A 60,738-nucleotide genomic window follows, 5' to 3' on the forward strand; every position below is an offset into this window, starting at 1 on the left:
TAAATTGGCGGTGATAATTCAACAATAGTTTGGCTAATCGTCTATATTACCCTCTGTTTCTAGCGACCCACTGTGTCGACTTGCTGACAGCGCCTTGACTTAGTGGCAGGTCACAACGGATGACCTCACCTGACCTAATAATTCCCAGAGAAATAAGTTTCGTGGCCCAACTATAAAGTTCATTAATTTCCATAATATGAGTTAAGTTCAGTTGTACTTTGGAAAGTTTTGCCTTTGCAGTGGTTTTCCATTTTTTTTTTTTATCAAATTTACTGTCCTTTGGTATGCTGTGAATTGTTCTATTGGAATAAATTATACAATCGGTTCAAACACATAAAAAATTAAATCCTCTGTCATTAAAGACCTCACTATTGACTGTATTTTGTCTTTCATTTTCATAGTCATTCTTCCATGTTTTCCTGGAATGAATCAAAACCCATTCAGACAATACCGACAACCTCCCTGCATATATCAAGTGGTGTCTTAAAATTTTACTTCCTCCAGAAGTAAAATTCCTTCATGACATGTTCTGTGGAATAGATTACACGATCTTAATGAATTACAAAATACCTATGTAATGATTTTGATTTTTCATATGACGCAAACATCCTCATACTAAAGTATTATGGATATAATTAATATAAATAAAAAACATGTTACGTGGGAGCCGAGAGTAAACCAGGGAAAGGAACCTGTAGCTACGTCTACTTGCACTGCCAATATGATTTTGTAATTTTGCTGCTGTTTTGAGGTTAGCGTCTGGCTTGCGAGTACAATGGAGAGCAACTGAATGATGAATGATACATAGAGAATTCTAGGTAAGGTCGTGTGGCAGTGGAGTGATAGGTAAGGTAGAGCAACTGGACGGGAGCAACAGGTCTCTCGTTGGATAAGCCCAAGGGTCGTGCCGTCTTGCTTAGGGGCCATACCACAATGCCCAAGGGTTATACTGTCGTGCCCCAGTCATACTGTTGTATCCTAAGGGTACGTCAGGAAAATGATAAAATGTCCTCTATAGTGTATAGGTTTGCGTCGATGTCCATGAGGCAATCGCGGGCTGGCCGGGGTCGAACGCATGGGTTCGAATTCTGGTAGTGGCAGTGCACAGTCAACCCAGCTGTTCATCCTTCCCCAGGGGTTGATCGTTAAAATGGGTACCTAATTTAGGCTAGGGTATATATACACAGCGTGAATGAGTTGGTTTTGATTATCCAAAATAAAAAATCACAACTTTAAGATTCAGGAATACAAACAAACGAAATAACATCAGTTCAGACACATTCTAGCTTCGAGATCTTTATTCTAGTTATGGATGGATTCGTAATTTTTTAGAAATAATTTTGTGCGGATTAATAACATATTTATCTTTTGATATAAGAGACAGGAGGGTCTTGAAGATGGAAATATGGGGTCATGTAATATACTAGAAAAATAATGTAGGAAAGTATTGCATGGTCAGTGTTCATCTGGCTCAGAGCATGTTTGGAAGACAATTTTGAGCTTTTAGAGATTTCTGTTACCTGTTCTTTATCCTATTCAGCGAGCTGGTTTGCTCTCAAATATCTCCGGTTCGTAACCAAAACTTCAGTAACTTTTCTCATCACTACCAGGATCACTGTTCTCAATTTCACAACTGATCAAGCCACTTTTCGGTTCCCGATGTCGAATTCTTATGATGACAATCCTGAATTTAGTCCTCCCCTCTGACCTTCGCTCTCTCCAGCATTAGGCTCGGCTTTCCCAGTGCTTACGTTGCTTTAGGTAAGCAAACCGTATTGTCCAAATAGTATTCTACCTTGTGTTGTAAAGGCTGAGTGTATCTGTTAGCTGCGGTTAACTGCTTTCCTATTAAAAGAAAAAAAAAAAAACTTTGGTAAAGCCCATTCATCCTTAAGTAACATTCTCAGTTCTAGTTATATACAAAGTCTGAAAAACATCTAACCAATGCTTGGTTAAATCAATTCACAATCAAATTTCCTTTGTAATCATAATGGCTATCTCAGGGTAATTACTTCTGCCTCGGGTCTCTTCTGGTAACCCTCTCATTTGTAACTTTAAAGCATTTGAAATGGTATGACAAATCCTTTGCCTTAACCAATCTTTGTCGTATACGTTACCTAATAGATCCAGCGTTCAGCAGAGCAATGTAACCTCTACCCCATAGAACAAAACTCTGGACTTCTACTTACGAGTCCATTATACCAAAGGAGCTCTAATTTGTCAGTTTCATCATAATACGGTTAAAGGTTGGGACTTGCACATCATAAAAAAAATCATTAGAGGTGGAGTTCAAGTCAAACATACTGTTCCAATCCTGGTTGCGGTAGTCTGCCCTCATCCGAGCTAAGAGTTTCTCCTTTCCACGAGAGGGAGGCCACACTAATCGACCTAATCCATTTATAGGTGACAAAACTCTTCCCTAACATACGTAATTCATAAGCTAACTAAAATTACACGTCGTAAGATCAGTATGGGACAGCCGCTCACGAGAACAGTGGTGGAAATACACGATTGTACATAAAGGGGTCATAGTAAAATCGTTCGTAAGAATTGATGGGAGTTTCTTGCTTAACACTTGACAGCCTCCAGGTAGAAGTAAAGGTATGGACGAGAGGTTACAACAGTAACAAACTCCGGAGGAAGGCTTGGACTATCTTAGGCCATATCAACACCATGTTCTAGAACTCTACACGTGACAGAGCCCTACCTTTAGCAATGGCATATAGTTATACCTTACGAAGACCTGACCTGACGTTGTATTCACCATTGCTGATCCTAGTACAATAATTTTCACGTCCTCTCAAGACTCGTTGTATTAATAAACTCAGGAGAACGTTGTTACCACACCAACAGTTGCATGGTTTTAAAAAGTTTACACAAATCGGCTTCGTTCTCCAATACCTTTTCCTAAGCTTGATAACTGCAACTACTGTCAGACATTCTTTAATGTACTTTCCTCAACACCTTAACAAATATTCTTATCTCCAGGCCCCATACCAAGCCAACCATGCCTCCGCACCTCATCCACAACCTGACAGCACAATACTAAGGAACAGAGGAGTGCAAAGAACCTAATTCAGCACTTTTCAACGTATTAAAAATTTGCTAAATTTTCTGTAAAATCACATCGATCTTTGACTTATAACCGAACTTTTGGTGTCGGTGTAAGGTAGGTTTGGTTAATGAACTAGGTCCTGAGGGTTACAGCTTTTATGAACAAGTTTCCAAGACGTGCCGCTACATAATCACCTTCCAATTCTTATATCATAGATACCTAGTAATAAATAAATGGTCAAAAAGTCGCTAACAAATAGCCTTGGTAACGTTATTTTTTCTTTAATCTTTACAAATTTGTGAATACTTTCCAAACCCTAGATCCTCTCCTCTTACCTAGCAATACTGGTTCCATCAATCTTAACGCCTTTAAGTAAGAACCAAGTTACTCTCATTACAGTAGAATTCCAAGCTAGCGACCAGATATCTAAGCTTTTCACAGTTGGGATGCTTTACCCAAATCTAAGTTAGTGCTCATTTTAGTGAAACCAATCACATGCCTTACATTCAAATTAAAACTTCTTCACCTTTAAAATGGTGTAGCATGCCCAAATAACACTTTTGTTTAGCTTGATTACAAAACCTCCCTTAAGGGGCAAAAAAATTAAAAACTGCTTTTGTCAGCAAGGGGTGTTTGAAGAAAACAAGATTCAATACAAAAAATATAATTCGTTGATAAAAATAGACTGCTTCATAAAAACATTAAATATCACAGTTGGTTGTTGGTCGGCAGTGAGAAGCACTGCCACCTCATCTTTGGTTCTTGTTATGGCGACAGCAGACCTGGGGAGACAACGCCTTCATTAGTGTCAATGTGACATGCACAAACTACATCACTAAACGAAGTACTTTAAGGTTAAGATTATGTAATATAACAAGAGACAGAAGTAGCATTGAAGTACAAAGCTGAGTGCACTCACACTAAGCGTGACCTAGCACCACTACACAATGTGCTAACCACTCATTAAAATGAATTGTGTACCCAAAACCTAATACATTACTGCCTACACCACAAAACCGAACATATGAACCTACCTGAAGGTAAGACCTAGACAGTTCCTACAGGACCTCACTGCCTAGTTTTCCTCTCCACCTCAGTGTCTCACAGGATGTCAGAATAACACCATTCTTAGGATTAATTTATTTGTAAAATGAAAATACATTGCTGCACACATATTACAAACAACTGACTATACTTTGGTTAAATTCAGTAATGAGATTAATTTTATTTTACACTACACATAATCCTAAATATATAAAATGCAAGCACAAAATACTTTTCCAAATAAAAAAAAAATCATTTCTCCTAGTACAGGAGGCAAGTGGCTAGTCCATGCGACGATTGGAATGTTTCTCTTGCACTGGCTCTTGGGTGTGTCGAGGAGCCTCCCTATGACCCTAGCTCAGCTTGCCTGCCTCAGTCCTAGCATATCCTGCCTGTCTGGGGCCCTGACTCAAGCCCTGCCTGTCTCCCTGCCTGCATGGCTAACCTGCTATGTACCTATTGTGTGGTGGAAAATAATAAATTAGTGATCGTTAACTGTCCGGTTAGTAGTCATCAATATTTAATAATGCACTCATGTCAAAAAGAAGTATTGAAATGGCACTATTTCATGATTATTTAAGTCAACACTTGACTCAAAAAAAAAAAAAAAAAAAAAAAAAAAAAAAGAATTAACCTTCCAATCATTTAATAAATACAAAGGATATACGTACCGAATCCACTAATCTAATAACGTCTATTGGGCCCCTGGTTCATGTTCATGGCACTACCACTCCCTCCGCCCCCGTAGGTGTTTGGGCCGCCGCTGCTACCTGCGTTGTTGTAGCCACCTGCCATGAAAAAAATCATGGCAAGAATTAACCATTCGAGATAAATGAACACTACCATAAAATATTCAATCCTTAAGGTATGAGAGAGAGAGAGAGAGAGAGAGAGAGAGAGAGAGAGAGAGAGAGAGAGAGAGAGAGAGAGAGAGAGAGAGATGGAAGCTAATACTAAGAAGATCCTGTCGTGAGGATGAACACAATCCTCACAAAGTTAATGCTAAAAATGCAATCCTTTTGGGGAAGGAGAATACAACTAAAGCTGACAAATATGAGATCCTTTGGTGTAAGGGTCAATAACATTACATTTCAAAAATAGCAAAGATACTTCTAAACTTCCTTACTCATGACAATACATATATACTAAATATTCCCTCAAAGGCCCAGTCCTCTGTTCTTAATGCTACCTCGCTAATGCGGGAAATGGCAAATAGTATGAAAGAAAATATACTATAAAATAGATATCTATTTATCATACTTTGTCACTGTCTCCCGCATTAGCAAGGTAGCGCAAGGAAGCAGACGAAAGAATGGCCCAACCCTTCCACATACACATGTATGTACATACACGTCCACAGACGCACATATACATACCTATAAATCTCAACGTATACATATATATACACACACAGACATACACATAATTCATACTTGACTGCCCTTATTCATTCCCATCGCCAACCCGCCACACGAAAAGACAACACCCTCCCCCCACATGTGCGTGAGGTAGCTCTAGGAAAGGACAACGAAGGCCACATTCGGTCTCTAGCTGTCATGTATAATGCACTGAAACCACAGCTCCCTTTCCACATCCAGGCCTCACAAAACTTTCCATGGTTTACACTTAACACTTCACATGCCCTGGTTCAATCCATTGACATCACATCGACCCCGGTATACCATATCGTTCCAATTCACTCTATTCCTTGCACGCCTTTCACCCTCCTGTATGTTCAGGCTCCGATCACTCAAAATCATTTTAAATCCATCTTTCCACCTCCAATTTGGTCTTCCACTTCTCGTTCCCTCCACCACTGACACATATATCCTATTTGTCAATCTTTCCTTACTCATTCTCTCCATGTGACCAAACCATTTCAAAACACCCTCTTCTGCACTCTAACCATCAACCACTCCTTTTATTACCACACATCTCTCTTACCCTATTATTACTTACTCGATCAAACCATTTCACACCACACTGTCCTCAAACATCTCATTTCCAGCACATCCACCCTCCTCTGCACAACTCTATCAATAGCACACACCTCACAACCACATAACATTGTTGGAACCACTATTCCTTCAATTTTTTTTTTTTATACTTTGTCGCTGTCTCCCGCGTTTGCGAGGTAGCGCAAGGAAACAGACGAAAGAAATGGCCCAACCCACCCCCATACACATGTATATACATACGTCCACACACGCAAATATACATACCTACACAGCTTTCCATGGTTTACCCCAGACGCTTCACATGCCTTGATTCAATCCAATGACAGCACGTCAACCCCGGTATACCACATAGCTCCAATTCACTCTATTCCTTGCCCTCCTTTCACCCTCCTGCATGTTCAGGCCCCGATCACACAAAATCTTTTTCACTCCATCTTTCCACCTCCAATTTGGTCTCCCTCTTCTCCTCGTTCCCTCCACCTCCGACACATATATCCTCTTGGTCAATCTTTCCTCACTCATTCTCTCCATGTGCCCAAACCACTTCAAAACACCCTCTTCTGCTCTCTCAACCACGCTCTTTTTATTTCCACACATCTCTCTTACCCTTACGTTACTCACTCGATCAAACCACCTCACACCACACATTGTCCTCAAACATCTCATTTCCAGCACATCCATCCTCCTGCGCACAACTCTATCCATAGCCCACGCCTCGCAACCATACAACATTGTTGGAACCACTATTCCTTCAAACATACCCATTTTTGCTTTCCGAGATAATGTTCTCGACTTCCACACATTCTTCAAGGCCCCCAGAATTTTCGCCCCCTCCCCCACCCTACGATCCACTTCCGCTTCCATGGTTCCATCCGCTGCCAGATCCACTCCCAGATATCTAAAACACTTCACTTCCTTCAGTTTTTCTCCATTCAAACTCACCTCCCAATTGACTTGACCCTCAACCCTACTGTACCTAATAACCTTGCTCTTATTCACATTTACTCAACTTTCTTCTTCCACACACTTTACCAAACTCAGTCACCAGCTTCTGCAGTTTCTCACATGAATCAGCCACCAGCGCTGTATCATCAGCGAACAACAACTGACTCACTTCCCAAGCTCTCTCACCCCCAACAGACTTCATACTTGCCCCTCTTTCCAAAACTCTTGCATTTACCTCCCTAACAACCCCATCCATAAACAAATTAAACAACCATGGAGACATCACACACCCCTGCCGCAAACCTACATTCACTGAGAACCAATCACTTTCCTCTCTTCCTACACGTACACATGCCTTACATCCTCGATAAAAACTTTTCACCGCTTCTAACAACTTTCCTCCCACACCATATATTCTTAATACCTTCCACAGAGCATCTCTATCAACTCTATCATATGCCTTCTCCAGATCCATAAATGCTACATACAAATCCATATATATATATATATATATATATATACACCTGGGGATAGGGGATGAAGAATACTTCCCACGTATTCCCTGCGTGTCGTAGAAGGCGACTAAAAGGGGAGGGAGCGGGAGGCTGGAAATCCTCCCCTCTCATTTTTTTTTTAATTTTCCAAAAGGAGGAACAGAAGGGGGCCAGGTGAGGATATTCCACAAAGGCCTAGTCCTCTGTTCTTAACGCTACCTCGCTAATGCGGGAAATGGCGGATAGTTTAAAATATATATATATATATACGTATATGTTGAAATGTATAGGTATATGTATGTGTATACATATGCATGTGGATGGGTTGGGACATTCTTTTGTCCGTTTCCTTGAGCTACTTCGCTAGCGCGGGAGACAGCAACAATATATATATACTACCCTTCAACTTTTCAACCATTATTTTTTCAAGTCATAAAGAGGCATTATCCTTGTAACAAAACTAGAAATATACATCTATATTTAGCACATATTAGCAGTAAAGTTGCAGTCCAGCATTCTTCTCAAGTGTTACCATTTTCCACCCCTCACTCCTAAGTATATTTACATGCATGGAATTGTTATTTTTCATAATATATTTAACACTTAAATATACTCTAAATTAACATTGAAAAGTAGGGATAAGGAAAATCTGGCAAAGTCAACATCTCTAAAATTATTTTCCTCTACAAAGGACCTTTTATACAACAATGCAGTTATGAACCCTCTCTACACCCAGGCAGGTAGTACTTGACAAAATCCCTCCCTGGTCTGTGGCTTCCAACCATCTACTACAGATAATAATACTTTGTGGTATTGCCAAAAGACAGGTCTAGAACATGGCAGTGAATGTAGGAAAATGCACTTAAAAAATGTATTTGCTAATACTTTGTGGTATTGCCAAAAGACAGGTCTAGAACATAGCAGTGAATGTAGGAAAATGCACTTAAAAAATGTATTTGCTATGTTATGCACGAGATGACAACATTGTGCTTGTTGACTGAAAAACAAAAGGCAGAAAGAGACAGCAACTTAGGCCACATGATTAACAATTGACAGCAAATGAAGTGCTGGCTGACTGCATAGTTGTCAACAAGAAAAGATGAAGAAACATATTGTGAATGGGGTTTACCGGTTTGTGCGCAATTTACCATGCATAGAAAAAAAAGGCTATTCAAATGTACGCATGCTCAAATGGTAAGCAGTTGAAACGTGATATTGACAAATATTTGTGGTGGGTCCAAGAATATACACAAGAGCCAATATTTTTTCTGGCATTACCTCGCTGAAGCAGAGATAGCATTGCTGTTTCCTGTGGGGCAAGGTGGCATCGGGAATGGATGATGATGGCAAGGAAGTATGAATATGTACATGTATATATGTTCATGTGTGTATTTATGTTATGTATATATATATATATATCAACCCACCCACATACACATGTACATACATACATGCCCACACATGCACATAAACATACCTATACATTTCAGCATATACATACATATATACAGATGTACATACTCATACTTGCTGCCTTCATCCATTCCCATCGCCACCCCGCCACACGAATTGGCAACCTCTACCCCCGTACACGTGCGAGGTAGCGCTAATAAAAACAACAAAGACCACATTTGTTCACCCTTGGTCTCTAGCTTTCATGTGTAATGCCACAGCTCCCTTTCCACATCCAGGCCTCAAAGCTTTCCATGGTTTACCCCAGATGCTTCACATTCCTTGGTTCAATCCATTGACAACATGCCCACACTGGTATACCACATCGCTCCAATTCACTATTCTTTGCACACCTTTCACCCTCTTGTATATTCAGTCCCTAATCACTCAAAATCTTTTTCACTCCATCCCTCCACCTCTAATTTGGTCTCCCACTTCTTGTTCCCTCCACCTCTGACATATCCTCTGTCAGTCTTTCCTCACTCATTCTCTCCACGAGACCAAACCATTTCAATATGCCCTTTTCTGCTCTCTCAACCACACTTTTTATTACCACCCATCCTCCGCACAACCCCGTCTATAGCCCAAGCTCGCAACCATATAAAATTGTTGTAACCACTATTCCTTCAAACATACCCATTTTTACTTTCCAAGATAACATACTCACCTTCCACACATTTTTCAATGCTCCAGAACCTTCATCCCCTTCCCCACCCTGTGACTCACTTCCACGGTTCCATTCGCTGCCAAATCCACTCCAAGATATCAAACATTTCCTCCAGTTTTTCTCCATTCCAACTTACTTCCTAATTTACTTGTCCCTCAACCCTACTATACCTAATAATCTTGCTCTTATTCACATTCTCTCTCAGCTTTCTATTTTCACAAACTACAAAACTCAGTGACCAGCTTCTGCAGTTTCTCACCCAAATCAGCAACCAGCACTGTCATCAGTGAACAACTGACTCACTTCCCAAGCCCTCTCATCCAAACTCTAGCATTCACCTCCCTTGCAACACCATCCATAAACAAATTAAACAATCATGGAGACATCACTCAACCCTGTCACAAGGCGTCTGTTTCCTGGCACTACCTTGCTGACGCGAATAACAGCAATCAAGCACAAAATAAACATATCTATACTATACTTGATCACAATTTCCCGCATCAGCAAGGTAGTGCCAGGAAATAGATTAACGGCCTACACATGCACACATACATGTGCATATTCATACTTGCTTGCTTTCATCCATTCCTGACCCTACACCGCCCCACAGGAAAGAGCATTGCTATTCCCTGCTTCAGCGAGGAAGCACCAGGAAAACGGACAAATAAGGCCACATTCGTTCACACTCAGTCTCTAGCTGCCATGTGATGGGAAGCTGTGGTTTTTGGTGACTTAAACATGACAGAGAGACCAAGTGTGAATGAATGTGGCCTTTTTTGTCTTTCCTGACACTACATCACTACCTGGCCTGGTGGAACAAAATGTGAAACTATTTGTCTGCAACAATTTTGGTGGGGAAAAAAAGATTCTATTGAGTCAAGTACATGTATAAGAAAAAAAATGAAACAATGTTGGGGCACAGATGATCAATCTAAAAAAGGGAGGACCTGGAGGAAGTGGTGCTTGGGAGGGAACATGGCTTAGGATAAAATCAATATGAAGGGAGGTATACTAGGAAAGATTCATACTAAAATATAGGTTGATTAACCTTTCTGGAACTGAAGAATTATGCAAGATATTCTATATATGGAATTTACTCAGATTATGAACAACACATCAAGCCATACCTGAATAATCCCATGCTCTCTAAGGCAATATATAAATGCTTTTACATCAACTAAAACCAAAATGCCCAAAGAAAAAATTAAATGTTCTTGTTACCCAAATAAAACTAACAAGCATTCTTCTAAAAAGCAAACTTCCACAACTGTGAAGTTGGACTTAACCAGGGTGTCAAGGATCAATTGTGCAATCTGAGGGGCAACATCCGATGAAAACATTTTGAAATGGTTTGTGATTATGATCAATCAAAAACTATAACCAAAATAACCCTTGCTAACAAAGTGTGCAGTGTAAAGTTCTATGGCTAAGGTGGAATTCTCTTCAAATATTCAAAGAAAAACACTTACAAAAGTAGCATTAATTTTATAATTCAAAAGAAGTGCAAGGCCAGTTCTTTAAATGGTTGGATAAAAAATACACCAAAATGAAATAATACTTCCCAGGTATTCCCTGCTTGTAGTAGAAGTGACTAAGGGAGGGAGCAAGGGGCTGGAAATTCTCCCCTCCCATTTTTTTTCATTTTCCAAATTAAGGAACAGAGAATAGGGCCAAGAGAAGATGTTCCCTCCAAGGATCAGTCCTCTGTTCTTAACAAAACCTCACAAAATAACTAACAAGCAGTATACAATCTAAAGATTCCAACAAAATTACTGTGCTTATTTCAAGGTTAATATGACAACATATGACATAACAGTTCCATAGTGTCAGCAATGCTATTCATTACATAATGATGTTTTCATCCCACTTAAATGCCTAGCAGCATCAACAGAGGATTCAACATACCAACAATGCACTGGCTTTCAAATACCTAAAAAGGCTTTTGGTAGCAATTCAAACCATTCCATTATGCCCTTTAATTATATATACTTTATCAAACATAGTCCTCAAATATTTAATTTCCACCAAATCCATCTTCCTCTACACAACCTTCTATATAGCCTATGCCACGTATCCATACAATAATGTTAGCGCTTCTATTCCTTTAAACACATCCAATTTTGTCCTATTCAATGCTCTCTCCACACATTCTTCAGTGCTCCCAAAACCTCCTACTATTCCTTAGAACACATCCAATTTTGCCCCGCTTTTAAAATTCGTCAGTGTTCCAAGAACCGTTGCCTCCTCCCCACCCTGTGACTGCAGCTCCCAATCAAACAACCCATGATTATCATGTCCCAAAACCATGCTAAACAGTAATAAACTTCATAAAAAAAAAAAAAAAAAAAAAAAAAAAAAAAAAAACTTTTCCTTTCCACTCCATTCAAATTGAAACTAAAACTTACCTGTCTCAACCGTGCTAAATGTAAGAAACTTGCATTTATTTACATCAATTTCTTTCATGCACTCTTCCAAACTTGGTCCCCATATTCTCCAGTTTCTCAATCAAATCTGCCAACAGTCATTTCATCATAAAACAGACTTACTTACCAGGCCCTCTCATCACCCCCCCGTACTGAACTTGCCCATCACCAAAACTTTTGCATTTATCTCCCTTAACAACCCATCCATAAATTGAACAATCATGGCAACATGACACACCTGCTGCAGACCAACCTTTACTTGAAACCATTTACTCTCCTCTCTTCCTATTTGTACACTAGTGTTACATCCTTGATGAAAACTGATGTTCAAAGCAAACCCTGATCTACACATCCTCTACCACTATTACCTCCTTTCAAAACATCTTACTTCTCCCTAATGCTTAGCGATTATCACTCATCCCAACTCTCATGTGCCCTATTTCAATCTCCTGTGAAGATTAGAGGTACAGACAGAATTGATAGCACCTTTCTCTCAACCTCCTGCTACTTTCTCTAATACATTCCCCAATCATTTGCACTCCTTCCCTGTTAAGGACCTTCCAAATGAATATTTTCTTTCGCAGGCAACTTTCCTTCTTCATCCTAATACTAATTACCCACCTCCCACCTTCTGACTCCATGAATCTCTTCCACATGCCAACACTACTTCCCTAAATACCTCCTATTACTCACCCACTCCCCTTGCTTCATTTACTTTCCTCCTTTTGCCATTCTGCACTCAGTCTCTCTTAGCATTTCTTCACACCCACTTTCCAATCCCATTTTCACACTTCAAACTTAATGTTTCTCCTTTCTTCAAAAAACAAATCCTTACCCTTGCCTCCACAAAATAGTAATCATACATCCCCCTTGCTGCAGCTGCTCCTCTGGCTTTCATTAAACACTATCCATCTGTTCATATCTTTGCACTTATTTTTATCTCCGATAAAGCTGTTTTCTTTCTTTCATGAACTTCTGATATTCTCCAAAATTTTGTTTTCCAGATACTCTTGCAGGGGCAAAGAAAAAGAAAAAAAAATCCAATTATAGTAACTTACCAGCATTGTATGGGGTTGTGCGGTTTCCTTGGCCATATCCCTGATTTCTCATAGGTCCACCACCATAACTCTGCCCATAATTGTTGCCAAAGTCATTAGGACCCTGACCCCAGTTGTTTGGTGCATTCCCATAGTTACTGGCCTGGGGGTTCCAACCTTGGTTTGTCTGATTGTTCCAACCCTGGTTGTTAGGTGGTCCTCCCTGCCATGGGCCCTGATTACCATAGCCTCCCTGGTTGCCATAGCCTGGGCCTCCCTGATTAGGTGTGCTGTAGTTCCCCTGATTACCCCAACCACTTCGGTTATCTGAAAAACAAGACAATTATCTTTTTACGAGCAAAAAATACAAAATTACCAAGGGCAAGTCTAAAACCTAGAGCCCTTAATTCCCCTGCTAGTGTACACTAGTGATGGGATATTCTCTACCGTGAATGGCAAAAACTTTACACAGCTGATGCCCTTAATATTTCATGACTTAACCTAAAACATACCTTGCCATTCCCCACCTTGATTGTTTCCCCAGTTGTCGCTCCTGTTGCCTGCCCATGGACCATTTCCACCTCCACGGCCCATACCACCCATTCCACCCATGCGACTACGCTGCTGCTGCATCTGAATCTCGTTCTTGCTGAGGGCCTTTTTCACATCCACGCGCTTCCCTTTTACCTGGATATTCTTGTGCACTGTAAAAAAAAAAAAATAATTTACAAAATTGCAATGAAAAATATTTTACATAACCCTTAATGTTACAAACCTAAAAACTTGTCAAATGTACAAGTCATGAAAGAGCAATTAAGGTACATACCTGTACTAAAATAATTTCAACTTATGATTAATGTGGTTGGTGACAGGGAAATGGTAAAGTATACTTCAATCCAGGCCATCAATGAGAAAAAATAAAGAATCATCTACAGCACTTTCAATTCAGTTCAGAAACTAATTCAATGTTTGAAGATTACGGGAAGAGGGAAGAAGAAATCCAAAACTTCAAGGAAAGGGGGCATCATAAGCAAACCCTTGAATGACTGGTCTCCACCACACTAAGGAAGCAGCAGCCAATTGCAAACCACAGGTCCAGGCCTCTGAGGCTAACATGCAAAAATGGGAAATGGCCAAAAAATAAAGTAAGAGTGCTTCCTACTTTTCAATTCTGCACACTAGATTCCCTAATCCATTCTAGTTTTGTGGCACCAAGTCCAGAACCAAAAATAAAAAAAATCTTATTGATCCTATAATTATGTCTTACCTAATCCCTCTTCAGTCAATTGTATATCACCGACCAATTGAACAACTTCACAGTAAGGAAGCTTTTTCAGTTAAATATACCTTCCATAATCTGAGGCCTCTGGTAATATTTCAAGTAAATGCATGCTTGTAATAACCTATTTGAAAGCTACGGGGAGTTTTACTGGCATCCAGCTCCTGTATCTTCCTTCTTCTATTTCTCTCCTCATTAAAGAGTGAACTAGATGTAAACATGATGCAACAAAATGTTAGTGGACTGAACCACACATACAAAGCAAATGGGGTAACTGTTCTGTGCATTAAACATGTCAATGAATGAGAACTAGTCATGCCATTTTTCCAACATTAGAATCATCAAAACAATAATCTAAAAAAAAAAAAAAAAAAAAAAAAAAAAAAAAAAAACTAAAACTGCAAATACACTGATTTCGTTGCATTAACTAAGACTGCTGGAGAATGGACGCAAGTAAATGGGAAAAGTTTTGTTCCTAACACTATTGTGCTATTATTTCCAATAAACTTTAAAGTAAAAGTGTAATTACATTGCCATTAACTGCTTGAGCAGAAAAGGCCAACCAAGTATGAAAGAAAAAGATCTTTTGCATACACTTATGTGAGCATGGCTAAGAAACATCAGAGGCTACCAGATAGTGTGGCCCACATGATGTTCCCAGTTAGTGCAAAGTACTCAAGTTACAGAGATAGCAAGAGGGGCACAGCCATGATAATTCTTTTAAAAAGTAGTCTTTACTACACTGTTACACCTAAGTCATCCCCACCAATAACACTACCATTATTACAATTCCAATTCATTTTGTCGCAGAATAAAAGCATCAAAAAAATTCATTTTCAGGCTGTGGAATGAGTTCTATGAGAGCAGCATATGGTTTGCTTAGGTGGAATGAAGAAAGTAATCAGGGGGTGTAAAAGATATATGGCATGGCTGGTAATGCCTAAGGAATGAATAATGGAGTGGTAGTGGGTGGAACAGTTTTTGAGGGGATCTGGGCATGTGGAAAGAATGCAATATAGGTAGTTTACACAAAAAGTGTATGATAGTACAATTAAAGAACAAGAGAAGAAGGTGCTTGCAAAGTATGGAAAATATGAGCAGAAGAGTACTGGAAAGACATGGGATAAGAATGGAATGGTATATGTGAGGGAGACATGTAAGGACTGGAGTAAATGAGGACTTGCCATGGGCAAGTACTTGATGGAAGTTCCTGGAGGGGACTGACATCAGATGTTTTGATAAAAAGTAAAGATAATTTCCATGCATGTACTCACAACAAGCCTTATCTACAGCATCATAATCTTCAAACTCCACAAATGCAAAGCCTCTTTTCTTCTGGGATTCCTTTTCTGTAGGGATACTGACGGACACCACATCTCCAAACTCGCTAAACTTTTCCCGCAAATCCTGAAGGAATCAATAAACAAACACTTGGTTAAGCTAATAAATTGTTCCTAAAATACTATAATTTTTTTTTTTAATACTTTGTCGCTGTCTCCCGCGTTTGCGAGGTAGCGCAAGGAAACAGACGAAAGAAATGGCCCAACCCCCCCCATACACATGTATATACATACGTCCACACACGCAAATATACATACCTACACAGCTTTCCATGGTTTACCCCAGACGCTTCACATGCCTTGATTCAATCCACTGACAGCACGTCAACCCCGGTATACCACATCGCTCCAATTCACTCTATTCCTTGCCCTCCTTTCACCCTCCTGCATGTTCAGGCCCTGATCACACAAAATCTTTTTCACTCCATCTTTCCACCTCCAATTTGGTCTCCCTCTTCTCCTTGCTCCCTCCACCTCCGACACATATATTCTCTTGGTCAATCTTTCCTCACTCATCCTCTCCATGTGTCCAAACCACTTCAAAACACCCTCTTCTGCTCTCTCAACTACGCTCTTTTTATTTCCACACATCTCTCTTACCCTTACGTTACTCACTCGATCAAACCACCTCACACCACACATTGTCCTCTAACATCTCATTTCCAGCACATCCATCCTCCTGCGCACAACTCTATCCATAGCCCACGCCTCGCAACCATACAACATTGTTGGAACCACTATAATATTAATTACAATTATAAAGACAAGCAACCTCATATCTCCAAAACTTACATCTTCATCAACATCATCCTTTATGCCACCAACAAACAATTTCTTTACTGTTACACCAGATTCTGGTTTCCCTATTTCATCACGGGGCACTGCGCGCTTTGTGTCGACAGAACGGCCATCAATCTGCAAATAAATTATGTCAATCCAAATGAAAAATAAGCCTAAATATCAGCCTAAATTTCTGCAAAAATTCACCTTCCTGAAAATACTTAAATGCATTCATAATGTGTGATACTGTAAGAATACTGGAGGGAGAGACACTGGGGAAGAACATGTGCAATGGTGTAAGCGAGGAAGGCATGCAAGGACACGGAATATATAGAGTGACTTGCCATGGCCATCCCTTGATGGGAGTTTCCTGGCAACAGATATATAGACCAATATTGATAAGACAGATTCACAAATGCACAAAAAAAATCAAATATGAATACTTGTACATTCCATATTCATTAAAATCATTTTATATTTCTTATACTTCATGGTCATTTCCTGCATCAGCAAGGTACCACCAGGAAACAGACAAAGGAAGACCCACCCACCCATACATACTCGTGTACATTTTCATACTTGCTTGCCTTCATCCATTCCTGGCACCACCCCGTCCCAAAGGAATCAGCAATGAAACTGTCAGTGAGGTAACACTAGGAAAACATACAAAAAAGGCCACAATCGTTCACACTCAGTCTAGCTGTCATGTGCAATGCACAGAAACCACAGCTCCCTATCCACATAAAATCATGAATATACATATATAAACTAAGTTTATATGGAGATATGCACAAGCATGTGTGACACATTATGATGCAGGGTGTGGAAAGGGAACAATTATTCATGTTACTGACTCTACCGTGTTAAAACATGGAAAAGCAAGTGAGTAATCATATATCTGTGTTGTAAGATGAAGGAATTCTGCACTCGAGGCCCCATGCTGATTATCATACTTTTTCTAATTACTTTTGCTGTCTGTATTCATGTTCTAATGAACTGTACATTCCATTCAACATTCAAATACTATTGTACATCAGTACTGTCCTCTACATCTTTAGTCAGTGCCTTACAAAATTTCATTGTGACTTCCTGTTCTTTCTCTCAAAAGAATTTCATGGCATTCATCAAAAGAGCTTAAAAACATTGTGCCACTCATCTCTCATGGTTGAAAAATCTATGGTCACTACCCTTTAATGACTTTCTTAATTCTATCAACTTTGCTGTCTTCCTCTATACATTCAAATATTATGAATTTCCTTAACCCTTAAAAGACAGGACTTGTCACAAGAAAATGTGTTTAAGAGCTGGTCTTGTACCCTATTGACATTTTCAAATCTGAATGGGCACGAAATGTCACATTAGTCACTATACAAGTGCTAGTCCCCACAGACCTTTCCACAGTTTCCCACAACCACCTATGCTCTAGTTCAACCCATGGGTAGAATATTATTCCCCACACAATGTTCCTCCAATTTGTTCTAACCCTTATATGCCTTATACCCTCATCTACATACTAGCCAAGAGTCCTCAGAGGATCTTTCACTCCATCCTCCCAATTCCTCCCTGGCTTTCCCGTTTTCCCCATTTCCTCCACTTCAGAGAAGTATAACCTTTCAAGTCATCCTCTTCATACCACCTACATCTCTGATGCCTGTTCCCTAAAGGAACTCCCTCAAGAGTGTGGCCAAGGTAAATGTCTCCACAACTGGTGATTTCCAGTGCCACTTCTTAGCCTTTAGTGCCTCTTCCATAGCAAACCACTAACAGAGGGAAACTTTCATTGTTTTCAGAAGCTCCTACATGAGTGTTCCCACAAACTACTATTACCTCATGTATCAGCATACTATTCGTATCTAATGCTCCCAGCTAATGTTCTTACCCACTACTTCTACCTAATACTCCTGCACAACTTTCCTACCCATTACTTCTACATGCAAGAGGGTGAAAGGCATGCAAGGAATAAAGTGAATTGGAATGATATATACCGGGGTCAATGTGCTGTCAATGGATTGAACCAGGGTATGTGAAGCATCTGGGGAAAACCATGGAAAGTTGTGTAGGGCCTGAATGAGGAAAGGGAGCTGTGGTTTCAGTGCATTACACATGACAGCTAGAGACTGTGTGAACAAATGTGGCCTTTGTTGTCCTAAAGCTACCTCACGCACTTGCCGGGGGAGGGGGGTGTAATTTCATGTGTGGTGGGTTGGCAACAGGAATGAATAAAGTATGAATTATGTACGTGTATATATGTCTGTGTATGTATATATATGTATACGTTGAAATGTATAGTTATGTGTATGTGCGTGTGTAGATGTGTATGTATATACATGTGGGTGGGTTGGGCCATTCTTTCATCCGTTTCCTTGCGCTACCTCACTAATGCGGGAGACAGCGACAAAGTGTAATAAATGATTAAATACTAATACTTCTAATCATTCCTCCCACCATTTTGCCATGGGGCTATCAAACTATCAAACAGCATTCACCCCACAAAGAATCTAGACTTAGGAAAAATGGGCTGAGAGAAATGTTATGAGGCAAGTAGAAATTCTACGTTTGTGGACGGAATCCTAGCAGTCCATAAGGTGAGGCAGAAAGAAAAACACCCCTGAGTGCTGGCTCACTAAGCCATTACCGATTTTCCTGATACCCTAGTGGGTTGTACTGGTAATATAACTACCATGCTGGTGGCTGCCTACAAACTACTATCTACTACTTCTCATCATTCGAAACCATTTCAGCACACAGTCTTGAGCTTTCATACATAACCCTCAATATAACTCCTACCTCTTACCTTTTCATTTGGTCAACTCTCCCCACAATATGGTAAGTTCAAGTGACTGGTGAACCAGAGTGCAAAACTCTCCCCTACCCCCAATACTTGATCACCATTTACCAAATTAGTGAGGTAGTGGCAGGAATAGACGAAGAAAGGGCATATCCACTCATCCATTCTCCATGCACTGCACTGAAACCACAACTCTCCTATCCATAACCAAATGCCACAGATTTTTCCATTATTTGCCCTGGACTTCACATGACTATGCTTGACAATCAAAGAGCAAAGATGAACAGAAAAGATTCATAATTGGGCAACAAAGGTATTCTAAATTATAAGAAATAAGTCACAGGGAAAGGATGGAGGCCTTAAATTTACCAAACAAGAAAGAGGAGTTAACGAACACAACCTTTAAATCTAAATCAGTTCTCTGTTAGATTAAGTCAGCTCATCCAGAAGCCATAACAAGTAATTAAATCTATAGAAATTAGGAAAAGACCAAAACAAATGCCTGAAAATTAATTAATAAAGTTTTTACAATTATAGAAGAGGACAAATGGTATAATCTAGCAAGATAGTGACTGTGCACACAGAAGACAGCTGTAGACCAAAATAACAGCAAACATAAAATCAATATTGTGCTCCAATTTAAGTTCAGAGCATGAAACCCCACCTGTTAAATCCCTACCCATACTATGGAGCGAGGAAATAGTACAGAGACTGGTACCTTGCAAATACAGTACATGGAAATCAAGACAAAGTACAAAAAGCATTATCTTACCTTGTGTGGCCTATTCTTTTGCGCCTCATCCACCATGTATGCTTGCGAAAAAGCAACAAAGCCAAATCCCCTAGATCGCTTAGTCTTTGGATCCTTCATCACGACTACATCAACAATCTCGCCATACTGCTCAAAGTACGCCTTCAGACTGTCATCGGTGGTACGGTAATCTAACCCCCCGATGAACAGCTTCCGCATCTGCTCTGGTTCTGAATGTTCCTGTCCAAATTAAAATATTCATGATGAATTGGAACTTGCATTTATCAAAATAAGGTGAAATTGAGATATTACACATCAAATCAAAGGTTAATGGAAAAAAATGTTTCCTAGGCACACGTCTCCCAAAATAATACAAAAAGCTAACATAATACTTCCAAAAATTAAAAGGGGATTATATACCTTACAGTAAGTAGCTAAGTAGATAACATCTTGCTAGGAAAACAGCAAAACCAAACACACACAAACTATGAAAAAGATCACTATGACATGTGCAATGTACAGCTTCTCCAGTCACTTGAACCAAAAAACATAGTATGTTCTGCAATGCCTCCTTGAAAATTACTTTAAAACATATATCTATGCCTCAAACCGTTTCCTATAGTTATGGTGTCCTAAATTTCCAAACCCGTTAATCATATATATAAAGCCAAAAATTTCTGGTACTATAACCTTCCAAAATTTTGTCATTAATTGTAATATGCAGAGGAGGGCAATAGACCATATAATTTCAGGTAGGAAAGGCAGCTTTCAGACCATTCATTTTTTTAAATAGAAATAGAGGAAGCTTGACATAGAAGTATACTGTGTAAGTTCTATTGGGTGAGGATGTAAGCCTTCTGAATGCTGTTAAGACCTCTTAAACGGGAGTAGTCTCTACAAATGGTGACAAGACTAGAATGGTATCTAGAATACTCTAGTTACATGAAAACCAGCCAAGTGTGTAATAAAGTGAAAACATTTGGAAAATAAACACCTGCATAAAGTTATCGGACTAAAGGTAGTTATTCCAGCAGCACAAATTTAATAAAAGCAGGTTTTCTACATGTTATAAAACTTCTGCACGTCCAATACCTATTTTCATGGTGCTTACATAAAGCCCCATGATAAAATTATCATTCAATTACACATGTTAAATATGGAAGTTTTCAATTTCAAGAACTGTAAACACTACACTTAGCAACCTATTTCTTAAAGACTTCAAACTACAGTTAAGCTGTGTTCTCAAACAAAAGAGAATCTTCAATCCACACAAGTATTTCAGAATAAATGTCAAGCCTAAAAATTAAATCTACAATCATTAATCAGTGCATATCTATGAATTTAGAGGACTAGATTTTAACATCCTTCCCTAAAATATTGTGCATTTTAAGATTAAAATGAGTACACTCCTATTCATGTATGCAGACAAGATATAGTTTGTTATACCTGCAATGGCTGAAAGTCACAGTAATTGCGAGTTTTTCATCTTTTTAAAATATTTATACTATGTATTCATTTTGCAACGAGTTCATCTCTTTCAGCAGCAGAGCACGTGTTCTATCACCAGCTTAAGTATGCAGAGCTCAGTTAATGGTTATCTAAGAGTTTAGATAAACAGGTGTTCATGGCAGATCTAGGAAGGGTAAGTATTTTGTCAAAAATTTTCCTTAACTGTATATTAACTATTACAATGACACTACAAACACCAATTCAACACATCAAGTGTTCATGCCCATAATGCAACTTCCAGACACATTCCATCTAATAAATTACCCTGCATTTTCTGCACAGACCAAAGCACTTGATGACCTGTGGTTTAGTCGCCTTCTACGACACACAGGGAATACGTGGGAAGTATTCTTTCTCCCCTATCCCCAGGGATAATATATATATATATATATATATATATATATATATATATATATATATATATATATATATATATATATATATATATTTTTTTTTTTTTTTTTTATGCTTTGTCGCTGTCTCCCGCGTTTGCGAGGTAGCGCAAGGAAACAGACGAAAGAAATGGCCCAACCCCCCCCCATACACATGTACATACACACGTCCACACACGCAAATACACATACCTACACAGCTTTCCATGGTTTACCCCAGACGCTTCACATGCCTTGCTTCAATCCACTGACAGCACGTCAACCCCTGTATACCACATGACTCCAATTCACTATTTCTTGCCCTCCTTTCACCCTCCTGCATGTTCAGGCCCCGATCACACAAAATCTTTTTCACTCCATCTTTCCACCCCCAATTTGGTCTCCCTCTTCTCCTCGTTCCCTCCACCTCCGACACATATATCCTCTTGGTCAATCTCTCCTCACTCATTCTCTCCATGTGCCCAAACCATTTCAAAACACCCTCCTCTGCTCTCTCAACCACGCTCTTTTTACTTCCACACATCTCTCTCACCCCCACGTTACTCACTCGATCAAACCACCTCACACCACACACTGTCCTCAAACATCTCATTTCCAGCACATATATATATATATATATATATATATATATATATATATATATATATATATATATATATATATATATATATATGGATCAGGTGTTTGCTTTGAAGAATGTATGTGAGAAATACTTAGAAAAGCAAATGGATTTGTATGTAGCATTTATGGATCTGGAGAAGGCATATGATACAGTTGATAGAGATGCTCTGTGGAAGGTATTAAGAATATATGGTGTGGGAGGCAAGTTGTTAGAAGCAGTGAAAAGTTTTTATCGAGGATGTAAGGCATGTGTACATGTAGGAAGAGAGGAAAGTGATTGGTTCTCAGTGAATGTAGGTTTGCGGCAGGGGTGTGTGATGTCTCCATGGTTGTTTAATTTGTTTATGGATGGGGTTGTTAGGGAGGTGAATGCAAGAGTTTTGGAAAGAGGGGCAAGTATGAAGTCTGATGGGGATGAGAGAGCTTGGGAAGTGAGTCAGTTGTTGTTCGCTGATGATACAGCGCTGGTGGCTGATTCATGTGAGAAACTGCAGAAGCTGGTGACTGAGTTGGTAAAGTGTGTGAAAGAAAGTTAAGAGTAAATGTGAATAAGAGCAAGGTTATTAGGTACAGTAGGGTTGAGGGTCAAGTAAATTGGGAGGTGAGTTTGAATGGAGAAAAACTGGAGGAAGTGAAGTGTTTTAGATATCTGGGAGTGGATCTGGCAGCGGATGGAACCATGGAAGCGGAAGAGGATCATAGGGTGGGGGAGGGGGCGAAAATTCTGGGAGCCTTGAAGAATGTGTGGAAGTCGAGAACATTATCTCGGAAAGCAAAAATGGGTATGTTTGAAGGAATAGTGGTTCCAACAATGTTGTATGGTTGCGAGGCGTGGACTATGGATAGAGTTGTGCGCAGGAGGATGGATGTGCTGGAAATGAGATGTTTGAGGACAATGTGTGGTGTGAGGTGGTTTGATCGAGTAAGTAACGTAAGGGTAAGAGAGATGTGTGGAAATAAAGAGCGTGGTTGAGAGAGCAGAAGAGGGTGTTTTGAAATGGTTTGGGCACATGGAGAGAATGAGTGAGGAAAGATTGACCAAGAGGATATATGTGTCGGAGGTGGAGGGAACGAGGAGAAGAGGGAGACCAAATTGGAGGTGGAAAGATGGAGTGAAAAAGATTTTGTGTGATCGGGGCCTGAACATGCAGGAGGGTGAAAGGAGGGCAAGGAATAGAGTGAATTGGAGCAATGTGGTATACCGGGGCTGACGTGCTGTCATTGGATTGAATCAAGGCATGTGAAGCGTCTGGGGTAAACCATGGAAAGCTGTGTAGGTATGTATATTTGCGTGTGTGGACGTATGTATATACATGTGTATGGGGGTGGGTTGGGCCATTTCTTTTGTGTTTCCTTGCGCTACCTCGCAAACGCGGGAGACAGCGGCAAAAAAAAAAAAAAAAAAAAAAAAAAAAAAAAAAAAAATTATATATATATATATATATATATATATCCTTTATACTTTGTCGCTGTCTCCTCCATTAGCAAGGTAGCGCAAGGAATCAGACGAAAGAATGGCCCAACCCACCCACACAATGTATATACATAAACGTCCATGCTCACACATATACATACCTATACATTTCAATGTATCCATACATATACACACACAAGACATACATATTCATACTTGCTGCCTTCATCCATTTCCCTTGCCACCCTGCCACACATGAAATCTCCCCGCACAAGGTAGAGCTACGAAGAGACAACAAAGGCCACATTCGTTCACTCTCAGTCTAGCTGTCATGTGTAATGCACAGCTTACCTTCATCCATTCCCAGGACCACCCCAACCCACAGGAAACTGCATCACCACCCCCTGCAACAGCAGGGTAGCTTCAGAAAACGGACAAAAAAGGCTACATTCACTCACTCATTCTCTAGTTATGTGTAATGCACCGATACAGCAGCTCCCTAAACACCTTCAGGCCCAGCAAACCTTTCTATGGTGTACTGCAGACATTTCACATGCCCTGCTCATATCCAATCTACACGTTGTGTACAATGCATGGAAACCAGAGGTTCCTATCCACAACCAGGTCCCAGTGACTTTCCATGGCTTTCTCCAAATGCTTCAATTTCTCTGGTTAAACTAATTGAGGTCACATCACTTCCTGCATATATCCTTCCAACTCACTATATTATGCACTCCTCACCTTACTGCTTGTTGAATCGATGCAATAACAAAGTGCATTTCACTCCAACCTTCCACTTCCTCCTTAGTTCGTCATTCTCTCAACATGGCCATACCATTAAAGCACACCCTCAGCTCTCAACCATATTCTTACTAACACACCTCTCTCTTAGCCCTCAGCTGATACTATTTCTTAGGGCTCTTGACTGGTATCATACAACAATGTCCGAACTCTAAAACCAGTAAGCTTAACCTTATTGGCTCTTACCAACAAGCCTGTACTGTAGTCATTAAACCATGTCAATTATGTCAACCAATGAACACATTTTCTACTAACATCATTGGGCTGTTTATGTTTTTTTTGTAAAGAACATGCTTCATTTTCAGAAGATGCAGTAGTCTATGTTGAAAGTATAAACTCGACAACCACCCTGGTGCTGGCTCACTACACAGCAGTCTTTGACACTCCCAATTTACAGGAGGATGGCACCCATAACATACCTCCCTGGTTGGAGACTGCCTACCAACTACTACCTACCTACAACAGACTGATTATGATCAAGTGTACTGCACATACCTACCCACAACAGACTGATTATGATCAAGTGTACTGCACACTTACCAAAATTCTTTATCAAACTCAAACCAATTCAAGTACAAAAGGGTAAACATGTAAACCATAGTAAATTAACTTTAATATTTTTTTTTTTGCTGTCTCCCGCGTTTGCGAGGTAGTGCAAGGAAACAGACGAAAGAAATGGCCCAACCCACCCCCATACACATGTATATACATACGTCCACACACGCAAATATACATACCTACACAGCTTTCCGTGGTTTACCCCAGACGCTTCACATGCCCTGATTCAATCCACTGACAGCACGTCAACCCCGGTATACCACATCGATCCAATTCACTCTATTCCTTGCCCTCCTTTCACCCTCCTGCATGTTCAGGCCCCGATCACACAAAATCTTTTTCACTCCATCTTTCCACCTCCAATTTGGTCTCCCTCTTCTCCTCGTTCCCTCCACCTCCGACACATATATCCTCTTGGTCAATCTTTCCTCACTCATTCTCTCCATGTGCCCAAACCACTTCAAAACACCCTCTTCTGCTCTCTCAACCACGCTCTTTTTATTTCCACACATCTCTCTTACCCTTACGTTACTTACTCGATCAAACCACCTCACTCCACACATTGTCCTCAAACATCTCATTTCCAGCACATCCATCCTCCTGCGCACAACTCTATCCATATCTGGGTTCACAAATTAAGAGCTTGAAATATTTCAGAAAGTTGATTTACTACACATGTTAAGTTAGCAAATTTAGAAAAAGTTCCAATACCATGCATCCACACAAACATTCCTCATCCAAGCCTAAAAAGGAAAAGGCATGTCAGCGGAAATCTTGGTCTATCTACAGTCAACATGTTGACCTTAACACAAGACACTTACCGCCCTGGCTTAATATTTGGATTACACGACTGGACCTAACATCTTCGCAAAGTGTCTACCCCCAATATTTGATTATGAGATGCATACATGATAGCTTTACCAATGAACCAAAAACTCTTCCTCTAGAGGCCGACGCCAGATCTATAATCCCCTCAGTGTAAGCAACATGACATATCCTTCAGCCCTTGGACTGCTCTAGTGAACTACATAATTTCAGGGGTCAAAGGGCCCTAATATAAACATCTTGACACTAACAAAGACTAACCTCCACTGATGACATGCATAACACTCATTTTGTCAACCATTTTCAAACATACATACAAGAACGGTCCTCTACTACAGTAAATGTCAATCTATTAAAAAGTGCACAGCTAAGCAAGCAAATATCTTAGTTTTCCATAGTTGTGTGTATTTCACCTTATAAAACAATGCAATCACTGAAAATTCATCACATTACATTCATATTCGTCAGCATTACTGCAGTTCAAGTATGTACCTTTACATCACTTGATGTTCACCATTAAATACAATGTCAACAATACTATCTACATTCAACTAATCACCAATAGATGTATAATGTAAAACCTAAAATTTGTCCTGTGAAACTTCCTGTACTATGTTGATAGACTTCACTTGTACTTATCCTAATCATACAAGCCTGTAGTCCCACTATGATCTACCATCCTTTTGTGATTAATTTCAGTTATGACCCCCAAATATGGAATGTTCAACTATATACTTTCAGCCAAAATGGCCATCCAAATTCAAAACTTTACTTAATATTTACATTCAAACTCCAGGAAGCAAGTAAATCTAACTTTATATGGGGTAGGGGAGAAGACTTGAAACACCCGAAATATACCACGAGTATGGGTATTTCTGAGAATTATCAGCTATTACACACAATGCTTGCTAGATAACTTCTGTACATGTGCTCAATTTCAACAATTTCTAAGACAAAATGAAAAATCCTGTCAATGTGCTGATGCAAAACTAGGGGAACACACTAACAAACAATTCCTGGGAGACTTTAAAAAGTTACACCATACAAACATTCAAGTCTGCTAGTTATATCATAAAATGCCAGATTTCATACATGTGTGCACAACATTTCCCACAGTTGTTCAACTACAAAATCTTAAAGAGCTCCCTTGCCCTCTGGATAAGAAACTCAACAGTACTTAAAAACTATTTCTACTTGTGATGTCTTTTGGCAATGGAATAAACCTAATGTGAATTCTGGGGGTGGGGGGTTTCCTCCACAACACCCTATTAAATGAATTAACAGCACATGAAAAAACTTAGGCGACACCAATTGGTTGGTTACTTCACCAGAAAATTTTGAATTTAACAAACTTGTTACACAACTTGAGTAATTATTTCGACCTTACTTTAGTAAGCACTTAACTAGCACTACACTGCATGCACAAACAGTTCTTATGTGAAAATCTACATTTTGGATGTTCTATGATATCAAATAAACTCAAAATAGGAATGCACAAGTTATTAGCCTAGGCAAATGAGAAACTAGCACAAACCTTTAAATGGTTTCTTCCTGTCATGCAAAAGGACAAATGGAACAAACAAAAATTCATGCCAGTTATGCCACACCAGCCAAATATGACAAAAAAAGTGTATTGTCCTGTAACTACTTCTGCAAAGTTCTAAGCATGTGACAGCACTGGTGTCAAGACATAAAAGCTTGACAATTCTCTGCAATACTTATACAGCACCTACAACACCATCATGTACAAGAATCTTCTTTAATATTCTCAACAGTTTCACAAGTACTCAAATGGAAAATGTGCATTTAGATTTCCAGATGAATATTGCAGCAGACTAACTCATCCATTTGAAAATGAACCAAAGGAAGAACAAAGTTGGGAAGCAAGCCAAACAATTCTAGTCTATACAAACAGCATTTTGAGCCAAAGCAACAAGTCTTTACGTAAGTTTACACATTCTTTTTTTTTTGAAGTGTGTAGTGTTCGAGTATACATTAGATAAACCGTGTAATAATTTCTGCTGAACTTCAAGCATTGTTCCCTTGCAATCTGAATTCCTTTGTATTAGAATGACATCTATTAAGTGATGCAGTTTACTATCAATTGACAATATAATGGTTCTCACCCTCATTTGAGTATGCAAACATTTTATTCCATTAATTACCATGAAATCAGAAGAGTCACAGGGGAGGAGGGGGCGAAGGTTCTGGGAGCGATGATGAATGTGTGGAAGGCGAGAACGTTATCTTGGAGAGCAAAAAATTGGGTATGTTTGAAGGAATTGTGGTTTCAATAATGTTATATGGTTGCAAGGCGTGGGCTATAGATAGGGTTGCTAGGAGGAGGGTAGATGTGTTGGAAATGAGATGTTTGAGGACAATATGTGGTGTGAGGTGGTTTGATCGAGTAAGTAATGAAAGTGTAAGAGAGATGCGAGGAAATAAAAAGTGTAGGTGAGCAGATGAGGGTGTACCGAAATGGTTTGGTCACATGAAGAGTGAGTGAGGAAAGACTGACAAAGAGGATGTGTGTCAGAGGTGGAGGGAAAGAGAATTGGGAGACCAAATTGGAGGTGGAAGGATGGAAAATTTTTTTGAGCAATTGGGGCCTGAACATACAGGAGGGTGAAAGGCGTGCGAAGAATAGTGAACTGGAACGCTGAGGTATACTGGGGTCGACGTGCTGTCAATGGATTGAACCAGGGAATGTAAAGCGTCTGGGGTAAACCATGGAAATTTTTGTGGGTGTGGAAATGGAGCTGCAGTTTCGGTGTGAAGGCAAAAGCTAATGATGGGTAGCACTATTGCAGAAGCAATTATGGGATAACGGAATGTGCTCCATATGGTGGGAACAAATGATAAGTGTACCAAGTGAGATGGGTGACAATGCTTATACCTGACCCCAAAAGATCACGAGTAGCAAGTTTTTTGGAAGCAGACGAGCACAAAAGATCACGAGTAGCAAGTTTTTTGGAAGCAGACGAGTGACTGTGTCTGAAGTTTTGATGCAAGAAAGCAATATTAGTGATGGGCAATTTAATTATGTGAATTTGATGGGTGGGGGAGCTGGTGGGACTTCACCTTCTAGAGGAAGATCTGCCAAGGTATTCAGACAAAAGGATACATTATGAATAAGATGTGGCAAAAGTGAGCAAGCTTGAAAGAGAACATCATGAATGTGAAATGGCAAAAGATGAGTAAAATCTAGGGGAGTGGTTGAAGAAAAGGAGGTACTTAAAGAAGCAGCACAGGCATGTGGGAAAGGTGCATGGAGCAAGATGAAAGAAGGGTGCAGAATACTGAGGAGAGGATGACAAAGAGGACGAGTGTCAGAAATTTTGGGGACACTAAATTGACAACAGAAGGATGAGGTTAAAAAGGTTTCCAGTGATCATGGCCTGAAAATGGAGGAGGGTGAAAAGCTTGCACAGGATGAAGTGAATTGGAATGATGCAGTATACTAGGGTCAAGGTAATGTCAATTAACTGAAAAGGCATGTGAAACAGCCAGGTAAACCCATGGCAATGTCTGCAGGTCCTGGTTGGGGATACAGGATTGTGTTTTACACTGCATACCAAAAAGAATGAGTCAACAACCTATCTATATTTGTTCCTGGTGCTCTCTTGCCATCAAGAGAAACTGCAATCAATTATGAGAATATATACGTACGCATGTGTTCAAAATACATTTGACAATATGAGGTATAAATTTTAATCAAGTAATTACTTAAATGATAAAGAAATGTGGTAATAAAGAGTGTGGTTGAGTGTTGAGGATGTGCTAAAAGTTTACAAAATATGGAGAGTGAGCAGAGGCTGACAAAAGAGATTAATGTCAGAAGCTGATTGGAAAAGATGGGCAAGACCAAACTGGGGAGAAATATGGAGTGGAAAATAATTTGAGTGATCAGGACCAAAAATACAGGAAGGTGATAAAGCATGCACATGACAGTCAATGAAATAATGTCGTATAAAGGGGGTAACACACTGTTAATGATTTGAACCATGGAATGAGAAACAGCTGGGGGAAGCCAAGGAATGCGCTGGGGGGATCTTGTTGTGGACAGGGGGCAGTGATTTTAGTGCATCACACAAAAATTAAGAGAATATTTGTACATGAAAGTTGTGAATGGGAGAATTGTCCTTCCTACATCTACGTATGATGCTTCCCTGCTAAAGCAGAAAATGGCACACAGGCTTAATAAAGAAAAAAAAAATTTACTCTTCCTGTCTCAGCAAAGAGCCTTACAAGGACAATATTGGCCTAGCCCCTCTTCTCAATTGTCAAAAATACAAGTGGGGAGAATTTCCAAACCTTATCCACATCTATTATTTGACTTCTATAGGATATTTCAGTGAACGATACAATTCTACCTCATTTTTGTGTTGCAAGAATATTAAAAATTGACTCCACATACCACTGCAACCATAATTTTTTTTTATCCTTTACTTCACATTCTAAAAATTTCAGATTTTGCCATTTCTGGTAAAAAAAAAAAAATCATTAAAAACCATTTGGTTATATCAAAAATTCAATCCCACTTTCTTAAGTAGCTGAGAAAACTTTCTGTACAAGCCTGTGCAAGTACTACACCAATCATTTCTTGCTCTTAGTACTGGCATGGCATGTTTTAAAAGTACCTAATTCCTGCTAACACTGCCTGGATCAGTGAATCCCAAGGTGATATAGATAAGAACTCTACCCAAGATGTAACAATACTGAAGTCTTCTGTGAATCATTTTGAGTCAGAGATGTTCCATGATAACATTCCATTTTGCCTCAGCTATATTCTAGTATTTACAATACATTAGTTTAGTAGGTATCCACATACTTGTACATACACGAGTTTTTAGTGTTACCTTGTCTGCCAAAACGAGCTGAGGAGGGGCTACCTATTCAATCTGCCAAGTTTCAACCCAAAATATGTCTGCCTGATACAATTGTTACAAAAACTTTTCTTCATTCAGCACTTTCGGTAGAAATTTTTTGCTCCCAAGTGCCCCAAAATTTGATTAGCGTGTTTCCTGCATGAGGTTCCTATGACATACATATCTAATTTCTAATATCGCTGACAAGCATGTCGTCTACAAAATAATGTCCCACATACATTGCGTAGTAATAGGACAAATGCATGTACTTTCAAAACAGAGTTTCCAAACTCTGATTATTACATGCTAAATCAATACTTAAATTTCCACTTAAGGAACTATGTGGAAAAAAAAAATTTCTTCAGAAGTTCCCAAAGATCTCATTTCTTATAGTTGATATCCAGTCCCCTGATCAAATTCATCAGGCACACAAGGTAACAAATCTGTAAATCTGGATGCCCATGCCCACCTTACTGTTCTCTGACCATGACATAATTCAAATGGCCAAATCAAGTCCAGGGAGTGTAACCATTAACTCAACTGTCGTGTTTTCTCAATGCAAAAAATTCTTTGGGAATGGCGCGGATGATATCGTCTTATGCATCTATCAAGCAAGTAAATACCTGCATCAAAAAGTGTGGGTGTGGACAGAGCCATGTAAATACTTACGCATTCATCAACTTGTGCAAGCTCTCGGTGATAACGAATGCCGTCTTTTGCCATATCTGCATACTCTATCTGGAAAGATAATATAAGCTACATCTACAGTCTGGGGAAACTGGTCATTTGCAAACCTCACAAAAATGGAATGCTCTGCACTCAGGGCACTTAGATACAATGCCAGACAGAGCTTGAGGTGATAAATGAAGTGCATGAGCAGGCAAGACGACTTACTTTGGCTTTATGCCAACTGCCAGTTGACTCTGCAAACCCAAGAAAAAAATAGGATCTTCCTCCAAATGACTGCTTGCATAGTATCCAAACTGGTGCTGGGAAACCTTTCAGCACTTTAAAAACAATAAATCAGACAAGGTAGAAAACTGATATCAGTTTGAAGCAGACTGCAGTGACTGCCACCAAGGTCCAAAAAACCAGGGTTCATACAATTACTAGAAAGCAACACAACTCTTTAGGGCTCAGTTTTTTCCAGGTCCCACTTTTGCAGAAAAGTAACTTGCATATGAATCAATCATTATTCTCAAGAAACAAAACTTTACGATGTGTCAATAAAAATAAAGATAATAATGGCCCTACATAATCCAGGCCACACAGCAATTTGATAATCTTTCTTGTTCATATTTGAATTTTTGTTTCCCAGAAATAATTAAGACTGACTTTTCAAACCCTGGAAAACTTGGGCTCAGTTTTTTCCAGACCCCACTTTAGCAAAAAAGCAACTTGCATACGAGTCAATCATTATCAAGTATCAACAACCAAAGCTTTAAGGTCAGTATAAATATAAATAAAAAAATTAAATATTAGCCTTATGTAATCCAGGCCAGAGCAATTTTTATCATTTTTCTCATACGTTACATTTGAACTTTTAAATTTCCTAAAACACTTTATTCAGACTGACAACTTTTCAAACCCTGGAAAACTAACACCAGTTATGAAGTCCCATGTACATTTTAAACACCAAGAATATTGGCAGCATACACATATGTATGATCAAAAGTTCCAAGATATGGGGCCCCACAAGTGTAAAAACCCCCTCCCTGTAGAGTTAATAAAGATAATTACACAAAGTATGGCAGTGATTATCAATCGAGATGCACTTAAAAGGCAGTCCAAAGATCATTACAATGCCCCAACTTCCCCAATTCTCTCACTCAGCTGCTGTCTAACACTTCTATGGGGAATACAAATCTGTCTAAGTTTACCTGTCTGAAAGTGTCGAAGTTTTTTCTCACATTTAGGCACGGTCAAATAACGCAACATCCAAATTTACAAAAATCAAATTTTGGAGGGCGGGATCTATTTAGCTGATTTGTGAAGTGCTACCTACCATTGAAATAAAAGTTTTGTAGGTTAGCACACAGCATTAGTTGAAAAACAATATTGACGTAACTTAAGAACATTGCAAAAACCCACTTTCAAATTCAGCAGGAAAAAATCCTTAGTATACTTTAATTAAAGCTTAATACAGCCGATGAAAAAGTTTTTGAATAATTTAAAAGACCATTCACATCTAACACGGAAGGTCACTTCATTTTTTTCTTTCGCTCATCGCATTATGTGGCAAAGATGCCAAAATTCCTTTCCTGCCCATGGATACCTCTGCTAGGGTATTTCTCTCACCACAGTAGATATAAAAATTTATAAACTGCTGTCAATGATGTCCATATAAAAATAAATGAAAACTGATATGCCCTCTCTATCATAGAAACATTATCATGCAACCTTAGACTGATTTACATATACAGGTACACCGATTTTCCAGCACTCTTGGTTTCAAGGCCTTGCCAGATTAAACATTTTGCCAGACCGTGTTCATGTAATAATTCATTAACACACCTCTAACCACCTAATCATACACCTCCCGTGTCTAAAGTATACCATGGACTGCTAGAAATTTGAATTATAGTTTTTCTAATCATCATTTGCTTCTTGGAATCGATCTGCATAGAATTTCAGTATTTTCTCCCTTTGCTTCTTTATATTATAAACAGTTGATGTACCAATACTGTAGATGTCACAGATTACACAATGAAACACCACGGTCCATTTTTTTCAACAGTTCTACTTTATCTTGGATCGATATGGACTGGAGTTTACATGACACTACAACTAACACATGTCTTAGAAGCCATGGCTAGGGTTAAATTCAAGCAAAATAGGCTAAGAATCTTTCAGAACTGCGGTATCACTACTAACAACTGCATTGTAAACCATGTTTAAATAAGTGCACCCTACACACAATGCCATCTGTGGCCACCCAGCAAACAAGTCTGGTGGCCGCAGTAATTTAAAGTTCCCTTGCGTAATTTTGTCCGGACTTAAGGAGGTGCCAAACCATCAGTTATCGGAAATTCTGTGATGTACCAATACTTGCGATTACAATACCACAATTCAGAATCCATTCAATTGACCAAAACCAGTGATTTTCAGTGAAAATGTTTGCATTTTTCTACACAAAAATAGGCCTGGCTCAAAACTGTTTCAGAAATCTCCTGAACTGTTCAGATTCGCCTCACTCTTAAAACATCTGAACCACTACAGTCTCTAACTAAGGTTTTCTAAGTCATCTAACTAATGTTTCCCAAGTCATACTTTCCCTTATGCTTAACCCAGCACCCTTCTTTAGTCCTATTCTCCCAAAATTCAGTAGAACATCTACATACAAACTCCATGATACCTTTTGATTTAGTTTCAGAAAAAAAAAGTTTCATGTAGCAGAAATGCACGGCAAGTTATTCATCAATATTCATGTGAGCAAAAGGACATCATTGGTTCCCAACACTATCTCACTAGGGCTGAGGCAATTATGTACATTAAGTACATCAAGAATTAAATACAAAACTTTGTTTATAAGTTGTGTGCATATATATATATATATATATATATATATATATATATATATATATATATATATATATATATATATATATATATATATATTCCCTGGGGATAGGGGAGAAAGAATACTTCCCACGTATTCCCTGCGTGTCGTAGAAGGCGACTAAAAGGGAAGGGAGCGGGGGGCTGGAAATCCTCCTCTCGTTTTTGTTTTTTTTCCCAAAAAAGAAGGAACAGAGAAGAGGTCCAGGTGAGGATATTCCCTCAAAGGCCCAGTCCTCTGTTCTTAACGCTACCTCGCTATCGCGGGAAATAGCGAATAGTATGAAAATATATATATATATATATATATATATATATATATATATATATATATATATATATATATATATATATTGTGTGTGTGTGTGTACGAGTGGATGGGCCATTCTTTGTCTGTTTCCTGGAGCTACCTTGCTGACATGGGAAACAGAGATTAGTTATACTATACATGTAATTAGTCTTTGCTAAAAAACATGAGCAAAATTATTACCAATTTAAACTTTTCAGCAAAATAAATTTTTGATAGCAATGCAAAAGCAGGACACTTTTCATAGCAGTAAGATTTTTTTGATAGAATGCAAAAGCAGGACACTTTCCATAGCAATAAGATTAAAATATTTTCCATTTCCCCTTCCTTAACCTAGTTCTGTTCCAATTTTTATCTTGAAGGTTCAACATTCTTTTTCTTGACCTCCATTATCAAACTAATTACCCAAAATGGATGCCAAGTATTTGAAGCAGTTAAAGTAATCACAAAAGAAAAAAAAAAGTGAAAAGCAAACACCAAAGTAGACTAAAAGAGTAAAGACGAACAAATTTAAATTCTGACCAAACACACAAGTGCACCAGTACTGAACTGTTTTGGGATATGAAAATGCGCATCATTTTCATACCAATGCTGCTGACATTACATGCACAATTCAACACAAAATTACTGTAAACCTAGTTACTAGCACTTCTTAAACTGATGGAGACAATGGGACATCAGCATTACCCAAAAGCTGAAAAAGATTGTACCCAATCAATTATAAAAGGATTTGCCTGGTCATGGCTTACTAGTTTTACTTGGGAACACAATTCCTAGCACTGGTCAGAAAATACACAAAATATTTTTTCCTCGACTTCAAGAACACAATTCCTTAGGTTTATAAGAATCTGTACTAGTCTACAAAATGGGAACATCTTCCCTTTGCCTTCAAGTCCTCAATATCATTCACATCTATTAATGTCTGGATAATGGAAAAAACCTTTTCATTACAAGCACAAAACGTTCGACAAAATACAGAAGTGACAATTCACCTGAACAAAGACATTTACCAACATCAAACAGAAAACCTATATGTAATATGTGCCCAAACAAAACAGTACACAAATAATTGCGACAAACTATTCGTGGCAATTGATATAAAAAATTGTCGACATGTCGCAAGCCAAATGCAGAGAACCAGCATGCCAAGTTTATGGGGCATTAAAAGGGTGCTGTATAAACTTCTGTTTATGAGACATTACAAGTGCTGTATAATCATCTGACTGCCACATAGTGGATTTTCCCCATTTCTGGGTTCATTTCACCCCAATAAAGAACCAACTTACGTAGAAAGAGTAAGATTGTCAAATATGCAGAGCTTGTTTCATTACACCTTTCCAAAACAAATACAACAAAACTTGTAAATTACAGGCGAGACATATCTGGAATTACTTATTACTTGTGTCTACCCTTATCTCCCATTCTTTCGTTTTCCCGACTAAAATAATGTACGATAATTATGAAACGGGTCCTGAACATGCACTATCAAAAAGAGGCATATTGGTTCACTTATTCATGGAGGGGGGGGACTGGGAAATGTGCATATTACCCCTCACTACCTCCAAGCTATGTTGCTGCGAATTCTTTGGCTTTTTAAGGCTACAGAGTCTCATCATGCTTCCAAGATGATTATATTCAAATGATCAAATAACTTTCCTAAAGTTCAAAATTCTATACACTTTTGTCACGTCCATTCAACCTCAAGTACGACATATGGAGGTGCAAAAACCTCAAGCATAAAGTATATTTTGGTAATTAATTCTGGGGACTGACATAAGTAAATGTTTACATTAACCTTTACAGCAACATGCTATCAAGCACCAAAAAATTAAAGAAATTATCACCCACAAATAAATCCTTCCAAAAGCATGAAGATGTCTGACATGTCTGGTATTCATCACCATGAGTGTCATTTGTCAAAGCTAATCCGATAAAAAGTTCAATTTTTCTCTGGACTAATACAATTAACTACAGTCTTGCAGATTCTGATTCCTCACTGAATTCCTTGCCTGACACTCTCATGTAAATATTTTTTTCATGTTTCTACTGCTTCTAAAGACATGAACATAGCAACATGGCCCACCCTTACTTATCATTATTAGGAGACAATGCAAAATAAAGACAATTTAAACTATAATATAGAAAAAATTAGCTTGCATAAGAAATTGCCATCATTCTCAGCCTGCACACTGTTACAGGTAATACAATCATACTGAATGATGAGACTGCTTGATCACCAGATCAATTATTCAAATTACTTCTATAGATAATAAATAATGACCTGTAAAAACCTCAGCCCATCCTGATTATGTACAACAATTACATAACCTACGTTGTACAATGAAACTAATACTATACATATAAAGGACTTCATATTTGCATAATGAAATGTTGACAATATGTTAACTAATATGATCAACGAAGAATGCTATAAGGTATCATGTTATAATCAATTTCAGTACTATCCAAGCATTTACTGGAGTTATTTCCAATACATAAACATTTACCTAAGTTCTATACAACAGCAATCATCAATGATAACTCAAGAAAAGGATTGGGGTGGATGGTTCATTCATAAAAATGATGACAATGCAGCTAAATCCCAATCTAACATGTCACTGGCTCATTCGCTATCAACAGCAGCTCAAACATGTCACCAACTATAAACATGTCACTAACGTGACCAACTCTTTTGACCCCAACTGATTTCTTACCCCTCTTCTTGCCTAATATATTAATATTAATACCCTTGTTCCACAAGTCTCAATTATTCTGTAAATGTGTTAAGTTTCACAATGATATGGTGCTATAAGTATTCATAGATCTACCTCTGCTATCATAGCATCTATATTCTCGTAATTCTTTCATGAATCAATCAAAAACATAGTCTACCAATAAATATTTTCGTATTTATATGGGTAGGCCAAAGACTCATGATCACTCTGAAGACTACTGAAGATGACATTGACAAACTATCATAATAATAAAGGTAGGCTATGACAATCATTTGGTTTGTAGATTTTGTCAATATCTTAAATAAAAAAGTGAAAATTTTCTTACCATTCAAGGATTATCAAACTGACTGGAGGGGAAAGGGAACAGATCCACACTGGTAAAGATCAGTAACAACAAACAAGTTCATGTCAATGAGAATAAATACAATTACTTTGTGTGCATAATAAAGCAGTAACAGAAGAAAATTGACTTATTGGCTGAAGGGTTAAATGTCTTAGAAACCAAAGTATCAGCAAACTAACTGGGTAACACTAAATTTGTCAGTCAACATAATGGCATTGGCCTTGCATAATCTAAAGCATTTTTTCTATCAATTACATAAACCATTAATATATACAGGTTTAAGTAATATAGTATATTCGTAAAAACCAACAGAACCTATGACAACCACCTGACCCCCTTGTAATCCAGACATTTCAATTTTCAACATTACAGTTGATATATACATCAGAACATGGCACCAGCTATCAAGAAAGCCCAATACCCCACAAAGAATATTTGGTACTCTAAGATTCCCCAAAACTAGCTTCAATGTACCATCTTTGATACACACACTGGCATTGTGGTTGTGACCACCTGATATGCTTGTACACATCACTGCACAATCCCTACAGCAATTAACAAATTCCTTGGCAGAAAATACGTCAGCATTGCACCACAATTATCCAAAAAAATTTCCCTAATACACTGCCCCAAAGCACCTAAAGATAACTAAAATCCATATCAATGCTGCAGAATGACCTACATATATACATTCCTCCCATCAACACCCAATAAATTCTTTCAACAACCCAATGCATCTAATCATTTACCTCTAAGCACTGCAGCAAGGTATGATCTTTGAAAGTCTGATATACACCAAATTTGAACTAGTTGTAGTTATATTTCATATTCATAAAAGAAAAAAGAAGCTATGATATATCAATTATCAGAAGTCCAAGAGATCGCAAAATTATAAGTAGAGTTTAAGATGGGAATCTGAAAAAAAAAAACCTAACATTCTTACTATATTCACTGCATATAGTCAAGTTACAAGACAATCCACTGCTATCAATGTATTTGCTTAAACCACATTAATGTAAATATTTTCCCCGTAGATATGATTCACAAATTTCTGCAAGTTAATTTCATAAGAAAAATAAACATTTACCTAACTTGCCAATGTTTTAATCATTGTAATTAGTGGGGCCCATGCATACCTTCAAAGAATATTGCATTTAGGAAATGGAAAGTTTTGCATCCATTGTACCTTGAGAAAATGACATTAAGGAAATGGATTATATTAGGACCATAATCATTGTTAAAACATTCTGCACAGCCATCCCAAACATGCCAGCGCCCACCACATAAACTAAACCAATAGCAATCCTCCCATTACTGTGCCTTATAGACGAACGGGAAATGAAGAGAATAATCAACAAAAATTCGTTTCAGCAACCTAGGCATACTCATCCCTGATATCCACATTGTAGACGACTTACGACGCCAGGGTTCTTTATGCCACCCTGTACACAATGGGAACCATTGAACATCTATGCTATATAAATTAAAAAACGTGTTCCTCAAAATATAATTACAATGAACTCGAGTAATTAACGTAAAAGTATCCGGCTATCTTGCCTCAACCAGGACAATTTCCCCATAAGCCCCGTCTACAACAACTCTCCTGTAACTCAAATTCCTATATTTATAATTTCTGAAATAAGCTACAGCAGAGATTTCACAGCCCAATGTCTATGTATAAGGTCGTTCATTCTCACATCATGCTTGATATACATCAACCAGGCAACGTGGGCTGCGTTCATTCTTACAACATGCTTCATATACAACATCAACCAGGCAACGTGGGCTGATGAAGCGTGTCAACAGTAGCCAAAGAGACACAGTATTGACCAGCCCACGTGTTCAGTGTCCCGCTCATGAAACTATATTAAGTCAACCACAGAGACGCACCAATGGCGGACCCCGGCCATGATGAAACCCAAGCCTAACACACTGTTGTTCCAACATTCACTTATAAGTTTAAATACAGTTTCCAAAGAAACGCGATTCGCCATTCAATGACATCTCCCAAGCATGAGATCAGTTTCAATAACTATAACTATGTCCCATGAAGCACTACTGCCCCACGTGTGACAGACCTACGGCCTCTGCCAGGGATAGACTTCCCAAGGACGCAGCTATACTTTTCCTGCTGCTGGCCAGCATCTCCTGCCTCACCCACATGCAGGAATACCACAAATACTTAACCAGACCGTCGCAACCTTTCAACACAAAAAAAAATCTTGTTAATATTGAATTTCCATTGTCTACACAATCATTCTTTAGTACATAATACTTCATATCCTTTCATAATACAAATTCACCAAGACTCATTCTCAAAGTCCTAAACAATATCAGGCGACCATGGCCGGCGGGACGAGAAAAGACTAACTACACCATGACAAGGAAGCCACAATCATCGCCGCCATGACGTCTCGCCGGCCTCCTCCTACCCCGGCGCCATGACAAAATACCTCTAAAATCCTTTCCTCTCGCTATTCATCCGACATCCATCTGCCTCAGTCAACAGGACGAAACAAAAACTCACCTCCTTTACCATTTTCTCCGCAAAGTATTCCGCCGACGCCACAAAGTAATTTTAAACTGGTAGCTGGTGTCCGTCAAGCGTTCCTTCCCGCTGGTCTGGGCCGATGCGTCACAGACTCGAGCGGCGTCGCGCATGTCACATATTAATTTTACATTATTACAGCTTTTTGAAATCTGAATCTTTCCCAATAGGTCAGTTAATTTATAAGGATTTTGTGGTATGAATATAGGATTTCAATAAAATCGCTTTCAAGATGTTTAAATCAGGAAATTCTGATAAGCGGATGTGACGTCAGGAAAGTATTTCTGGCGGGAGTTACAAAATTGCAGATAAACTTTCCTTTCATCCTTTGTATATAACCATGGAGAAATCCATCCATGAATATTTGCATAACAGATACTTATTTCGATATGTTTGTCTTAACAAACCATGTTTTATGTCATGGTTTTAACTTTAAGGTGTGTGAAGCCAGGAACATTGCTCCCGGGATGTTACACCACCAAACATGGCGGATATTTCGAAAACATGTTGAATTATAGCTTTATAAAAAGGCTAATATCGTAAATCATATCATATTCTTCGATGAGAGGGAGATATATAAAAAATAGAAATATAGACCTAATATTCATTATAAAAAAAATCTTGCACTTAAGAATTTCCTGTTTTTGCTTATTTCGTAAACTATTTCTCATACGTGGCGTAGTTAGTTTAAGGTTACGAGTGTCTTTGTCCATTATTTCGTAAATGAAAAGAAATTCAAAGTCACAAGCAAAGGAAAAACAATCACGGCTGTATATTGTACACGGTATTTATCACTTAACCATATTCTTAGTTTCATAGTTGGATTACTGTTCTAAAAGTTGAAACGTCACCATTACTTGTTATGAAGCCGGACCCTTATCATTCCTCTAACTGCTGCATCTGCAATATCCTTAAAAATGACTTTACTCTCTATCATATTGTCGGTTACTTATGGTATCTTTGGCTTTATCATCACAAATCTTGACTGACCCAATTTTTCTCCCTTATGTTGTACGTGTCAAACCAACGTGAAAATGTTCAAACATACACTTCTACTTGGTGAACACATACCCTTATCACATCTTCATTCTTCACTCTGTCCTCTTAATTCCAACTATAGTGTGCAAGTTACAAATTTTATGTTCTTTTTAAAATGAGAACTCGGCTTCCACATTCATACACTAAACATACGATGAATAATAATGCATACAGACTTGGTGCTCACTGTCAGGGAACATGGGAGGAATTTTATCAGGGGGGGTACGAAGTTACTTTCGGGTCCCCTTCCATTAGTCATCGTGTTTTTATCCACCACGATTTTATGCCATGAGCTGTGAGGCCAAAAAGGGTATGGAAGATGAGAGAAGGCTGGGATGGAGTCTCCGTTCTCTTGACTTTCTGCATTTTGTGAGATCCCAGGAAATCCCCAGGCCCAGGTACATTGTACCCCCTGAATCCCCCTCTCAGAAGCCCTATATGATATACTGTATATGTACCACTTTGTTAGACTGATTTCTCAAAGATTTTAGCTTGTTTCTAGTGGGACACGAATTGATTTTTTTCTTGTTTCTTATATTTCTTAAAATACCACAACTATGGCTTGTTATTCATCACATGCACAGACATGCATTTTGTACCATGTGCTCCTTAATCAAACGAGCCTTTGGCAATATCAGAGTTTAGATCTACATAGCAACTTCCGCTAGGTACTGCTCCGTATCTTCGCTAGATACTGCTACTTATGATTTACGGGCTTTATATGGTTTGCTATACTTACAGAAATACATGCTCATCTGGAGGACATTATTAAAAAAAAAATATTACAAAAAACAACAGGAGTATATGTGTTCCAAGAAACATTACACTTGAAAGAGAAAAAACAATCGTCAATACCTAGTTGAGGACAAACCAGAAAATGTCGGCCTACTTCCAGATAGGGAGTGAGCAGTAGAGTTGATCTTTGCTCCGAAAAATAGTTTATAAGAAAAGCTGGGAGTGCTGCATACATAATATTTTTCTAGTCGGAAGAGACATGCGACAGGCTAACTAATATATACCATAGAAAACACTAGGAGGTGAAGGATATGAGCGTAGAAATACTTAGTAACAAAAAGACACTCATGACAACCATCATCAGGTGGTGAAAGTATTGATGGAGCCCAGAGAAACAGGGATGATTCACTCTGCAAACTGAAGTCAGACAGGGTATTGTGCTTTCACCATTCTTGTTTGGATATTTCATGGATATGTGCAGATGGAGATATATACCCAAGGAAAGACGGAATGATTATACACCCTTATCCTGATAATATTGCCGTTGGTAAAGGGAAGGACATTTTGTAAGTCGCGCAGAATAGCAGGAAACTGGGATTTTTATGTTTTCACTGTAATCTGATTTTCTATGACCTTTCAGGCCTCCCAGAAGCTATTGATACGGACCTGAGAGTCAACTTGATCAAGAGAATCCTGTCTGAGCCGAGCAATTAGTGGTCTGAAGAGAGAGATCTTATACTTTACTACACACTGAAGATGAAGATCCGGCAAGACAGAAACAAGAAAAAAAAAATGTAAAGATCTTACTTGATAGACTGGTACGAATCAAGATCTCTAAATTTCAAGATGAAATTTACCTTTAAGCAGCTGTCATCATCCTGAAATGTTAAGTGAAACACGACCAGACCCATTATGAGCAAAAGACATCCAGAATGAACTGCAATCCGTAACTCCATTGAAAGGGAAATTGAGAAAGATGGTATGAGTACATGGAAAGTACAGAAACAGTTTCACACACAAATATTCCAAAAGGAGGGACAGAGAAGGGGGCCTGGTGAGGATATTCCCTCAAAGGTCCAGTCCTCTGTTCTTAACGCAACCTCGCTAATGCGGGAGATGGCGAATAGTGTGAAAGAAAGATATATATATATATATATATATATATATATATATATATATATATATATATATATATATATATATCCCTGGGGATAGGGGAGAAAGAATACTTCCCACGTATTCCCTGCGTGTCGTAGAAGGCGACTAAAAAGGGAGGTAGCGGGTGGCTGGAAATCCTCCCCTCTCGTTTTTTTTTTAATTTTCCAAAAGAAGGAACAGAGAAGGGGACCAGGTGAGGATATTCCCTCTAAGGCCCAGTCCTCTGTTCTTAACGCTATCTCGCTAATGCAGGAGATGGCGAATAGTATGAAAGAAAATTTTTTTTTTTTTTTTTTTTTTGCCGCTGTCTCCCGCGTTTGCGAGGCAGCGCAAGGAAACAGACGAAAGAAATGGCCCAACCCACCCCCATACACATGTATATACATACGTGCACACACGCAAATATACATACCTACACAGCTTTCCATGGTTTACCCCAGACGCTTCACATGCCTTGATTCAATCCAATGACAGCACGTCAACCCCGGTATACCACATCGCTCCAATTCACTCTATTCCTTGCCCTCCTTTCACCCTCCTGCATGCTCAGGCCCCGATCACACAAAATCTTTTTCACTCCATCTTTCCACCTCCAATTTGGTCTCCCTCTTCTCCTCGTTCCCTCCACCTCCGACACATATATTCTCTTGGTCAATCTTTCCTCACTCATTCTCCCCATGTGCCCGAACCATTTCAAAACACCCTCTTCTGCTCTCTCAACCACGCTCTTTTTATTTCCACACATCTCTCTTACCCTTACGTTACTTAATCAAACCACCTCACACCACACATTGTCCTCAAACATCTCATTTCCAGCACATCCATCCTCCTGCGCACAACTCTATCCATAGCCCACGCCTCGCAACCATACAACATTGTTGGAACCACTATTCCTTCAAACATACCCGTTTTTGCTTTCCGAGATAATGTTCTCGACTTCCACACATTCTTCAAGGCTCCCAGGATTTTCGCCCCCTCCCCCACCCTATGATCCACTTCCGCTTCCATGGTTCCATCCACTGCCAGATCCACTCCCAGATATCTAAAACACTTTACTTCCTCCAGTTTTGCTCCATTCAAACTTACCTCCCAATTGACTTGACCCTCAACCCTACTGTACCTAATAACCTTGCTCTTATTCACATTCACTCTTAACTTTCTTCTTTCACACACTTTACCAAACTCAGTCACCAGCTTCTGCAGTTTGTCACATGAATCAGCCACCAGTGCTGTATCATCAGCGAACAACAATTGACTCACTTCCCAAGCTCTCTCATCCCCAACAGACTTCATACTTGCCCCTCTTTCCAAAACTCTTGCATTCACCTCCCTAACAACCCCATCCATAAACAAATTAAACAACCATGGAGACATCACACACCCCTGCCGCAAACCTACATTCACTGAGAACCAATCACTTTCCTCTCTTCCTACACGTACACATGCCTTACATCCTCGATAAAAACTTTTCACTGCTTCTAACAACTTGCCACCCACACCATATATTCTTAATACCTTCCACAGAGCATCTCTATCAACTCTATCATATGCTTCTCCAGATCCATAAATGCTACATACAAATCCATTTGCTTTTCTAAGTATTTCTCACATACATTCTTCAAGGCAAACACCTGATACACACATCCTCTACCACTTCTGAAGCCACACTGCTCTTCCCCAATCTGATGCTCTGTACATGCCTTCACCCTCTCAATCAATACCCTCCCATATAATTTACCAGGAATACTCAACAAACTTATACCTCTGTAATTTGAGCACTCACTCTTATCCCCTTTGCCTTTGTACAATGGCACTATGCACGCATTCCGCCAATCCTCAGGCACCTCACCATGAGTCATACATACATTGAATAACCTTACCAACCAGTCAACAATACAATCACCCCCTTTTTTAATAAATTCCACTGCAATACCATCCAAACCTGCTGCCTTGCCGGCTTTCATCTTCCGCAAAGCTTTTACTACCTCTTCTCTGTTTACCAAGTCATTTTCCCCAACCTCTCACTTTGCACACCACCACGACCAAGACACCCTATATCTGCCACTCTATCATCAAACACATTCAACAAACCTTCAAAATACTCACTCCATCTCCTTCTCACATCACCACTACTTGTTATCACCTCCCCATTAGCGCCCTTCACTGAAGTTCCCATTTGCTCCCTTGTCTTACGCACTTTATTTACCTCCTTCCAGAACATCTTTTTATTCTCCCTAAAATTTAATGATACTCTCTCACCCCAACTCTCATTTGCCCTCTTTTTCACCTCTTGCACCTTTCTCTTGACCTCCTGTCTCTTTCTTTTATACATCTCCCACTCAATTTCATTATATATATATATATATATATATATATATATATATATATATATATATATATATATATATATATATATGGGAGTGGATTTGGCAGCGGATGGAATCATGGAAGCGGAAGTGAGTCATAGGGTAGGGGAGGGGGCGAGAGTTCTGGGGGGGGGGGGTTGAAAAATGTGTGGAAGTCGAGAACATTATCTCGGAAAGCAAAAATGGGGATGTTTGAAGGAACAGTTGTTCCAACAATGCTATATGGTTGCGAGACGTGGGCTATGGATAGAGTTGTGCGGAGGAGGGTGGTTGTGTTGGAAATGAGATGTTTGAGGACAATATGTGGTGTGAGGTGGTTTGATCGAGTAAGTAATGAAAGGGTAAGAGAGATGTGTGGTAATAAAACGAGTGTGGTTGAGTCAGCAGAAGAGGGTTTATTGAAATGGTTTGGTCACATGGAGAGAATGAGTGAGGAAAGATTGACAAAGAGGATGTGTCAGAGGTGGAGGGAACGAGAGAAATGGGAGACCACATTGGAGGTGGAAAGATGGAGTGAAAAAGATTTTGAGCGACTGCGGCCTGAACATGCTGAAGGGTGAAAGGCGTGCAAGGAATAGAGTGAATTGGAACGATGTGGTATACTGGGGTCGAAGTGCTGTCAATGGATTGAACCAGGTCATGTGAAGCGTCTGGGGTAACCATGGAAAGTTCTGTGGTGCCTGGATGTGGAAAGGGAGCTGTGGTTTCGGTGCATTACATATGACAGCTAGAGACTGAGCGTGAACGAATGTGGCCTTTGTTGTCCTTTCCTAGGCTATCTCGCGCGCGTGTGAGGGGAGGGGGGTGGCGACGAAAATGAATAAAAGTAGCAAGTATGAATTATGTATATGTGTATATATGTATATGTCTGTGTATGTATATATATGTATACGTTGAAATGTATATGTATGTATATGTGCGTGTGTGGACGTGTACGTATATACATGTGTATGTGGGTGGCTTGGGGCCGTTCCATCGTGTTTCCTTGCGCTACCTCGCTAATGCGGGAGACAGCCACAAGGTATAGTAAAAGAAGAATATATATATATATATATATATATATATATATATATATATATATATATATATATATATATATATACATATAAACAGGTATTAACAGATAAGGCATTACGAATTCGTGGATCGAGAATACCACCAGTGCTAGCTAGCAAGAGGATCGAGTCAGGGTTCTGATGAAGCAAGGGTGTCCTGCTTCCAAGACTTGTATGTGTGTCTCTGTCGATGATGCTATGCCTAATTACATGAGCCCTAATCACCTCAAGGTAATAGTATGCTAGTCCAGGCTTCGGCACGAGTCGGATACATAGCCAGTGATATTCAGTTGAAGATAAATTAATAGTGAAGACACGAGACATTGCAACTTAACGAAATTATCGAAATTATCATTTGCCAGAAAGTAACGTAAAGATATTGACTTACAAGTGGGAGTGTGTGGGGGTCACACATGTCCAAAACGGCAACAGAAACTGTAAGAAGGTTTATGGACGACGCCTCTATATTTCCGCCAGTCAAACCTTCCTTGAGATACATGGATAACATTTAAAGAGGGTATCCTTAGCGTAGGTTAGATTCAGTGCAAAGTATGAATCACCATATTGGTCACGTCACGAAGAAATGAAAGCTAACAGCATTCGCTACAAACTTGTCCGTGTTCGTAGTCGTCTTGGTTAGCTGCCACTGACTGTGATTACAGACAGAGGGATCCAGGGGTCTTGGTTACATTAAAATTTCTTAATAGACGAGGAGAAGTTGCTCCAAAATATAACCTAATAAGACTTTAAGTAAAAGATGTCAAGAAAGATGAGAAGTTACTTCAATGGCTAAAGCAAATCAAGCAGGCTACGTTGATGCAGTTAGATACAATCACAAAAACCAAAGATTTGAATATGTGGTTCTATGAACATAAAACTGCAAAACCTTATCCGTAGATCAATGCGGAAAGGGGAAAAGTAATCTCAAAATGTTGGTTTCCAACGAAAGTAGCTTTAGGAAGCTAGATTTTAGTGCAATAAGGGAACGTAGCTAGACACACACATATGCCATCATTTGAGATGAGCCAGACTGGTATTGGGATATGTTTACGGTACCGATAAGGTCCAGCAGCACCAGAAAACGGCGTCAGGAACAACTAAGTGTATGTTATTTAATCTAACTTTATATAAAGGTCAAGCCAATGGAAATATATCTAGATCCGCCGTTTACTAATGCATTGGTTAAGTATATATATATATATATATATATATATATATATATATATATATATATATATATATATATATATATATATATATATTCTCTCCTCTCATTTTTAATTTTCCAAAAGAAGGAACAGAGAAGGGGGCCAAGCGAGGATATTCCCTCAAATACTCAGTCCTCTGTTCTTACCGCTACCTCGCTAATGCGGGAAATGGCGAATATATATATATATATATATATATATATATATATATATATATATATATATATATATATTTTTTTTTTTTTTTTTTTGCTTTGTCGCTGTCTCCCGCATTTGCGAGGTAGCGCAAGCAATCAGACGAAAGAAATGGCCCAACCCACCCCCATACACATGTATATACATACGTCCACACACGCAAATATACATACCTATACAGCTTTCCATGGTTTACCCCAGACGCTTCACATGCCCTAATTCAATCCACTGACAGCACGTCAACCCCGGTATACCACATCGATCCAATTCACTCTATTCCTTGCCCTCCTTTCACCCTCCTGCATGTTCAGGCCCCGATCACACAAAATCTTTTTCACTCCATCTTTCCACCTCCAATTTGGTCTCCCACTTCTCCTCGTTCCCTCCACCTCCGACACATATATCCTCTTGGTCAATCTTTCCTCACTCATTCTCTCCATGTGCCCAAACCATTTCAAAACACCCTCTTCTGCTCTCTCAACCACGCTCTTTTTATTTCCACACATCTCTCTTACCCTTACGTTACTTACTCGATCAAACCACCTCACCACATTTACTCTTAACTTTCTTCTTTCACACACTTTACCAAACTCAGTCACCAGCTTCTGCAGTTTCTCACATGAATCAGCCACCAACGCTGTATCATCAGCGAACAACAACTGACTCACTTCCCAAGCTCTCTCATCCCCAACAGACTTCATACTTGCCCCTCTTTCCAAAACTCTTGCATTCACCTCCCTAACAACCCCATCCATAAACAAATTAAACAACCATGGAGACATCACACACCCCTGCCGCAAACCTACATTCACTGAGAACCAATCACTTTCCTCTCTTCCTACACGTACACATGCCTTACATCCTCGATAAAAACTTTTCACTGCTTCTAACAACTTGCCTCCCACACCATATATTCTTAATACCTTCCACAGAGCATCTCTATCAACTCTATCATATGCCTTCTCCAGATCCATAAATGCTACATACAAATCCATTTTGTATATTTACTTATTATACTTTGTCGCTGTCTCCCGCGTTAGCGAGGTAGTGCAAGGAGACAAAAGAACGGCCCAACTCACCCACATACACATGTATGTACATAAACGCCCACACATGCACATATACATACCTATACATTTCAAAGTATACATACATATACATACACAGACATATACATATATACATATGATGTACATATTCATAAATGCTGCCTTCATCCATTCCCGCCAAATGAAATGGCACCCCCCCTCCCCCACACCACACGCGCGCGAGGTAGCGCTAAGAAAAGACAACAAAGGCCACATTCGTTCACACTCAGTCTCTAGCTGTCATGTATAATGCTCGAAACCACAGCTTCCTTTTCACATCCAGTCCCCACAAAACTTTCCTTGGTTTACCCCAGACGCTTCACATGCCCTGGTTCAATCCATTGACAGCACGTCGACCCTGGTATACCATATCGTTCCAATTCACTCTATTCCTTGCACGCCTTTCACCCTCCTGCATGTTCAGGCCCAGATCGCTCAAAATCTTTTTCACTCCATCCTTCCACCTCCAATTTGGTCTCCCACTTCTCCTTGTTCTCTCCACATATGACACACATATCCTCTTTGTCAATCTTTCCTCACTCATTCTCTCCATGTGACCAAACCATTTCAATAAACCCTCTTCTGCTTTCTCAACCACACACTTTTTATCTCCACACATCTCTCTTACCCTTTCATTACTTACTCGATCAAACCACCTCACACCACATATTGTCCTCAAACATCTCATTTCCAACACATCCACCCTCCTCCGCACAACCCTATCTATAGCCCACGCCTTGCAACCACATAACTTTGTTGGAACCACTATTCCTTCAAGTATACCCATTTTTGCTTTCTGAGATAATGTTCTCACCTTCCACACATTTTTCAATGCTACCAGAACTTTCGTCCCCACCCCCACCCCCACCCTGTGACTCACTTTCGCTTCCATGGTTCCATCCACTGCCAAATCCACTCCCAGATATCCAAAACACTTCACTTACAGTTTTCTCCATTTAAACTTACCTCCCAGTTGACTTGTCCTTCAACCCTACCATACCTAATAACCTTGATCTTATTCACATTTACTCTTAGCTTTCTTCTTTCACACGCTACCAAACTCATTCACCAACTTCTGCAGTTTCTCACCCGAATCAGCCACCATCGCTGAATCATCAGCGAACAATTGACACTTCCCAAGCTCTTTCATCCACAACAGACTGCATACTTGCCCCTCTCTCCAAAACTCTTGCAGTCACCTCCCTAACAACCCCATCCATAAACAAATTAAACAACCATGGAGACATCACGCACCCCTGCCACAAACCGACATTCACTGAGAACCAATCACTTTCCTCTCCTCCTACTCGTACACATGCCTTACATCCTCGATAAAAACTATTCAATGCGTCTAGCAACTGGCCTCCCACACCATATACTCTTAATACCTTCCACAGCGCATCTCTATCAACTCTATCATATGACTTCTCCAGATTCATAAATGCTACATACAAATCCATTTGTTTTTCAAAGTATTTCTCACATACATTCTTCAAAGCAAACAACTGATCCACACATCCTACCACTTCTGAAACCACACTGCTCTTCCCCAATCTAATGTTCTGTACAGGCCTTCACCCTCTCAATCAATATCCTCCCATATAATTTCCCAGGAATTCTCAACAAACTTATACCTCTGTAATTTGAACACTCACCTTCATCCCCTTTGCCTTTGTACAATGGCACTATGCATACATTCTGCCAATCCTCAGGCACTGCACCATGAGCCATATATACATTGAATATCCTCACCAACCAGTCAACAACACAGTCACCCCCTTTTTTAATACATACACAGACATATACATATATACACATGTACATATTCATACATGCTGCCTTCATCCATTCCCGCAGCCACCCTGCCACACATGTAATGGCAACGACCTCCACCCGTGTGCACGTGAGGTAGTGCTAGGAGGAGACAACAAAGGCCACAATCATTCACACTCAGTCTCTACCTGTCATGTGTAATGCACCGAAACCACAACTCCCTTTCCACATCCAGGCCCCACAAAACTTTCCATGGTTTACCCCAGACGCTTCACATGCCCTGGTTCAATCCACTGACAGCATGTCCACCCCAGTATACTACGTCATTCCAATTCCTCTATTCCTTGCACCCCTTTCACCCTCCTGTATGTTCAGGCCTCGATCGAGCAAAATCTTTTTCACTCCATCCTTCCACCTCCAATTTGGTCTCCCACTTCTCATTATCTCCACCTCTGACACATGTATCCTCTTTGTCAATCTTTCCTCACTCATTCTCTCCATGTGACCAAACCATTTCAATACACCCTTTTCTGCTCTCTCAACCACACTTTTTATTACCACACATCTATCTTACCCTTTCATTACCTACTTGATCAAACCACCTCACACCACATATTGTTCTTAAACATCTCATTTCCAACACATCCACCCTCCTCAGCACAACCCTATCGATAGCCCATGTCTCACAACCACATAACATTTTGGGAACCACTGAAGGAATTCAAACATAACCATTTTTGCTCTCCAAGATAATGTTCTTGCCTTCCACACATTCTTCAACACTCTCAGAACCTTCGCCCCCTCCCCCACCCTGTGACTCACTTCTGCTTCCATGGTTCCATCTGCTGCCAAATCCAGAGTTGTGCAGAGGAGGGTGGATGTGCTGGAAATGAGAAGTTTGAGGACAATATGCGGTGTGAGGTGGTTTGATTAAGTAATGAAAGGGTAAGAGAGATGTGTGGTAATAAAAAAGTGTGTGGTTGAGAGAGCAGAAGAGGGTGTTTTGAAATGGTTTGGTCACATGGAGAGAATGAGTGAGAAAAGATTGACAAAGAGGATATATGTGTCAGAGGTGGAGGGGACGAGGAGAAGTGGGAGACCAAATTGGAGGTAAAAAGATGGAGTGAAAAAGATTTTGAGTGATCAGGGCCTGAACATGCAGGAGGGTGAAAGGCATGCAAGGAATAGAGTAGATTGGAACGATGAGGTGTACCGGGGTTGACAAGCTGTCAATGGATTGAACCAGGGCATGTGAAGCGTCTCGGGTAAACATGGAACATTTTGTGGGGCCTGGATGTGGAAAGGGAGCTATGGTTTCTGTGCATTATACATGACAGCTAGAGATTTAGTGTGAACGAATGTGGCCTTTGTTATCTTTTCCTAGTGCTACCTCGTGATGGAAGGGGTTGTTATTTCATGTGTGGCGGGTTGGCAATGGGAATGAATATGGGCAGACCATATGAATTATGTACATATGTATATGTTTGTGTGTGTATATATATGTATACGTTGAGATGTATAGGTATGTATATGCGTGTATGTGGATGTGTATGTATATACATGTGTATGTGGGGGGTTGGGCCATTCTTTCCTCTGTTTCCTTGCGCTACCTCGCTAACGCAGGAGACAGCGACAAAGGATAAATAAATAAATAAATATATATTCATCTATTATACTTTGTTGCTGTCTTCCGCGTTAGCGAGGTAGCATAAGGAAACAGATGAAAGAATGGCCCAACCCACCCACATACAAATGTATATACATACACATCCACACACGCATATATACGTACCTATACATTTCAACATATACATATATATACATGCACAAATATATACATATATACACATGTACATAATTCATGCTTGCTGCCTTTATTCATTTCTGTCACCACCCCGCCACATATGAAATGACATCCCCCATCCCCCACGAGATAGCACAAGGAAAAGATAACAAAGGCCACATTCGTTCACACCAAGTCTCTAACTGTCATGTATAATGCACCGAAACCACAGCTCCCTTTCCACTTCCAGTCCCCACAAAACTTTCCTTGGTTTACCCCAGACGCTTCACATGCCCTGGTTCAATCCATTGACGGCAAGTCGACCATGGTATACCACATTGTTCCAATTCACTCTATTCCTTGCACGCCTTTTACCCTCCTGCATGTTTAGGCTCCGATCGCCCAAAATCTTTTTCACTCCATCCTTCCACCTCCAATTCGGTCTCCCATTCTTGTTCCCTCCACCTCTGACACATATATCCTCTTTGTCAATCTTTCCTCTCTCATTCTCTCCATGTGACCAAACCATTTCAATACATCCTCTTCTGCTCTCTCAACAACACTCTTTTAATACCTCACATCTCTCTTACCCTTTCATTACTTACTCGATCCAACCACCTCACACCACATATTGTCCTCAAACATCTTATTTCCAACACATCCACCCTTCTATGAACAACCCTATCTATAGCCCAAGCCTCGCAACTATATAACTCTGTTGGAACCACTATTCCTTCAAACATACCCATTTTTGCTTTCTGAGATAATGTTCTGGCCTTCCACACACTCTTCAACATTCCCAACACTTTTGCCCCCTCCCCCACCCTGTGACTTACTTCTGCTTCCATGGTTCCATCCGTTGCCAAATCCACTCCCAGATATCTAAAACACTTCACTTCCTCCATTTTTTCTCCATTCAAACTTACCTCCCAATTGACTTGTCCTTCAACCCTACTGTACCTAATAACCTTGCTCTTATTCACATTTACTCTCAGCTTTCTTCTTTCACACACTTTACCAAACTCAGTCACCCACAGATGCACATATATATACATATACATAACATATACATACATACACATACGTAGACATTACATACATACCCGTGTACATATACATACTTGCTTGCCTTCATCCATTCCTGTCGCTACACCGTGCCATAGGAAAACAGCATCACTATCCTCTGCTTCAATGAGGTAGTGCCATGAAAACAGACAAAGAAGGCCACATTCTTTCACACTTAGTCTCTAGCTGTCATGTGTAAAGCACCGAAACTACAGCTCCCTACCCACATCCAGGCCCTACAGACCTTTCCATGGTTTACGCCCAGATGCTTCACATTTTTGGCATTATCAAGGAAAAGCCAAGAACAGCCAAAGAATGGCCTCATTTACTCACATCCACTCTCCAGCTGTCCTGTGCAATGCAAAAAACAAAAGTCACTGTCTACAACTAGTTCCCATGGTTTCCTTTACTACTTCCTTAGCTGTGGTTCAGCTCACGACAGCATGTTGTCCCCTATATACTACATTTCTCCCATTAACTCTTGGATGCCTCACACCTTCCTACATGTTCAGGCCCATCACTAAAAGTATCTTTCACTCTATCTTTCCAACCTGTCTTGTCTCTCCCTCCTTCTTATCCCCTCCACTTCTGACATGTGTATCCTCTTAGTCAGTCTTTTCTCGCTCATATGCCCAAACCAGTTCAGCACTACCTCTTCAGCTCTCTTAACCATTCTTTTCTACCTTTTACATCTCATTTCTTACTTGATCATCCTTCTTCACACCAACTATTGTCCTCAATCATTTCATTTTTAACACATCCACCCTTTCCCATACTTGTATATTCTTAACCCACTCCCTGAATCCATATAACACCACAGGCAGCACTATAACACCCATGGTGTACTTTCTTTCCACACACTGTAATGCACCAACTTCCATCTGCTGTCATGTCCATGCCCAGGTATCTAAAACACCCAACTTCCTCCATTTAAACTAAACCATTTCCCTCCCCTGCTAAACTTCATTAACATACTTTTATTTTCAACATACACTCTCAAAAATTCAAATACCAGCCTCTGTAATTTCTCACCTGAGTCTGCCAACGGTGTAATTTCATCTGCTAACAACTAACTCATCTCTTGATAAAATCTCATCACCGTTTCTAGTATCTTTCCTTCTAAACCATATATTTGTCGCACCTTCCACAAAGAATTTCCATCAATGGACTCTGCCCGCAAGTAGTGTTATGTTTGATAATGCTGTATCATTTTCAAAGAATGGAAAAATAGTACAGCATTATTCTGAGGAAAACACCTGGTCACACATCCTCTATCTCTCCAGAAGCTATGTTGTCTCTCCCCAGTCAGGTGTTTTGTGCATGCCACTACTTGATTACCATTCTCCCATGCACCTTACCAGATGGACTTAGTAGCTTTAATCCTCTGTAGCTTGAATAATAATTTTTCACCCTTGGCCATATACAAGGGAACAATATATATCATTCTGCCGGTCTTCAGGCACCTCACCTTGGGCCATACAACCATTGAACCTGACTAGACAGTCAACAATAATGGAAGAGTTAAAACACTTTGTTATGGATGGGCTATATCAAGGCATGCCTCCGAGGAGGTAGAGTTTGGGTTTTCTGACACAAGCAGAACAGGCAAGAAAGGATCAGAACTAGTTCAGAAATACACTGCCATATTACTTGATGTATGCCATCTGATTTTTCATACATATTTGCCATTTCCTGCATTAGTGAGATAGCATTAAGAACAAAGGACAGAGCCTTAGAGGAAAATCCTCATTGGGCCCCCTTCTCCATTCCCTCTTTTGAAAAATTAATATATATAATCAAGGTATGCTATTAACTATGCTTTATATAACTGATGTTTTTCTTTTCCTTATGTTAGCTGAGACAGATAACATAACTGAAGCCCTAATCAAGGCCATCTTCTTAACACTATACAAGCATGTATCATGCCCGCCAAAGTCAGCGCTAGCAGACCTGTGGCGATTTTACTAACACAAATCACTTAAAAACCCACCTTTATAAAATAGTGTTGGTGTCTGATAGTGAAGTTGGTGCCCTCTAGCGAAAACTGGCAACTCTTCATGCACAGGCATACCACACGAACCTGCTTCAGTAGCAGTTTAGTATTAGCAGGGGGTGGGAATGCCTTGTGCTCCCCAATTATGTCCTTATTTTTTTTCAATCTTTTTGTACTTCTCCCACCTACTACAGCTGGAAATATTCACCTTACAAGTGACAAAATAGTTTCTGTAGTTGCACTTCACAAGAGAAACAAGGCAAACATGGAAATTTCCAATATTACTTGTGCAAGCATGAGATCAATACAACAATGGGTGATAAAAATTTAATGATGGTGGCAATGCCACACCAATCTATGTGAAAAGCTGTGGAAAGGTCAGTAAAACCTCTCCATGTACTCTGAATGTTCTTAAACTTCAAATGGATGTAGATGCTCAGTTGAGCATAATAGAAAAAAAGAGAAAACCCTAGACTGCTTGGTGGTGTGACAGTAAGGACAATGCATTACCACTTACATGAAGTACAGACTGTTCAAAACCCTCATACTCTGTAGACAACAGAAGAAAAGAATTGATTTTTACAAAATATATGTAGTGTGGGATGAAGCTAGGTTCAGAAGTGTCTCATAAAGTAACGAGTCCACCTCTTCTGTAACAGGTGGCTGTAACGGACATGTGTAAAGTCACCCAAGGTGTGATCCATTTGACTCCAAGTGCATTGCAAGCACTGTAAATTCACCGTTTCATTTATGATTCAGTTCTTGGTCACTTCAAGGAGTGTATAAAGAGGGAAAGGAAACCAATACAGTAGTAGTTGGTGGCGAATACACAGTTTTCATGGTTTTATATCAGTTTCCTCATGCCTACTACATTGGCAGGCACTGTATATTTCCCTAGCCTGAGCTTAATACCCATTTTATCAACCAACCCCTTGGGTTTGATAAACAGTTGAGTTGACTGTGGACTGACAGCAACAACCAGGATTTGAACCAATGCACTCAACCCTGGGCAGCCTGTGAATTTGCCACAGTCAGGAATGCTGAACACTACACTACGGAGGTCCTTGGCTGATACAAATGATATGCCCTATATTATTGTTGTTTATGATTGGCACTACAGTTATGTTGTATAGACTTGGTATGTGTGATTCACATATGGACTATTTATCATATGCTAAGTATGTATGATCAACACTAATGCTTATGTATGCTTTACATGTTCACTGTGTGCAACTGACATGCATGACTGATGCTAGTATAATGCTTCACACATTCATTATACTATATATGATCAACAAAAGCCTTATACTGTACTCTTAATACATTTGACCAATACTGTTTGTGTAACAAATTTGATATGTATGACTGGTACAATGTGCTTAACCTACATGACACATAGAATCTGCACTGTACCCCTTTGTATGTACACCACTTTTAAGCTCTATATCTTTGGTATATATGACTGATCACCTACATAGCCATTAAATGTGATGAGCATACTATATTTCTCACTTCAAAACCTAACCTTGGAAGAGAGAAGATTAAATTAGGGTATGCCACGTTAAAAGTTTGTAAATGCAATACTTCAAAATATAATTAGATTTAGAACCTTGGTTATTCTTATCAATATGTAACTTAAGTTATTCTGAATCAATTCAACATGACCTTTATGAAGGTCCGCAACATGTGAGTTTAAGAATATCCATTCAAGTCTGTCAAATGAAATAAAGAATTCAAAATCTTATAATCACCTAACATTCATTTCCTAATAAACAGCAACTCTTCAGTCATTTGCATCCTAACAATTCATACTAAACTCTAAATCATGTATTTCTTTTATAATTCTAATAATCAATGTATCAGGAGTATTCAATGATTAAAAAATGATAACAGAATTGCAAGTCCGCACATTCTTAATTCAAATTGCAGTAATGACGCCAGATCAAAAAATGAAGACATACCGGTTCCTCTATTCTACAAGCCATATTCAGTGTTTAACTTACTTATAACTGTGATATACATAACTATTATGTCATATTCTTAAACAATTCAGAATGATTTTTTTTCATACTTGCTTGTATTTCCAGTGTCAGTGAGGCAGCAAGAATGAAATGTACTGTTTCACTTCATTTTAATGGTAGCTTAGCCGGTATGGGCAATTGCAAGCTCAAATCTTGGCCATCTCAGATTCCTGTCTCATATGAAAGAAAAAATTCTTTCAACAGAGCTAAGTACAATATGGTTTGTTTGTCAGTCAGTAGCAGGCAGGTACCTTATCAGTTTAACACACTACCATGGCGAGCGTACAAATAAAAGGAGGGTTAATCTTCTAAGGAAACCTTATAATCCAACTAAAGAAAGCCTAGCAACAAAAGTAAAACAAACTATAAGATAAATTTCATAAATGCAAAATAATGTAGAGATGGAAGAACCAAAAAAAATATGCAAAAAATATAATAAAAATCCAGAAAGTCCTCCACTTCTGTATCACTTTCCTCAAGAAGGAACAGAGAAAGGAGCTAAGCAAGGATTTTTCCTTCTAAGGCTCAGCCATCTGTTCTCACCACTTCATGCATGTGGGAAACGGTGAATGTGTTAGAAAAAAAGAAAGCATTTCATATATATATATATTTTTTTTTTTTTTTATACTTTGTCGCTGTCTCCCGCGTTTGCGAGGTAGCGCAAGGAAACAGACGAAAGAAATGGCCCAACCCCCCCATACACATGTATATACATACGTCCACACACACAAATATACATACCTACACAGCTTTCCATGGTTTACCCCAGACGCTTCACATGCCCTGATTCAATCCACCGACAGCACGTCAACCCCGGTATACCACATCGCTCCAACTCACTCTATTCCTTGCCCTCCTTTCACCCTCCTGCATGTTCAGGCCCCGATCACACAAAATCTTTTTCACTCCATCTTTCCACCTCCAATTTGGTCTCCCTCTTCTCCTTGCTCCCTCCACCGACACATATATCCTCTTGGTCAATCTTTCCTCACTCATCCTCTCCATGTGCCCAAACCACTTCAAAACACCCTCTTCTGCTCTCTCAACCACGCTCTTTTTATTTCCACACATCTCTCTTACCCTTACGTTACTCACTCGATCAAACCACCTCACACCACACATTGTCCTCAAACATCTCATTTCCAGCACATCCATCCTCCTGCGCACAACTCTATCCATAGTCCACGCCTCGCAACCATACAACATTGTTGGAACCACTATTCCTTCAAACATACCCATTTTTGCTTTCCGAGATAATGTTCTCGACTTCCACACATTCTTCAAGGCCCCCAGAATTTTCGCCCCCTCCCCCACCCTATGATCCACTTCCGCTTCCATGGTTCCATCCGCTGCCAGATCCACTCCCAGATATCTAAAACACTTCACTTCCTCCAGCCTTTCTCCATTCAAACTCTTTTTCTTTCTTTTTCTTTTAGACTTTGTCGCTGTCTCCCGCGTTTGCGAGGTAGCGCAAGGAAACAATATATATATATATATATATATATATGATGTAGGGAATGAATGCCAAAAAGAATGCAAACAAGAATAAGAATAAACTTTTCATGTAGAGATAATGTAGAGATGGAAGTGCCAAAAAGTTTGCAACAACAATGGGGTTGATACAGCTCAAAAATCATCTCCAAATGACTTTGGTAGTAAAAAATAATTTCTGGCTGCACGCAAGTTTTGGACTTGTATTTTGACACACAGCCAGACATTATTCTTGTCTATTAGTTTCCAAATTACTACTCACAAAGATGTCTACATCAGTGACTCTACCATCAAACGGTGCTGTCACTTGGGATGGGATGTTCAGTTAATAAAACATGACATGCAACCAATTATATCTGTCAATCAAAAACCATGTAGGGATGAGTTCTCTATAGCTGTATCATCCCTATCCTTGTTTATACACTTTTAGGCAATTACATACCTTCATCAAAAATTTATGAAATATTTCTTATCAATCTTTTGCATACATTTTGGCACTTCCATCCCTACATCATCTTAAGAGGTGGGGAAGGCTTTGGTGAGTTTGGAAAGAATGAAGATTGTATGGATATTCTTGAAGTCAGGAATAGGGAGTGTACCTCGAGTCTGTGGAAGACATGGAGACATTACTTGGAGAATCTAAAGATGGTACTGATGTATTCTCTCCAACTGTTTATCATCCTGAGTGATACCAAGATGTCTGATGGACTGAGCATCCTGGAGGAAGCTAGGGCAAAGTAAGACATTAAGGGGTAGAACTTGACTGGAGGTGAGATGGATATGCGTAACCATGGTCTTTGTTTGAATGGGACATTGTTGGCAGTGGTCCACCTCAGGGGGGGTTATGGGTCATCAACATCTTTCTATAGAGCTGGTGCATCCATTATAGCAAGCATTGTGTATGAGGATAAAAAACATAAGCATCCCATCATTGTGCCTTATGAGATACCACAGGTGAGGGACTGGATGGAGATGGCCCCTCAGAAGCATATATTCACTATGAAAGCATAAATACCAGGTAATCAGACTTTTCTGCAACCTAATACTGATGGTTTTATCACTGGCTGTTATACAGACAACTGGGAAGAAAGCTTTGGTTAAGCTGATGAAGGTTGTGAAAGCCACACAGGTTCTGGGTCTCTATAGACTATGATAGGTAGAGTATAGAAGACTTACATTGCTGTGGGTGTGATAGATCTTCATAATAACAAATTACTGCAAGTCTATGGAACTTGCAATGTCTGTGTATGTCCCAGAATGCATATCTTTTGCAAAAT

General features: G+C 39.4%; 1 protein-coding gene and 1 long non-coding RNA gene across 12 annotated transcripts; both read right to left on the reverse strand.

The window, feature by feature from the left end:
• Nucleotides 1–3,703: 3,703 nt before the first annotated feature.
• LOC139746453 (heterogeneous nuclear ribonucleoprotein A1, A2/B1 homolog) lies at nucleotides 3,704–40,614 on the reverse strand. Of its 11 annotated transcripts, none has more exons than XM_071657704.1 (9): nucleotides 40,472–40,614; nucleotides 31,671–31,739; nucleotides 20,035–20,253; nucleotides 16,487–16,609; nucleotides 15,629–15,761; nucleotides 13,588–13,779; nucleotides 13,097–13,402; nucleotides 4,771–4,887; nucleotides 3,704–3,837 (listed from the first exon to the last, which is right to left on the reverse strand). In XM_071657704.1, exons 1-8 carry the CDS (start codon nucleotides 40,481–40,483, stop codon nucleotides 4,784–4,786), a joined length of 1,158 nt encoding a protein of 385 aa, XP_071513805.1. In that variant the 5' UTR covers nucleotides 40,484–40,614; the 3' UTR covers nucleotides 3,704–3,837; nucleotides 4,771–4,783. The 11 variants fall into 11 exon arrangements, with proteins under 11 accessions (XP_071513805.1, XP_071513807.1, XP_071513813.1 ...); XM_071657706.1 differs by having other exon boundaries at nucleotides 13,603–13,779; nucleotides 40,472–40,612; XM_071657703.1 differs by lacking the exon at nucleotides 3,704–3,837 and adding an exon at nucleotides 4,181–4,555 and having other exon boundaries at nucleotides 40,472–40,613.
• On the reverse strand, nucleotides 9,588–11,973 carry LOC139746455 (uncharacterized). Its single transcript, XR_011712155.1, has 2 exons — nucleotides 10,154–11,973; nucleotides 9,588–10,041 (listed from the first exon to the last, which is right to left on the reverse strand). It is a non-coding gene; the product is annotated as an uncharacterized lncRNA (long non-coding RNA).
• Nucleotides 40,615–60,738: the final 20,124 nt, after the last annotated feature.

Source organism: Panulirus ornatus, chromosome 65 (genome assembly GCF_036320965.1).
Source record: "Panulirus ornatus isolate Po-2019 chromosome 65, ASM3632096v1, whole genome shotgun sequence".
Classification (NCBI taxonomy): domain Eukaryota; kingdom Metazoa; phylum Arthropoda; class Malacostraca; order Decapoda; family Palinuridae; genus Panulirus; species Panulirus ornatus.

What these genes read in the sequence shown, in the direction of transcription:
- LOC139746453 (XM_071657704.1), bottom strand. An exon ending in AAAAGAATAGGCCACACAAG is followed by an intron (nt 16,610 to 20,034) that starts GTAAGATAATGC and finishes ATTTATTTGCAG; the next exon opens with ATTGATGGCCGTTCTGTCGA. An exon ending in CACAACCCCATACAATGCTG is followed by an intron (nt 4,888 to 13,096) that starts GTAAGTTACTAT and finishes TTTTCATGGCAG; the next exon opens with GTGGCTACAACAACGCAGGT.